This window comes from Rhipicephalus microplus, chromosome 8 (assembly GCF_043290135.1).
Source record: "Rhipicephalus microplus isolate Deutch F79 chromosome 8, USDA_Rmic, whole genome shotgun sequence".
NCBI lineage: Eukaryota > Metazoa > Arthropoda > Arachnida > Ixodida > Ixodidae > Rhipicephalus > Rhipicephalus microplus.
Window position 1 is genome coordinate 60,083,487 of NC_134707.1, and position 72,089 is coordinate 60,155,575.

Sequence of the window (72,089 nt, forward strand, 5' to 3'; positions counted from 1 at the left end):
CCACGCCTTAAGGAGCTTCGCTCCTAAAAGTGCTCATAGTCACTGGCGTGCGTGACGTATTTTCTTTCCCCGTGCTAGAGTGTACTAGAACTTTTGAGTGGCGCGATCGAAACGCTTTCCCCTTGCTTTCTCCATCCCCAACTTGTGGCGAAAGTAGCGGCGGCGCTGCCATCGCCCAATCTACCCACTTGGTTTACTCGGCTGGCTCGGCGGCATGGCCGGCATCTCGGTTTTAGTCGCGAAATGTCGAAGAAGCAGCGTCTAAACCATTGTTACGCGCCAGGTTGCACAACTGGATATCCGCGTGTGCAACAAAGTTGGAAGCTATCGCTTTTTAAGGCCCCGAACAACGAAGAACGACGACTTCTTTGGGAGCGGAACCTCCATCGGCTTGACAAGCCACTTGACGCCGATTGTGCTGTGTGCGAGTTACATTTCGAACCGCATTTCATTGTGAGAGACTACGTACATGTTATCAATGGTGTTCAAGTCCGAATTCCTAGGGGAACGCCGACACTTGCCCCTGATGCAGTCCCGACGATCTTGCCCAACCTGCCTGCATATTTGACGCTCAAAACTCCGGCTCCGCGGACCCAAACAAAGCGGCGGCATCATTGTGTGCCGGCTGAGAACGACAACAGAAAACGGCGACGCATTAGCACTCCTGCACAGCTCCTTGTGGATACCAACGGTGCAACTTCTTCAGATGGCGACGAAGCTGACGAGACAAGCTCAAGTCCCTCGTCTGACGCGGTTGTCACTCTCGGTGACCTTCGTGGTCTTGTCCTACCATCAAAGTCATGGGCGCTGCACGAGTTTCCTGGATTCGACGGCGTGTCGTACGTAGCGTGCTCACTGAATCCTAGCACTCGTGAACTTTGAATTCAACGAGCCGTATACTTCACCTGTTTGAACAAGTCGCGGGTTGAGAAACGAAGAAGCGCACAGCAGCACCTAAAATTGAGTAGGCTATAAAATGCTACAGTGGCGTAAAAAGTATGTCATTTTTCGTGCATATTTTTTTACACACTTAATTTTTGGACGATACGCCAAGAAGAAAAACAATTTTTCCTAGAAGAGGCTTGTAAGCGAGAGAACGTGCAAATAATGACGCGAAATCTCAAAATAAATCTTTGATCTTGAATTTTTTTGTATTAAACCTGTGATGGTAAATTTAGCAGCATTAGGGATCTCGGTGCATAAATAATCAATCTAAGCCAATTCATTGTTACACTTCAGTGTCCCTTCAAACGATGTTTCGACCATAACATCTTTTTTTAAATTTAAATGCATTTTGGAAAGACAACCTAAACTCTGTTGTTTTGTTTGCTTTGTTTTATGTTATCTTTTGTATCCTGGCTCTATATTTTACGTTTTTAACAATTTACCTAAGTCCAAATGTATTGTTTTTTTTAAATATGTAAACCTTGCATTTTTATATTATCAATTAAGATTATCATTAGTTACGACTTTGCTTTGCAGTATTGTTGCGTTTTTTAAACTCTCAAAATCTTCGACTACTATGTTTCACCTAAGACATTCTTCTGCAGTATTACGTATTTGCATTTCTGTGGGTCCTACAACAATGAATCTATTCCCATATTTCGAAACCAAAAAGAGGTTTGGAAAAACTCTGCTGTTCTTCAAATAATATCAATAAAGCCTACTTTTTGTCGTGTGTGCACGCAGCCACAAGCAACGAGCCTTTTATTTGAGTCCAGCTTTGGTGTTTTACGTGGAATCGACCAAGAGTTCTTCGTTTTGTGTGCAGCATATTCCTTTTCTTTTTTTTGGGGGGGGGGGGGCGCTTCTGGTGTATACCGGCCAGCTGGTTTCTCGTATAAAATATGTACACTTTAAAAATTAAAAAAAAAACGCGCTCGTTATATTGTACAATGTACTATGCTGCTTCGGGCTGCAGTGCGGTCAGCAGCAACTTCAATAACAATAATGTCAAATAACGTTTATTTGCGCGGAAAAGGGGAGGTATGTGAATAAGAAAAAAAAGAGGGGGCTCATCTTCACACTTGGCGCGACAGAGAGGTACCAACACGTACGCGGAACGCCTGCCAGCCATCCGCCCGGGTAGATTTGTCGACGCCAGCGCCACCGCATCATTCCACGCCGAAACGGCCGCTCCCAGGCAGCCGCTCGCGCCACTCAAAAGCTTCTAGTACACTCTACCCGTGCCATCCCTCCCTGCTTAGCTTTCAGCGCTTTCGTCAGCTCTAGAAGAGAGATTACAGTGGCAGCATGCGACAAATTTTTTCAACTCCGCTCGTACTGGACGGATTCTAAAAGTAATTTTTCGTTTTGCATTGCTCAATTACCGTTTTGGAATATCTTGCTGGAAAAATATTCTCGGTTACTAAGGGTATTGATATTGACAAATATGTGGAATTCAACATCCCGGAACCACCATACGATTATGAGAGACACCGCAGTGGAGGGCTCCGGAAATTTCGATCACCTAGGGTTCTTTAACGTGCACCCAAATCTGAGCACACGCGCCTACAGCATTTCCGCCTTCATCGGAAATGCAGCCGCCGCAGCCGGGATCCGATACCGCGACCTGCGGGTCAGTAGCCGAGTACCTTAAATGAAGCGAGTACCATTAAATGAACCAGTACCACCACGGTGGGGAGGTTACTAAGGGTATAGACATGCAAATATGTGTAGATACAAAGAGGAAAATAGAATTGTTATATCTGTTTAGACCACTGAAGGAAAGCCTTCAGTGAAAATTTCTTCTCTGAAAGGGACGCTGAAGGGAAAAACAATTTTTTGTTTTGAATTGCTCAATTACTGTTATGGTATCTCATGCTGGAAAACCACCAACTGTTATTAATGGTACACACATGCAAATATGTGTACAGACAGAGGAATATAGAATTGCTATACCTTTTTAGACCAATGAAGGTGGTCTACATAGATATAACAAACCAAAAGTTGCTATGACAAGACGAGTGTCACATGGCCCAAGGGGTCTATCAACATGCAAGGTGGTCAGATTTAGTGCCTAATTTCCAACCATAGGTTCTGTCTAGCAAGCGCCAATGTGTGCATGCGGTTATCAAACTACTTAATACAATATCTACTTTTTACATCCGTTGAGACTAGGCTTGTGCGAATAGTGAATTTTAAGTTCGAAGCGAATAGTGAGATTGGTCGAATAATTTCGAATCGAATTCATGCAGTATATATGACATATACAGAAAAATGGGCATACTTATCAATTAACCTGCACAATAATCAAGAAGCATGAAATAACGCTCCTGTGCAAATTCTTTTTTTTTTCATTCAAATAAAGGTAAAACAACTGTCAGTAGTACCAGAATTCCACTTTTGGTAGATGTAAGTGATAACCTGTCAAATATGTAACATATGAAAATTTTTTGTGTACTTATATGGAGCATATAAACCAACATAACAAGCTTTATTATATATGATGAATCGGTTTGTGGGCGATATGTTCATTTAAAGGAGCTCTGCAACACTTTTTCAAGAAGCCCTGGATTCACTAAAGAATCTTATTGCCTCACGAGTTCACCACCGTAATCTTTTATAGAATCCGTCAAGTACGAGCGAAATTGCGAAAATTCGCGTGCTGCAACTGTATTCTTTCTTCTAGTGCTGACGAAAGCGCTGAAAGCTAAGCAGGAAGGGATGACACGGGTAAAGAAAATACGTCACGCACGCATCGTGACCAGGAGCACTTTTAGGGGCGAAGCTCCTCTTGGTGTGGGCCTGTCCATCCCCCGTTGGTGTATGTAGCCACTGGTGGCACATACCCGTTCTGGAGCGGGTATGTGCCACAGGGGATGCGAGATGGCGGTACTTGGAGTGTTCACTATATGGACGCACGGACAAACGCATGGGCGGGCGGGCAGACAGACTAGCAGACGGACGGAAGCGCGGAGTGGATATGTGTCACAGGGCATGCGACATGGCGGTACTAGAGTGTTATCTATATGGACTCACGGACGGACAGACTAGAAGGCGGACGGACGCGCGGACGGATAGACGCACAAACGGACCGACGCATAGATGGACGCAGGGATGGTCGCGCGGACGGGCAGAAGCAAGATCGAATGGGCGGACGGAAGCACGGATGGGCTGACGGACGCTTCGCCCCACTCATCATTCACTCCGTGGATATGCTGCGATTTTTTTTTTCTTCAAATACGCGGCTTTTCAGTGCGATCGCGCACGTACACATGGACAAGTCGCGGCCTCCCGCTGCGACCCCAGTAATGACCCAGTGCGCAATGCCCAAATCAAGCAATGGCTGATTGAATGGCTGTGACGAGAGATTTTTGAGCTTGTGGCGTCATTTGCAGACAGAAGAGAGCAATTTTTAGCTGACTTCGAGGATTTGTTGTGAATTTCAGGCCGCGCGCTGTGCCAAAATATTAGGCTCGCGTGATCGGTAGCCTCGACTACCGATCGGCAGTGACCATGCACAAGAAGTGTTGCGCGGCCCCCTTTTGGTACTCGGCTGCTGACCCGCAGGTAACGGGTTCGCATCCCGGCTGTGGCGGCTGCATTTCCTATGGAGGCGGAAATGTTGTAGGCCCGTGTGCTCAGATTTGGGCGCACGTTAAAGAACCCCAGGTGGTCGAAATTTCCGGAGTCCTCCACTACGGCGTCTCTCATAATCATATGGTGGTTTTGGGACGTTAAACCCCACATATCAATCAAATCAATCAATTGCAGGGCCCCATTGAATTTGAAGTAGAACTTCGCGGCAGAACGGATTTTTTTTAGATGCCTTCACGGCTTGTCACCTCTACACCTCAGTGAAACCACTTTTACAGGAGGTTACGTGCAATATAATATACACTTATTTGTTCATTGCGAATACTTCGAAAGTTTCAATACTTCAAATTCGAATCAAAGCAGATTCGTATACTCTACTACTATTCGTTCAAATATTCGCAGCATTTGAATATTCGCACAAGCCTAGTTGAGACAGACTATGAAGCATAATATCTGTCTAGTGGAGGTGTACATCACTCTATTGATCACATATGCAGCATTTGATTCACATTGTAAAACACTTTGTTGCCCTCTTAAAAAAATTTAATGCCTTCTTTGGGACGTATTGCACTTCCTATTTGGACCCACCCCTCCTGTTATGGGAAACGTGTTTTTTATAGGAGGAACATAAATTTCTATTGTAATTTTCCTTCAGGTTTGCCTTCACTCTGTCCATGTGGAATTCAAGCAGATGACTTCACGTCACAATTGTCTGTAGACACAAGTTGCACTGGAAAGGCTTGAGGCTATGACAATTCCAAAAAGTTGAAGCCTTATTCAGGTACTGAAACTTTCGCGAACAAAGTCCATTGGCACAAGACTCTTCCCGACTGTGGCAGGCCCTTCCGTATCTTCTACCGTGCAAGCAGAGTTCGCTGTTAATCTGTGTCTACCTTGAGCTCCTATTACGCCATCATCATCTGCTTCTTCTTCCTTTCGACTGCTGGTCCTCAGTAAACTTTTAGAAGCTAGAGGCATCGCTGAAAAGAGGTCAAAAGACAAAATAAGCTTCACTGTTCCGGTGTCGGGAGACTGGCATGAGAGAATATAAAGTATACGAGGAAGTGTAATACGATATTTTTGGTGTTTTGCATATTGAAACTATACAAATATGAGGCACGCTGTAGTGGATGGCTCAGGAAATTTCGCATACCTCAGGTGCATGTAAATTTCTTTAAGTACACTCAAACCTCGATATAACGAACGTGGATATAACAGATATCGGTTATAACAAAGTGAATTAAAAATAGTCTTGCAACAGCTGTAGTGTGACGATTATACCTTTATAACAAATTTTCGGATATAACGAAGTTATTTTCGTGTAAGATGCAAGTTTGTTATAATGAGGTTTGAAGTACATAAGCCCCTGCTATTTTCGCCAGTATAAAATATGCAACCGCTGTGGCTCGGATCAAAGATGTAACTTTCGGGTCAGCAGGTCGGAACCCTGAGGACACACGCCAAGGTAGTGGGCAAACTGGGAACGCTGAAAACAATCACACGAACCCTGGCGAAAGCTTCCAATTTTGCAAGCCTAGTATGTCCTGGTGAAGACGAACCAAACTGCACAATCATCGTGAGAGTTGTGCGTGCTCACCACATCATGACGCCCCAGCTTAAAAGAGCACATAAGCGCTGTCCTTCGACTCAATCACATAACGAACACCACCTTATCAAAAAACATAAATCTAGGATCGCCAAGATTGTAATAGCCACTGTGCACTGCTGTAACGTTGCTGTGGCTCATCACTGAGGTACTGATAAATGGAGTAATTACACAGTGAGGCATAGTCAGTCCAAAAACACAACCTCGGGTTTTGGTGTGTCGTCACTAAGGCACAATGAGCTGATGCTGAAGGCTTTCAGCTCTTCCTTAATTTTACCTTCACATTTAACGGCCGCTTCTAGGCACCTGTGGCTAACTTAAAATCAACAGAAGTCATGATCATGTGGGAAACTACTCACTGCATGAAGGCAAAGGTGCAGGTGCCCCCCCCCCCCTTCTTACCTATTCTCAATACGTATATCATCAATAGAGCTGTTCCCTTGCACCACAGGATAGTTGCCTGCGCATGCAAAACCTTTTTGATGTCACCGAGTGTTGCTTAAGTAAACTAAGCTTTATCTAAGTGATCGCCTCTGTCGGTATTGATGGCTAGTGATGTGGATGGCTGGACAATCCCACGTCGTGTCTAATGGCCTCTTCTCCTTTCTCATATTGTTGAGACCCACGGTTGATAAGGTAGTGTGACGTTAGACCAAACAATTTTTTGTGATTGGGAAAAAAATTTAAGCCCGTAGACTCAAGGTTTGCGTGAACCATGCTTCTGTGTTATTGCGTAAATACTCTTCAATGTAAGGGGGGGGGGGGGGGGGTGAGGGGTTATTGAAAGTTTCCAGGCCACTATCCCATCTATTCCTATGGGAGCGTGGCCTGGTAGCCTGCCCCATTCCCCCCTGTACTTATGAACATTCATCAACATTTCGAGACAGTCAGGTTTTCAAGGCTTCACAGCGGTGCTCATAGCCACAACTTCAAAAACTCTTATGTAAAGCAAATGTTGAGTTTCATGTTCCATGAGAAAACGACTTAATGACTGTCTAGTGATAAAATAGTGTATATTGTTTATATGAAATGGTTGTACTGTGGGCAAGAAATTTTTCGCATACTTTTTTTCTTTTCTGGCTTACCAAAACTCCACTTCTGGCTTACCAAGACTCCACTTCTGGCAAGACTTGCTTTGTGGTGGACCCTCAGTGCTAGTCCATTGTGTACGTTCGTTCGTCTTGTCTATTTTGAACTGTCTTCAGCTTTTGCAGCTGGTTTGTGGAATCTCACAAGTGCATTATTCGGATATGTAAAATAACTTAACGTGGGTTTTCTAGACAAATAAGTTGCCAACATTCTCGGCGGTCATTGTGGGTATATTTGCCTCCTAACATTTCCTTAAGAGATTGCAGCAGAAGCTTTCTCCTGGAGACTTTTTTCAGACAGTGCATAGGTGTTGCCTGGAAGTTCATCACATAGCCCTTATATGGCAACACAAGCCATGGTTACCTAATTATATTAATAAAAATATTCATTCTTGGTATTTCACATTTCAAAACGACGACATGGTGAGGGACGCTGTGGCAGAATTTCCAACACTTTAGTCAACACAACCCAGCATTTAGCCATTGTTTATGCAATGGCTAAATAATATGATAATAATATTAATCATCCTAAATAATGTTAGCCATCATTATCTATCGCTATGCAAGATCAGCCAACTCCAGTCAGAATTCCTCCACATTAAAATAATTCAGCTACTGTGTACAGTTTTCGTCATCTACCAATTGTATCCACCCAAAGTATGTGATACGATGACTTGCCAACCCAATTGTATGCTATGTTTACGTGGTGTGGCCACGGTGTACTGTCCTGCTTTCTTTTTGCAACAGCTGTGTGATTTGCTTACCACAGCAACACTAGTGTCTGACTTCTTTTTTGCACAGACCGTTCTTGGTGCCCCTTTCACACAATGACAAACACGAACGCATGCTTTTCTGTGGCACATGAATGTGACTGCTAGATGCACAGTGGTGTCTTACGTACGATTAGCAATGGCGGTTCCGGCAATCAAGAAGCATCGTCACTTTCTTTGAGACATTTAAACTGCGTTCAGCTTGAGACCTTGGGAGAGTATAACTTGGCCTCAGAGATGCCTTTGCACCATGTGGTCTTGTGAGCAACCTCTTTTCGAATGAAGCACTGTGTAAACGCATTGATCCCTTTCAAGACTTCTGTGGGTCCTTTGCTTCATGTGGTCTTGTCAGCAACCTCTTTTCGAATGCGGCACTGTGTAAACACATTGATCCCTTTCAAGACTTTTGTGGGTCCTTTGCACCACGTGGTCTTGTCGGCAACCTCTTTTCGAATGCGGCACTGTGTAACCGTATTGATCCCTTTCAAGACTTTTGTGGGTCCTTTGCACCATGTGGTCTTGCCAGCAACCTCTTTTCGAATGCGGCACTGTGTAAACGCATTGATCCCTTTCAAGACTTTTGTGGGTCCTGTAGCCACTGATCTTTGTCCTCTACAATCCAAAGGAAACTGCTTCATAACCTACAGACAAAGAGAGGTAAGATGTCACAACAAACTGGCAGCACATTACAAATGAATCTCAATGCACAATAATAACTGTGGGGGCCTAAGGCTTAAGGTTACTAAGCCACGATATGGTTGTGAAAGATACCGTAGTGCATATGTGAATATTAACCGAAATTGAGCCAGGCAGAAACGACCCTTGTCCGTCACCCTTAAAGGACCACTCACCAGGCCCCATACTAAATTTTAGTTACAGTGGAAGTTGTTGGTTGTCCGATGAGGAACATTTTGCCACAATTTTTTTAATCCATTCATCACAAGCGGAGAAAACGGGTTGTTTGAAGCGGCGCGAAACGAAGACAAGAGAAGGCGACTTGAAACCCTTGCCGCTCCTCTGTGTAGCCTTCGCAAGCCAAAGCTCTTCCTCACCCTCTCATGCATCCGACCAAGAGGTCACGTGCGCATGACGTGCCCAAACAAGTCCAACCCCTGAGCACGCGAGCGGCGTTGCTTTGTTGACCAGCGTTATTTTGTGGTCTTCTGCCTGTTTCTGCGGGATGGTTTGGAAACGCTGGCTTAGACGCGGTAGGATAGATGAGCACAATGAGTGCGCAAACATGTAGGAGCGTTCCACGGCAGTCTTCTGCTCGATACGCTGACGGCGGGTACATGAACACATGCAAAACACTGACACATTAGCCTCGCATCTTGTTGCAATTCACGGAAGAAAAATGGAAAAAAGACGCTCACATTACCTTTTTGCGTCTCATTATTTTTCTAGAGCTTTTTAATCTCTTCAAGCAACAAATTACATAAAATACGCATGCCGTGTTAAATAATTTTCGCCATGTCATGTGCCTCTGTTTGCAACGTCAGAGCAGATTCGTCTACATAGAGGGCCAACGTCACTGCATTGACGTGTACGCAGGGCCATTCATACGCGCACGTCAAGCCCTCATTCTCTGGGCGCGCGCCGGCAGAAGGGAGAGGGAGCAGCTTTCATCTTGAAATTTGACCCATTTCGTGGCACATAGCGTTGCGAATTTTGACAGACGTGATCATAAACGCCTCGTCTACACATAGCGCTTGTCAGCTCAATATTGTCAGACCTGTTGAGTGGCTCTTTTAAACAGATTACCCTCAACACCCCTAATGAACTACAGCGAAGCACAAGGCATGTAACAACGCGAGCTCCAGTGGTACCTTCTACCCAGGAGACGCCAAGCATGTGTTAATTCCCTTGTAGAAGGAGAGATGCGGCAAGGCTGAATAAGTGCCACTTCAACATGTACATCCCTAATGCACATTGTCCACTTCAGCACTGGTTTTACTATGCCCAATTGTTCTTATTCTAGCAATAAAGTTATTCACTGCATGAGCCCGACTCGAACACACCCGCCATCCTGCTTCATCTATGGTGATTGCAATGCAGTATTTTAGGCATAAAAACTCTTCTTTGATGCAACCAGACTTTAATCAATACTTTGGGACGTTAAACCCCACAAATCAATCAATTTAATCAATACTTCCGATACGCCACGCACTGCCCAGTCAACCTGTACGCCACGCACTGCCTAGGACACCGAACAGTAATCGAGACAAGTGCTTGGACCTTTATATCACCGCAGTACAGAAAGACATAGTACACGAATACCACAGACAGAAAGGAAACCGAGAAAACTTGACCAAATCTGAAAAAATAAGTATGAAAAATTTGGCATCTAGGACAGACATAACAATAAAACCCATTGACAAAGGAGGAGCAATTGTAGTCCTTAATACAACCAACTACTTACAAGAAGCATACCGCCAACTAGACGACTCAAGATTTTACGAACGCCTCCCAGGTGATCCGACAGTCGAATACAAACGTATCGTATCAACAGAACTAAAGAAACTGTTGGACGCAGAAAAGATAACCAACACTGACCACAAACTGATGCAAGCAGCATACCCTCGTCCAGGTCGCTGCTACATCCTCCCGAAAATTCATAAACCTGGTAACCCAGGTCGACCAATCATATCAGGCATCGGTACAATAACTGAACCCATATCAGGGTACGTGGATAAACTAATAAGCCACATTCCATGCACCCTCGCGTCGTACATAAAAGACACCACACATTTTCTTCGAGACATTGCGGGTATCTCTGTGCCGAAAAACTCGTACTTGGTTACTCTTGATGTCTCTTCATTATATACAAATATTCCTCACGATGACGGCATAGCTGCATTACAAAACATGTACACAAACCATAGACAATCTAACACCCCAGATTTCTCTGCCATTGCAACATTGACGAGGATGGTCCTCGAATTAAATTCATTCGAGTTTAACCAAGAGTATTTTCGGCAAATCAGCGGGACTGCTATGGGCACCAAAATGGCACCTAATTATGCCAACATATTTATGGGAAAGCTAGAATCTGAATTTCTTGCACAAAGTTCCTTGAAACCAATGTTATACAGAAGATACATAGACGACATCTTTCTTATTTGGACCCACAGCGAGGACGAACTTCTCAGCTTTATAGACACTTACAATGCTGTACATCCGAACATACACTTCACACACACATACTCGCAAGTTACCGTAAATTTTCTTGATGTTACCATAACGATAGAAGAAGAGAAGCTCTCTACAACCCTATATCGCAAACCAACGGATCGACAACAATACCTTCATTACCAAAGCGATCACCCACGTCACTGTAAAAACAGTATTCCATACAGCCAGGCTCACCGGTTTAAGCGAATCTGCTCTAGAGACGCTGACTTTGACACGAGCTCACAGAGGCTAAAACTTATGCTCGAGCAACAAAAATACCCCCCCCCATGTAATTAATGACGCTGTTCAAAAAGCGAGAAAACTAAAGCGTGAAGACTTACTTATGAAGCGACCACCACGAGAATACCCACAACGAACAAACCTCTGCTTGACTTACAGCACAAACTTCCCCAATGTAAACAAAATCCTTAAACGACATTACAACATTCTGGAACAAAGTGAACGTCTGAAACGCGCATTCCCATCCGCTCCAGGCGTCGTTTACCGACGACCACGTAACCTCAAGGACACCCTTGTCCACTCCCAAATTAACACATCACCCCCCAATAATTCATGCCGCCCTTGCTTAAAGCCACGATGTCTTGTATGTAAGGCGATGCGAGAAACAGACAAAGCAACCAGCACGCAATCCAAGTTTTCGATTAGCATACGAGGAAACCTAACATGCGATTCCTCCAATGTGGTGTACCTACTCGAATGCAACGTGTGTGGTATGCAGTACATCGGACAAACAGAAACACCATTTAGGATTCGCTTCAATAACCACAGAGCCCATGCGAAATCAGCCCCAAGTCTACCTCTATCAAAACATCTCAATCTCCCCGACCATGCATTCGACAAACTATCAGTAACGCTCTTAGAGACGGGATTTAAATCAAATCGAGAACGTGAACAACGAGAGTCATACCTTATCCACCGATTTAACACCCTCGATAGAGAAATAAATGAGAATCCTGGTACACTTGCAGCAATTAAAGCATTAGAAAACAATAACGGCAACAATGAAAATAGTAACTGAGTTCACGGTACTGCAGCTGGGAAGGGCACTGGACAACGCAAAACAATTCGAAGTGTAACTACTCTTCCTAAGTGCAGCTGTCGTCTGTTTTCTGTTTTATTTTACTACCCAATCAATTGTGCCATGCACGACATGCCCAACAGCAACCATGGGCACAGCCGGGAAACCCCCACGACACGCGTAATTTAGAAGCGGGCAAGGAATTCGCATTGCACGCGCTTGCACAGCCTACTGCAATACGGGGCACCCCTATTTTTACGACGAAATGTTGACAGGGGGCGGAGTAGTTAAAGGCTTAGGACTTCCTAAAATGCCCGCTGACCAGCCTCTTCCACAATACGCGGCCCCGGTCCTTCTACGACGAATTGTTTATGGGACTCCGAGTAGTTAAAGGCTTAGGACTTCCTGAAAAGCTCTTTTTTGCCCCACACCGAACCGCCAGTGCCAGGAGGGGCCGTCTGATCGGGAGGAATGCGCTAGTGAACGGAAACATACACAGACCGCTGACATCAGAAAGGTGAAGGGGAGAGGGGTGAGGGAGATGGGGGGGAAGTGGAAGGAAAAGTGGAAGGGGGGCACCTGAGGGGCGTTCACCGTATATTATTTTTCTCTTTTTTCTTTTTTTTCTTTCCTTTTCTTGTCTTTTTTTCTTTCCTTTTTTTCCCTCTTTCCTTGCCCTCTGATTTGAGATTGTATAAAGCTGAGCACCAACAAACTGTATCTTTATTCCTGATGAAGGCCAGACTCTAGGCCGAAATGTCGAAATAAACCACGTTGTGACCGCTCACGGAGAATCTACTAGACTATATATATATATATATATATATATATATATATATATATATATATATATATATATATATATATATATATATATATATATATATATTGTAAGATGGCGTCCAGTACCCTCAAGACTCTTCTTTATTGTCTCGAGTATGTGCCCCACAGCCTAAGCTTGTCTAGTGATGATGAGTATGTACAGATGAAAAGATGGGACGCATAAACAATGCTCACACTTATTTTCCCCGCCCACGTGAGCGGCCGGCCCGGCCGAGACTTAGGCGGGAAATGTACGGTGAACAAAGGGTTTAAGACGTGAAACGTGGACTATCTCGGAGGCACGGTAACGACGGTCCGAGGAATCTTCGACGGGAGTGACAAGGTAATTGACAGGACATGTCCGTTCAGAAATAACGTAATGTCCGAGAAAGCGTGACTGAAACTTTTCACACAATCCTGGAGTGCGAACAGGCGTCCAAAGTAATACTTCATCTCCAGGACGGAAAGTGACGTCTCGACAAAAGCTGTCATAGCGTTGCTTGCGTTCTTGTTGACTGGCCTCCGTGTTGAGTTGAGCACGTTGCCGTGCCTCAGAGAGCCTGGAAACGAAATGTTCTGGCGTAGTCGTGGACGTTTTTGTCGTCACATTGAAGAAAGAGGCGTCAATGGTGAATGTTGGCGCACGACCATGGACGAGGAGGAAAGGTGAATACCCGGTGGTTCGTTGAACAGCGGTGTTGTGTGTAAATGTTGCGAACGGCGAGATTTTGTCCCAGTTATCATCATCATCATCATCATTTATTTTACCCTTAATGGCCTCTCTCGGGGCATTACATAAGGGGGGGGGGGAACAATCCAAGTACAAATTTCAATGAAAATGCAGTTCATGGTTACAGTTTTTGAATTACTAAAACATACAGGTAGCAACAAAAAACTAAAAGAAAACAGAGCATGTCAAACGAAATATTCAGCAGTCAATTCGCGGTCCAAAATATACAGGCGGCAGAGAAAAAACAACAAAGAAAGACAAACAGCGATTAAGAGTCAAGGGTAGCTAGTAATAAATCTCTAAATTTAAAAGCAACTTTTTCGCTGACAATAGCATCCGTCAAACCATTCCACTCATCGATAGCCGTAGGAAGAAATGATTCCATGAAGCGTTAGTAGAACCAAACAGACGTTGGATACTCAGGGAATTAAATAGGCGACGAGATGTTCGGACAGGCGGAAGTAAAAGTGAGCCATGTAGGTGAGGAAAGCTGTAGTAAAGTTTGTGGAAGAGACAGAGACGTGAAATTTTGCGTCGAGCTGACAAAACAGGGAGACCGAGGGATGATTTGATTTGACTGATGCTTGCTCGTTTGTCGTAATTTGCGGAGATGAATCTGGCGGCGCGATTTTGGACGGATTCAAGAATGTTAATTAGGTATATCTGATGAGGGCTCCAAATTGCAGGTGCGTATTTCATTTTAGTACGAACAAAAGTTTCAAAGGCCAATTTGCAAAGGGTTGCAGGTGATAATGACAATGATCTCCTAAGATAGCCAAGAGTTTGAGGCATCGGCAGCTAGTTTGGTAATATGCTCGGTCCAGGTTAGTCTGCTTGTAATTACAATGACCAGGCATCGGTAAGAATCCACTTGGGATAACACTGTTGAGTTTAATGAATACGGGTGGATGACGTTAGTGTGTTTTTGTGAGACAGGCATGAACTTACATTTGGAAGTATTCGGCCTCATCATCCACTGGGCGCACCAGTTATCAATGATGTGTAAATCTTGCTGTAGTATTAGCTGATCTTCGGGAGTTGATATACGACGGTAGATGACGCAATCGTCAGCAAAAAGCCGAACCGTTGATGAAATGCCGGAAGGAAGGTCATTTACGTAGATTAAAAAGAGGAGCGGGCCGAGAACCGAGCCCTGAGGGACGCCAGAGATTACTGGAGTAGTATCAGAATGGGCACCACCGATAACAGTGAATTGCGACCGGTGGGTTAGGAAGCACTTAATCCATGATAAAGTCAGGGGATCGAGGGATAGTGAAGAAAGTTTGTTGATTAGTTGTTGGTGAGGGACGAGATCGAAGGCTTTTGAAAAGTCGACAAAAATAACATCAGTCTGAAATGACGAATCAAGGTTGAGATGAAGATCAGTCGTAAATTCAAAAAGTTGAGTTTCGCATGAGAGCCCTGAACGAAAACCATGCTGCTTATGAAAAAAGAGTGATCATCGAGGCGACGAGCAACATGTGAATATATTATGTGTTCCATAAGTTTGCAAGCGATGCACGTTAGTGAAATGGGGCGATAATTAGATGGGTCAGATCGCTTGCCAGACTCGAAAACTGGTACAACCTTCCCAGGTTTCCAATCATCTGGAATGAAACCTTCAGAAATGGACTGCTTAAAAATTATCTCCAAAAATTTGCTAGAAATGCTATTAGTAGCCTTTAAAACTTTGGCAGGAATATTGTCAGGGCGGGGGAGCTGGATATTTTTAATTTCTTTATCAGATTGCTGATGCCTTCGGAGGTAATGTCAATGGGCGGCATTTGTGAAAAATTAGATCTCGGCATGACTGGAATACTATGAAGTGGTTCAGAAGTGAAGACTGAAGTGAGGTAAGTATTCATAACGTCCGCCCGCTGTGGGAGAGGAAGGTGAGAACCATCGGAGTTGGTTAAGGATATATTGTGCGTGTTATTTTTAGGGTTGAGAAGTTTCCAAAACTTCTTTGGATTAGTTCCGGCAATGTTAAGCAGGTCATCATGAAAAAATTTCTTTTTGGAGCGCTTCAACAAGTGAGTGTATTTACGAAGGCATGCGAAATATCTGTTCCATTTTGATATTGACTCAAAGTTTTTAGCAGCGCGAAAAAGACGCTTTTTCTTTTGAGATAGTTTCTTTAGAAGATTAGAATACCAGGGTCGCTGAGCATCGCCTGAAACACGAATAAGGAAAACGTGATTATCGATAAGGGTTAATAATTTTTGCTTGAACAATAACCAGTTTTGGTCAACTGTTCAGGTAGAAGCAGACAGGGTGAAGGAGAGCAAAAATGTGTTAAGTTCTGAGTTAATCGTCGAGAAGTTGGCGTTGTTAAAGTCGCGTATTAATTTTTTCGAAGGTCTTCGCGAAGGTAAGGCAATGGACAATGAAAACAATACAACATTATGGTCACTCAGACCGGGAATGCATGACACTGACTGAATTAAATCTGGGTTGGAGACAAGAACAAGATCAAGAGTGGTTGTGCCACGAGTTGGCATTGTGACTGATTGCGATAAGTTAAAAAGAAGACACAGTTCGAGGAAATCTCTGGATTGTCGTGAATTAGCACACAAGTTGTCTCAGTCAATATCAGGGTAATTAATGTCCCCGCAAAGCAAGAAGTTTGCGTGAGGAAACCGGGATGTCAGATCAAAAAGAACATTTTGAAGGTCATCTGTGAAAGAGTGGTCGCAGTCGGGTGTGCGGTAACAGGCTATAAGAATGTTTTTGCACGTGGGAAGGATTATTTCAACGCAAAGAATTTCAAAATTCGTACTGATTGTCACAGTTTGGGAGGGTAGGCTGTCTTTCACGAAAACTAAAATACCACCCCCTCTGCGTCTGTTCCTATCAAGTCTGTAAGACGTGAAATGGGTGTTGCTGTGACGTAATTCATTGTCGTGAATATCAGGGGTTAGCCATGACTCAGTTAGGATTGCGATGTCGGTGCTGGTGTCCTCAAGGAGAGTTTGCACAGCTTCCTTTTTGGGCATATAGCTACGGATATTCGTAAGCAGGATAGATGTAGTTTGATAGACTGGAGGAGCGATTCTAGTTGGAATGGACTCGAAAGGAGGGGAGGACGGAACCCTGGAAGCACACAGTGAACGCTATGCTTTCAGTTCTATAACTCTGTCCAATTCAGCATCATAAACGAAAGGCTTTTTGTCAACGATAAGCTTGTCGAAACGGATTTTGAAGGACACGAATTTGCTTTCCTGCGCATAAAATAAAAGCTTCTTCCTTGCCAATCTTACACGCGCTGAATAATCCTCGCGTACAGAGAATAACGAGTCCTTCAGTTTCGGGCCAGCGGAAAGTATTCTAGCCTTATCCTTAAACCTGGACAGGGTGACTATAATCTGGCAATTTTTATTGGCCAGAAAGCAGCCTAGTCTGTGTGCTCTTTCAATATCTACGGAAGTAAATGGAACTTCAAGTTTTTCGGAGCAAAACGAGATTATACGCGATTCTGATTCGGTCCATGTTTCGTTAATGACGTCGGGTATTTCAAAAAATAGCAGGTTGCACCGGCGGAGGCGATTCTCTGAGTCATCGCATTTTTCGGTTAGCGTTTTAATGCTGGAAGAAAGGTTAGATAGGGTATTACCATTCTCGGTAGTGGGATCAGCGGCACGGGCTGCATTAATTTGCTCAAGAGCGTCAAGACGGGAGGAGAGGCGATCGACCAAGCCTTCCATGTTTGATTGTGCTGCTCGGATAAGGGCCAATTCAGAGAGTACTAAGTCTTGCGATTTTTCAACGCGAGCGATGGCTTCAGCAATACTTTCAAGTGTGGGGGAAGGACCAGAGTTAGATTCAATGTCTCCCGCGAGCATGAGCAGAAGGCAAACCAAATGGGCATTCACGGCGAAAGAACACAATGATCGACACAATGATCTACGCCACCTACGCCAGCAATCAAGGATGTCAGGGGGGCACGACACCGCAAGTTGAAAGGAATCACTTGATCGAAAGGAATTAGCGTGTTGCAAGTAACTGACCTGCATTAGGAAGGGCATTTTCATGATCGCGTTCGATGCGGTGGCATGCCCCAACTGGCATCCGGGCGAAGGCGGCTTTTGTAGGGCTGCGGCGCTAGTAGATGTACGAAGTTGCCAGGCGATGAAGTGGTCGGCGACTGAAGGTGGCGGATCCGGTTCGGCTTGACATTTATCGTTCTCGTCGGTGAACAAAAGTGGCGGCTTGTTGGTGAGGTAGGCAGGAGGTAATCCGGGAGGACTTTCGGGCAGCCGGAAAACGCAGAATGTAGTCGAGATGAACCCGAGTAGAACAACCTGCATTAGGAAGGGCATTTTCATGATCGCGTTCGATGCGGTGGCATGCCCCAACTGGCATCCGAGCGAAGGCGGCTTTTGTAGGGCTGCGGCGCTAGTAGATGTCCGAAGTTGCTAGGCGATGAAGTGGTCGGCGACTGAAGGTGGCAGATGCGGTTCGGCTTGACATTTATCGTTCTCGTCGGTGAACAAAAGTGGCGGCTTGTTGGTGAGGTAGGCAGGAGGTAATCCGGGAGGACTTTCGGGCAGCCGGAAAACGCAGGATGTAGTCAAGATGAACCCGAGTAGAACAACCTGCATTAGGAAGGGCATTTTCATGATCGCGTTCGATGCGGTGGCATGCCCCCATCGTGGTTCGGTCCGATGTACATGGATATCATGTTGATTAGAGTCCGGTGGAATTGCTCTGTGAGGCCATTTGTCTGCGGGTGGTAAGCGGATGTGGTCTTATGAACTGTGCCACAAGTTTTCAGGATTTCATCGAGAATTGTGGACAGGAAGGCCTTGCCTCGGTCACTCAACAACGCGCGAGGTGCACCATGACGCAACACAATGGCTTCTAAAAAGATGGCGGCAATGTCTGATGCAGAGCTAGTGGGTAGAGGAGCAGTCTCCGCATATCGTGTGAGGTGGTCGACAGTTGTGACGATCCAGCGATGGCTCGCTGGCGTTACGGGAAGTGGCCCGACGAGGTCTATTCCGACAACGACAAAAGGTGTATTGGGACATGGAATGGGTTGTAATAATCCAGCAGGAGAAGTTGGTCGTTTCTGGCGTTGACACAGTGCACAAAAAGCGACATAATTAGCCACAAAGGTAGAAAGAACAGGCCAGAAGAAACGGCTCCTAACGCGGTTGTAGGTCTTCTGAAATCCCAAGTGTCCAGCTGATGGATCCTCGTGGAGTGCTTCGAGAACTTGTTTTCGCAGTGAACGGGGAAGTACTGGCACCCACCGATGCTCATCCGCATTCTAAGTATAGCGCTGCAGGACATTGTTGTCTAGCTTGAACTTCCGTAGCTGACGATGTAGTCTGGCATTAGGTGGAGAAGGCGAGTCATTCAAGTACCCGATGATGCGGTTACAGTATGGGTTGTCACGTTGGCACGCAGCCAACTGAGCGCTGCTGTTTAAAGATAGTGGCCCAGCAACTTCCAGGGGTGATAACGTGAGTGCAGAGGAAGCCGCTTGTTCACCTGAGGGGCATCGAGGATGCGTGGTTGGAGATGAAAGTGGCAAAGGCCAGCGAGAGAGAGCGTCGGCATCCTGATGCTGTTTGCCAGACCTGTACACATCAAAAGTGTACTATTGCAAACGGAGTATATATATATATATATATATATATAGAGTGGGAGTAATAATTCAATGGGCCAGTTAGTCTTCGTGAAGGTATGGAATATGGCACAACGGGAGCGTTGTCAACAAGGATAAATAAATATATTTATTTCCCAACAGTTTCGGGAGGGGTCCTCCCTTCATCAGGGGATGAGTTATACTGACGTGAACTTCCAAACTTGTTGCTGCCGCGTCCCTCTCGCCTTGAAAGATGTTTGCGAGAGTGAGAGGGAACTAAAAAAAGAAATAAAGAAAAAAGGGAAGAAAAAAAGACTAAAAGAAAAAAGAAAGAAAAGAAAGTGAAAAAGAGGAAGAACCACTGTCAACACTGAGAACGAAACCAACTGTCCGTGTACGTTTGGTTCTTATCACGTGCTGGTCAGTTCTCGACGTGTGTCGGGCCACCCAAGATTGTCGCAGCGGTGGCGGGGAGGGGGGGGTCCGTGAAGGCGTGCGTAAAGAAAGGGTTTCCCCTTAATGGGTCGGTCGGCTCTTTACCTTTAATGTTCGTCCGTTTCCTTTCAATGGTCATCAAGTGGTAGGCGAACATAAACACTTTGTATGTGCCTGTGAAAAAAAGGAAAAAAAGAAAAACAAAAAACAAGAAAGGACAGTGTACACGTACGAGTCAGTCAGAAAAAAGCATGGTCTCCAGCTATCAATCTTTGTCACCAATTTCCTCCTGGCTTACTTCTCGGAGGCAGGAGAGTTTTCCGGGGTCCTCGTCGATGCCGGCTACTAATGTTCGAAATTTGAAAATAAAATATGCCTCACGCTGTTCACACTCGCATCTGTTTGAGAAACCGGACAGCAAAAGAGTTACGCTGATATTTTCAAAACTGTGGTTTGGCAGGCGCAGATGTCTAGATAAAGGTAGCTTCGGCAGTGAAGTGGCGTGGTACCGGTGATTATTGAACGGCAGCCGAAATGGCGTGTCTGTTTGGCCGATATATTCTTGTCCGCAGATGTTGCAATGTAGCATGTATATTAAGTTACTGGAGTCACAATTAAGACTTTCAGTTATGCAGAATTTGAAATCCGAGAAATTCGCTTTGGATTCACGTGTTGTGACCATCTGTGGGCATACCTTGCATTGAGCTTTTCCGCAGGCCGGATGGCACCCTGATTGAATTTTGGGGGTGTTTATTTTTGCTCTGACAAGAATGTCCTTCAGATTTTTATCCTTGCGGTACACCACGTGAGGTGGCTTCGCGAAAATAGAAGTTAGTTGTTTGCTTTGCCTGATTATGTTGAAATGGCGGGAAAGTATGTTGTCGATTCGTGGCGCTGATGAGGAGTAAGTTAGTACAAGGTTCGTTTGGGAAGTCGTTTTAGATACTTTGTTTGGTCCCTTAATTATATCATTCCTGTTCACGTTGCGAGCACGTAGTATGGCATCGTCAATAATGTCTTCCGGATAATTTTGTTTCAATAAGGAATGCTTTAGGTGTTCCACGTGTCTGTCCAATTCCCGCATATCGGTGCATATTCTTTGGTACCGGTAAACCTGAGAATATGGAATACCCGTTTTGCAATGCTTTACATGGCTGCTGTTGAAATGTAGGTACATTTGACGGTCTGTAGGCTTTTTGTAAAGATTTGTTGACAAGCGGTCATTTTTGACCATGACAGTGACGTCCAAGAAGTCAATGCTAGTTTTGGAAACTTTGTGCGTGAATTTAATAGACGGGTGGCACTTGTTAAAATCCTCTATGAAGCGGAAAAGACTTCCGTCATCATGGTTCCATATCATAAAAATATCGTCTAAGTATCTTCTGTAGTAGAAAGGTTTCAAGGTGCGTCCCTCAATGAATGGGATTTCAAGTGAAGCCATAAAGGTGCTCGCGAAGTTTGGGGCCATTTTCGTGCCCATTGCAGTGCCACTGACCTGAAGGAAATGCTTGCCATTAAACTCAAAATTGTTATAATTTAGTACAAGTTCAAGAAGTGTAAACAGTACCTCGCCACTTACACTAGTTGATGAGTCAGATTTTACATATTCAGAAACCATAGCCGCTATTCCGTCATGGTGGGGTATGTTGGTGTACAGTGAGCGGACGTCCATGGTCACCAGAAAACTACCGCCTGGGATGTCGAGACTTGAAGTTTCGCAGATGAAGTGGTTTGTGTCCTTTAGGTAATAGGGAAAATTTGGGGGGATGTTTTTTATTAAGGAATTGATGAATTCTGATATATTTTCTGTCGATGTGCTGTTACTGGATACTATCGGACTGCTTGCCTTGTGTATTTTGGGAAGCAAATAGAATCGACCGGGAAAAGAATGGGCCGGTAACATTGCTTTTAACTTGCCGGTAATTTTCTCGTCCCAGCGGAGATTGTTTAGGGTTACTTTTATCTCCCTTTCAAATTCGGGAGTCGGGTCCGTTGCAAGTTCTTTGTAGAATTTTGTGTCTGATAGTTGTCGTTCCCCTTCTTAAAGTAGTCCGACGTGTTTAGAATTATTATGCATCCCCCTTTATCAGCCGGTTTGATGGTAATTTCAGTGTTTTTTCGTAGTTCATCGAGTGCGCTTCGTTTTGACTTTGATATGTTGTTTCGAAATGGCCGATTTTTTTCATACGCTCTGATGATATCTTTTTGAACTGCTGATATATACATATCGAGGTGTTTGTCCCCCTGCTCACCTGGACACCATGATTTGTCACCACCAATCAATCTATTCTCGTCCGTACAGTCCTTGCGATCATGAAAGTATTCACGGAGGCGGAGATTACGCGCAAAGTTATCGAGGTCTTGGTACAGTTCAATTTCATTGGATTTACCGGATGATGGACAAAAGGTTAAGCCTCTCGACAAAAGTTGAAGCTGAGTGGGTGTGAGCGTTGTGTTGGACAGATTGAGGACATTTTACTCATAAGTTTTGACTGCTCTTGGCTATCACGTGGCACGGGAGTGTCAGCGTCATATTGGAGAGTAAGGATGTTTTGATTAGGATTGCACTGTAGTTTCGAGTTCCCATTTTTCTCCTCAAAGTTAGGTGGCGGTACGGGTGGTCTCTGGCGTTCTTGTACGGTCTCATTCCTATTTTCTTGTTGGAGAGCAGTGGAGCTTCTGCAGTCCCGCTTGAATTTTCTATCTTTTACTACTGAAATTTCGCCTCTCTTTTTTAGTTCATATCTTTCCAGTTCTCTTGCCTCATGCTCTCCGAGATTAGATACCCATTTCTGCGTGGCCTCCGTCACACTGTATTCGGCGGCCTTACGCTCACTATGGTCCGCAATGACCCGAGTGAGTTGCAAGGACGCTTCTAGTAATATTTTTTCCCACTTCCCCCTTTCTGCTTCACTTAGTGTAGACATTGAGGGGTTGCAGGCTAGGCGGAGGCCCTTAGGTGCAATTTCGTGAGATAGATATTTGCTTAGTCGTTCCGCGTGTTTTTCGTATTGCACCCGCTTTTCAATGATTTTCCTCATCGATAGAAATGAGTGGGACCATGCATGTTTAAGACTGCCCGTACCTTTTGTTTCCCCGTGTCATTTGGAAGCCTCCGCCTGGTGTTGTAAGGCCTCGCTGGTAGGAGTGGCGTCGTCGTCACTGCTGCGACCCTGGATGGCTCTTTGTGTCCCTCGGCTCCCTGTTGTTGAGTGGGTTTGGCACTGGAGTTTGCAGTGCAAGCAGTTGCCGCCGATCTCTGACTCACTGGTGGGACTCGCTGGCTCGCTGGCCTCGCTGGTGGTAGTGGCAACATCGTCACTGCTGGGGCCCTGGATGGCTCTGTGTCGCTCGGCTCCTTGTTGTTGAGGGGGCTTGGCACTGTAGTTGTCCGTGCAAGCAATTGCCGCCGATCTCCATGCCGCCGACGTCCATCACAGCTGCACCCTCGTGTGCTGTGCCAGCAGCGCGACTCCCTCGAAACTTGCATGCAAGCCGTCAGCAGCCAGGAAGCGGCGCTGTTGGGAAATAAATATATTTATCCTTGTTGACAATGCTCAAGAATGTAATAAGCTGTAAAAGTAATTTTCACAAGCTGAACTGGAAACAAATATGCCTGAACCTTAGCCTTTAAAGGGGCCACAAACCACCCCTTGCACTTGGCAGAACAACATTTTGAAATGAGTTGTATGCCTTCTAAAAATACATAGACGAAATAATGTTTCATAAAACTATAGTAGGACTGGAGATACAGCGATCGCTATATGTGCCTGACTCATTTCTCCTCAACTCACTTCATTGCACAGCGCCATTCACTGTGCTATGCATTACGTCATGCTCCCACTGCATTACATCACCTCGCTTAAATGTTATGTGGTTTCCTTTCTTCGTAACGTGGTGGTGCTGATGGTTGCTGCTGTCAACTCATAGTTTCGGTTAGCTGCTTATCGCTGCGCTACAGCAGCTGTGCGGTCTGGTTCGGTGTCTCCATTCGGGGGAACAGAATGGCGCTACAAGCGCGCGCAGGTGACGTTGCCGTTTTGTACCGGAAGTGACCGTGCGACCACTCGTTCGCTGTTGGTGGGCAATTGTTTGTTTTCTTTAGTTTGAAACAATGACTGTCTGTAGCGCTGAGAAGTGCTCAAGCTGACTAAGAAGGTCTTCAAGGAAGACATTTCACGAGAAGGTACCCCAATCAAGTTTTTTGCTCGCACTACTAGAAAATAGGCAGTTAGGTGTAATTGGGAATTGCCTGCATTTTTGCCAGATCCCCTACAAATTAACTCTAAGGATAGGCTGAGCACAATCCTTGGCTGTCACCATATGTTGGCAATATAGCTGGCTACATCGCAGGCTTTTTGTGTAGGATTCTGCAGCAGTGGATCATCTGCGCAATGTGCCACTGGTGGAGCATCAACAGCATCGGCATTGCATGAGTCGACAAATACGTTCAAGTTTCCTCACTTTCACAGGTGACACGACGCAACTTATTACGGCATACTCTATTGGAAAACCCGGTGGCACTATCCCAGTGCCAGATATAATTATTGTACCAGTGTGGCAGGATGCTTGGAGGCTGGCACACTCCGCGATGCACGCTCAACGCTGGCGCATGGCACCCCCGTATTGGGCCAAAATCAGGCTTCTTAATTGTTTTTGAAAATTGCGGTCATTACCTGATCGTAAACAAGCACTGCAACAAGAAAAAACACAAGAAAAGGAAAAGAATTATAAGCGAGTGAGGCTCGAACCCACGACGTTGAGGCACATAGCAATGCGAAGCTGACATGCTACCGCAGCTTGACAAGACTAGGTGAAACAGCAACTTCACGCTCCGCTTATAGCCTTTATGTGCACACACGGCTGTAATATTTGGCTCAACAGTTCGTAGCAATGGCGGCTTTTCGAAGGATGTATTTCTTTAACAAGCCAAAGGGGTGCTTCATGACCAGCATTAAGTATAAGAATGTGTGGGCATCTACACGGTGACTGAGAAATACTCCAATGACATTTGTCAGATGCACTTAAATGAGTCCAATGGACAGAATCAAATAATTGTTTTGTTTTAACATCCACAAAACAACATTGGCCACATGCATGCTATGAGTATGACGAAGCATATATGCACTATACAGAAGCCAGAAAGAGAAAGGAGGATGCTCTGGCATGCTGTTTTAAAAAAGCCAACCTGCTGCTTTCTTTGTCGGTGCATTACGACCTCTGCCTTGACGTCGCGACAATACGATCATGAGGGACGCTGTAGTGTCGGGCTTTGGAAACTTTGACCACCTGGGCTTCTTTAATATTATGCGCCTAAATCTAAGTACACAGGCTCCCAGCATCTTTACCTCCATCGAGAATGTGACAGAGAGTCGAACCCGCGACCTTTGTCAGCGCAGTAGAGCACTATAACCACTGCAAAAAATAAGTCCCCCCCCCCCCCCCAAAAAAAAACATTCAAGAATAAGGGACACGATTTCTTGCTTTTCTGATCTGGAATTAATGCTCACGCGAAGCCACAACCTTCGAATCGGCGGCAGTTCTCCATTTGAAGAGCATTTCCCGCTCAGCATTCTCCAGAAATCCCCGCGAATTTTTCTGCAAGCAAATTCGCAAGAAACATGCGTCGAAGAGGCCCCAAGCGACGCGATCGCGCTAAACGCTGCCAAAGGATGCAAGTACCACGAACATGCCCAACACTTGAACATTGTATTACGTCGGGTAGTTCATTTCTGAAAAAAAAAAAAAACTTGGGAGCTTTCGCTAAATAGCGCAAAGTTTAGGCGCAACGGTCATATATCACACACATTGCACGAACGGCCAAACTCCAGCCAACGCCTCGTTGCTCCAACGAAAGTTAACCCACACTCAAACCTGACGCCGGCCGCCTCCACTAAAGCACAGACCCGACGACCTTTATTTTCAGCCGCCCTGATGTCTGGGTCTTCGCGTAGCAATCGCTTTCTCGCCGTTTCCGTGGCCTTCGCTCGTCCAGCGCATTCCGGATCGGCACGCTGCAGCCGGTTCGGCCGAGTAGGGCGGGTGCCTTCTGAGCCAGCGATTTCTCTCCCGTTTCGCAGCACGTTGAGCCTCGTGATAAGCGGCCACTTCTTCGGCGGTTCGCACTTTTGCGGGTTACCCACCCCATGTCTTGCCGAGGCACGATCGGGCGCACTCCTTGATACCATAGAAATTTATACAATAATACTGTATGAAACTCTATGCCCTGATACCCTCGGCGACTTAGCAGTGCTGTCAGAGAACGGCTGCATGAGCCACCAGAGAAGACCTATCTACACAACCGATTTCAAATCACCGGCCTCAGTCGCGCGCGCGAAGCATTTTTATTTTTAAATCTTCGGAGTTGCCTAGCTCGGACTAATAAAACATCGCTTATTACAAAACTAAAGAATGAGAAGCCGTCCATGGAAAAAAAACTTTGCACTTATTTATATTTTTGTTTTCTTGCACAGTACCACGTTCCCGCGCCTGTTTCGCCTGTTCGCGCAGTAAAAACAAAATTACGCGTTTGCGTACCGATGATGAGCGGTGCAAACCACATTGTTTGCAGGGTTTCGTAACACAGGGTTTTGTAAAATGCAACAAAAGGCGGCTACCGCCGAGCTCGGCGGAGTCGGTGCCTCGAATCAAGGCTGACGCTTTGCAGATTTCTAAGCGCAACAAACTTCATCTGACAAGGCGAGGCTGACAATTTCGCGTTAGCAGCATTTTGTTTTTTATCTAAGTGCGCAGTTGCTGCAACGGAGTGCCGCGACAAGCACAACGAAGCTGGTAAGTCTCCCGTTTTCCTACATTGTGGTTGAACTTGCCAGCGTGTGGTCACGGGCTCGGCGTCGCTCGCACTCTGCTTCCCTAATGACTGGGTCCTGGCGCCGCATTCGTTGGTACGCAGTAATCCGTTCTCGCACACGCCTAGCATAATCGGCATAATCGGGATCGTCGACGCCGCTTGTTCTCGAGAGCTCTGGCTGCATATTCGGGGTCGGCCTGTCGTTGCCGTTGCCTCTCTCGCATAGCGGCGAGTCTCGCCTCGCAAAACGCGGCCTCCTCCTCGGGAGTGCGTACCTTCTTGTGGCGACCCATGGCAGCAACCGTTTCGACACGGCACGCACAAACACGCACGGTTCGACATGACGTCACACCACTTGCGCAAGGCGAAGGGTTGCCAGGCAACGACGCACCGAAGTATTTTTCGATAGGGTCAGACATTGCAACTTGCTCAAACACCTTTGCTGTTTGAGCTAGCTAGATGCTTTTCGAATTATGCCTTTCAACCAATAACACTTGGTGTTATTGGTTTGGTTGGTTATTGGTTTACAAAACAAAGGTTGTTTTCGGCAACCATAAATGAAAAAGAATATAGTACAGCAAATAATGTACAAAAACTTTATAAATTGTACAGCACTATTTGTTGGCAATGTAAACAAACCTACGTCACAAGTTCGAGTTTGCTGGTTGCTGGCACGTGCCTTGCACTTCTTCTAACTGCAATTTCCTCCTTTGTCCCTGCAACTTCGTGTATGCTGGCAGTGCTGTGATGTGAGAACTGCGTACCTGCTCTCATGCGCAGCATGTGCATCACAGTTTTGAGTGGTCACCGTGGCCAGCTGTGCTTACCTCTCTCTGGAAACTGCTTCTGCTGAGGTTGGCACTCTGAAATGAAAACAGAGAGTGGGTGCTTTAAACACGTCTCTAAACAAACGAACATCGTGCACTCACACAAACAGTTTCCAGCAGTGATAAGTCGGTATTAAGATACCTACTTCAAAAAAAAAGCAAGGTTATATATTTTTGTGTTAGCGCTCCTTTGAAGGACCACTCCTCAAGTTTGACAATTTTGAGCTGACGAGCGCAATGCATACATGCGCCGTTCACGATCAGTTCTGCCAAATTGTGCAACACTACGTGCCGGGAAACTGGTTTAAATTTCAAAATGAACGCTGCTTGCCCTTCCTTTCATGCACGGCCACCCTGAGAATAAGGGAATGACGTAGACTACAGAATTGCCCAGTGTAAATGGTATGCTGTGATGTCAGTCCTCTGCATAGAGGACTGATCTGATGTCGCCAAGAGTAGCACGTGAGACAGCAAAAATTATTTCAAAAATGTGTAGTTTGTGTAATTTATTGCCTGAATATATGAACAAATCTTGAGATAAATAATGAGACACACACAGGGAATGTGTGCGTCTTTTTCATTTTTTTCTCGTGAATTGCAACGAGATGAGGGGCTAATGTGCCTGCATTTTGAGTGCGTTCGTGTCCCCACTGTTAATGCATCGAGCAGACGCCAGCCCTGAAAACTAAATTAATAGTCCTGCACATTCGAGCACTCAATATGCTCATCTATTCTAGCGTGTCTATACCAGCATCTCTAAATCCATCCTGCAGAAATAGGCACTAGACCACAAAATAATGGTGGTCAACAAAACAATGCTGCCCGCATCTTCTCGGCGGAGGGGCTTGCTTGGGGACGTCATGCACATGTGACCGTTTGCTCGGATGCCAGAGAGGATAGAGAAGAGATTTAGCTTGCAAAGGCAACGTGGGGCAAGCAGCATGGGATTTGAGCTCGTCTCCTCGCATCATCTTTTTGCACCGCTTCAAAATGCCACTTTTTTCAGCTCGTAATGAATTGATTGAAACATTTTTTGTGGCATAATGCTCTTCATCAGACACCAACAACTGCCACGGCCCAACTAGGGGACTTGGCGAGTAACCCTTCAAATGTCCAAGTTTTTCAACAGTGCAATGGGTGAGGGAATGTGATAACGGATTCTACCTTGTCATTACGTTGAAAGTCGGGCAAGTTGTTATGGCAGCATATCCTGAAAACAATGTGCAGCAGGACAGGACACATACAAAAAAAGGATAAACAGGAGACAAAAAAGGTACCCACAAGCTACAAGTTGTGCTTTTTTGTCCCCTTGTTTTGTTTGTCCAATGCTGCTTCAGTCTTTTCAGAAGATTATCACCAGCTTGTCAATTTATGCATCAAATTCTGCAAGATTGACAACAAGTAGATAGCCCTTGTGCCAATTAAAATACCAGTTATCAAGTTTTGTGGCATTCGAACATTGAAAGTGCCACGTGTACGAAACATTCCCACATCTGTACCAACAGGAATCTCGCCGTGAAAATGTCGAGGAATCTGTCATTGCAGTATGCAATCCTAAAATCCTGATGTATCTTTTAATGACGGTAATAGTACTAATAGGCATAAAGGTGCACCTTTGATTGGCTGTGGCACATTCGCTGGTGGGCAGGCGTTGTGGAAACCTTGAATTCGTTTCTCAATTTGCGTCGATACATGGTGTATCTTGGGGACTATATTAGCCTCTGTTGATTTGGACACGGTTTTCTCACACGATGTGTACTGGTTGCGCTGCAAAGAACGGTTATATTGAGCGACTTCTGTTGGTCAAGCCGATGATGCAACCTAGTGGCAGGAAAAGCAGAATGTGATATAAGGCATCCAACAATGTCATTAACTGCAAAAGCCGATTTCACTACATTGAACTGGGAATTAGTATGCCTGAAGATTGCGCTTTAAATGTAAGTGGGAATGAGCGTCTATACGACAACCGAGAAAATACTGGATACTAGACAAAAAACGCTAGACACCAAAATAAATCCAAGAGAGATAACTTCGTTGGAGTTTAATGTCCCAAAATAATATGACCACGAGAGATGTCACAGTGAAGGGCGTGACAAATTTCGACCACCTAGGGACATAAATCATGCATTTAAACCGGAGTACATGGGCCCATGTCATTCTCGCCTTCATAAAAAATTTCCACAGAGATTTGATTCTGTGACCTCAGCAGTGGGACACCACAGGGAACATTTCTTGCTTTTATCTGTCTGGCAACAATTATGATAGATTAAAATGACTTATAGTGGGTACAAATCCCCAACTTTCGAATTGGAAGGCTGCGCTTTCGGGTCGTCTGCGCTTGCCATGGACGAAAGCTTTCCATCTTAAGGACTTTCTCTCCTCACCTCGGATTTTCCGGCATGAAACCTTGCGCAGCGGTGCGAGCATTTAATTTTGTAAAAACCGCAGCCACAACGAGGTTCTCAAGGAGGCTATGCGGCAGAAAGAGGGGTCAAAGGATGAAAGTACCACAAAACAAAGTACCTTACACTTGTTTATGTACTCGTGTACTTCAAAATGCAAGGCTGCGAAATAACGAAAAAATTGGCGCCTTCGTCTTTCTACAGGGGGGGGGGGGGGGGGACTTGAGTAAGTCCGTCGCTAAGTGGAGGGGATATGGCATGAATGTTGCGTCTACTCGAGTCAAGGAAAGCGTTAAGTCAATCGACAGACAAGTAAAAACGCCCTTCACTGAATCCCGAACGCGCGCTCTGCGGCTTACATACACACCGCCCGCATTCGAGCAAGACGAGACGAGCCGAGCATGCGCAGTGGGGGTGCAGACAACGCAGACGCCAAAGTGCAACATCGTAAGACTAAGAAATCCTCCGCATTTAAAAAGTTCGCTCTAGCCGTCTGAAGCTTAAAAAACGGCAAAGCTGGTCAACGACCCACAGCACTTGCCAGCATTTCATGTGTTTTGCATTGCATCGAACCAAGCTTAGCGTGATAGATTACAGTTAAAGGGACCGACTATGCATTTTTTTCAACACAGTGTTTCCCGGCTTGCCTTTCGTAGTGTTCGTTGTGGCAGCAGTCAATCCCAAAAGCATGTAGTTGTTTATAAGCAGCATTTTTCGATCTGAAAGGCTCTGAATACTGATTTTCCTTTTTGTCCAGTGAGCATTCATATTGATGGCGGTAGCCCTTCTCAAGACTTGTGCATGCTGTCGTTGTGCTTTCGCAGCAGTTCCCATAACTACACTTAGCCACATTTATTCTGAGCTTTACAACTATTTTTGAAAATAACAAGCCGTTACAATGAGATCATGTGGCTTTATACACCTTCCCTGTATTTGTACTGCATTGCACGTGCCTGTGTCGTGGATGGCTTGTCCCAGTTATCATTACTCTCTCAACACAGGAGCCAAGCCAAGTCACCAAATATGTCACTGCACATAGCGCGGCTGTGCCGAGCAGAGGCACACGTTATTTCTGAGAAAAAATGTAGGTATAAGAACCACGCCACCCCAAAATCTTGGTGACCTGTATACTGCATGCATGGTTTCATGAGCACGCAGAAATGTTGCTCAAGAAGCGCTGACGAGCATGGGATGATTCCGTCATGCAAAGGCAACGCCACTTCAACACGTACTACTAACGCAGGCTTATATGTACATTTTTATGAAGTAATATCTTTTACTCTGAAGAAGCAAACAATCTTTCAATAGCAGCAATAAAATATTGAGAATGTATACTAGTCTACGATCACGTGACAGGGTACATCAAATAATAGTTTAAGACTCCAGGTGACGCCACAGGCCATTTCTCAGAATTTTCAATGAATAAATATCTAACTCCACTTCTCACGAGAAAAACAAGGTTGCTCTGAGTCACTATGAGGGACAATCTTTCCATTCGTGCAGTCATCTCGTTTCATGTTTTGGACAGTTGTCGGTTCCTTTAAAAAATTGCCAGGTCTGCACTGAACGAGCAGCCGAGTTGCAGCAAAAGCTAGAAGAGTGGCTTTTCAGAGCCTTTTCTAAACACTCTTTGGGTAACTGCTGCAAGTACGCTTGCTGGGTACCCACTAGGCCATAATCGTAATGTTTGTGTAGATGCCCAGCATTCTCTATGCTATCTTTCGTCATTCTTCGGAAAATTGTAGTTTCCGCTACTCACTTGCTAGGAATCTTGTGCAATTTTTTAATTCAGTGGCTGACGACATCAAAAAATTATGCCTGAAGGGGGTATGTTAATAGGTGATCAAGAACAAGTATTTAATGGGTTGGAACGCACTCGTTACCCAGTTTGCATGGAGCAGTGCCTGGTTGTTTTTTAATGTTTTAAAACACTTAATTACTCATATTAGTGTGATTACTTCCCGACATCAAGCCTACCTAAGGCCAGTTTAGAAATTAGTTCTAAGCACTGGCGTGGCTCAGTGGTAGTATACTGGGCTGGCATGCAGCGGACCCGGGTTCGAATCCTATTGTGTCCTTCCTGTCTTTTATCTAGTTTTTTTTTTCTTCTTGCTTCTTGCGATACTGGTTACGGACACTAGCAGCAGAGAACTACGGCGCCGCACGTTACCGGTGTTTTGATCTCAACAGCCTTTGCTGTAAAACTACAGCCTGTCATGAGTACGGATCCAGAGGGAGGGTGATCGCTCCCCCCACCCCCAAAACCTGTGTGAGCACCAGTCTCCAACCCCCCCCCCCCTTTAAGAGTGCTTGTCGACCTCTTACCACCAATTAGAATAAACGAGTGGGACCATTTTGAGCACACATAACTCTTATTAATGCTTGAATGCTTCTTCCTGCTACTAAAAACAAAAATGTTAGGACCCCCCCCCCCCTCCGGAGTTACTTCAAGCCGCTGCCCCCCCCCCCAACATAAAATCCTCCTCTGCCTGCAACAGACCTAGGTCAAACCCCAAAACCAGAATTGCGAGCACACCTGGATGTGGCCCCTCGTGGTAGAAGGGCGGGCCTTTCGTCACATAATTGTGCCCGGCTCGACTCACACCTGGCACACTTTGCTTGGCTTGCTTCCTCGCCGCGTTCGCTTCGCGTACCCGTCGAGCATAGTCGGGATCCGATCGCCGTTTACGGTTACTTTCTCGGGCCGCAGCACGCCTAGCTTCGAGGCAAACGGCCTCCTCTTCGGCTGTGCGAACTTTGCACGGCCGACCCGTTGCTTCCGAATGTCTGAACCGTACCCTGGTGGTGTTGCCTGAACACGGCCGAGCAAGCGCTGGCGCGCCCCTACAGAGAACATCTGGAGCTGGACGTAGACATACATGGTTGTAAGCGACAACTATGCCGACGTCACACCAGCTGCGCAGCATGGATAGGGTGGCTAGCATGAAAAGGTCTATTTGGCATGGAGGACAACTTTGCTGATAAACAACGGTGCGGATATCGCTGTAGTTGCTGCACTCTGCCCGAACTCGATCTTGTTGGAGCATGGAGCACACCGATGACGACGTGACGGTGCTGTTTGTCGTTGATGCTACTGCGGCCTTGGTCAGGTTGTACAACCACAGTGGGTCGCATACCTTGCAGATGTGCCCGAAGCTCCTATCCAGGAACTCGCGCTTGAACTGCGCTGCCTTCGCCGCCGACTCGCATTGCCGCGCCGCTTCGAGATTCGCTGCTCGTTGTTTACGTTTCGCTTCGGCATCGCGTTGCCGCTACGAGATCTGCTACTCGACGTTGACGCTTCAATTCGGCTTCCCGAGCTCGGAGAATGGGATCCGCTAGCCGCCGTTTCCTTTCGGCTTCGCGAGCCCGAAGTTCGGGATCGGCACGCCGCCGCTCCCGTTTCGCAGCCCGAGCCTTCTTCTCCGCGGCGCGCTGGCATTCATCGCGGCGTTGCGCAGGGGAGGTGCGCGGGCTCTTACACCGTTATACACCGCCGAACTACCGTCCCCAGCGGAGTGTGCAGCTGTCTCACCACCTGTCATGCGCAGAGGATTCCTAGAGGGGAGGGGACCCCACGGGAAGGATGGACAAAGCCCCCACCTAAAGCCGCTTGGCATCTAATGATGATGATGATGATTAAAGGCCTCCCCTTTGAATGGGGGTGACAGCATGCGCCATCTAGCCTACCTTAATAGTTCGTGCTTAAATTTTGTCCCTCAACTCGGATGTCTTTTTAATTTTGCCCAGCCACTACTCTTGGCTGGGATGTTATTTTATCGACTTCTCTGCTTTTTCTTCACCAATACTCCAGCCGCTGCTTAGTAATACCTACTGCTGACCAGTTAATGCTTCCGTCCACCGCGAAGCCCAGCGCCTCAGGGAGTGTGACTTTCCCCCCATTTCTATCCGGCTGAATCTTTTGGCATTCCATGACTATGTGGTCGATTGTTTCTTTATTTATGCCACATCCAACACATGTCTCATCCTGTGACGAATATTTGCTCCTGTAAGTTAGAGTTCTCAAGCAGCCAGCCCGCGCCTCAAAGAGCAATGCACTACATTTATTGCTGTCATAAAAGTTCTCTTTCCGGATCTCTTGTTTGCTTGCCTTGTAGATTCCCAGCGATCCCTTCTTTTTCATCCTCTCTTTCCACATGAGCGTCTCTGTTTCCCTCACTTGCTTTTTAACTGGACCCCTTTGTTTATTTGCCGCGGTCAAGTTATATTTAGTCGCCAGCTTTCGCGTCCTCTTCCGCCATTGGGTGTCCACACTTTTCAGGTACAGGTACATATGCACTCTGGCTGCCCAGCTCTTCTCATCTAAATGTCTAAGTCGCTCCTCAAACCGTATTTTACTTTGTGCTTCCCTCGCCTCAAATGAAGCCCAACCCATATCGCCTTGTACAGCCTCGTTTGTAGTCTTACTCTGAGCTCCCAGAGCTAGCCTGCCGACTGCCTTTTGGTTAACCTCCAGCCCCGACAGGATATCTGACTTTAAGCATAATACGGCATTAGCGAACGTGAGCGCCGGCACCATTACCCCTTTCCAGATGCCTCGTACTACCTCGTACTTATTGTATCCCCAAAGTGCTCTGTGTTTCATTACTGCTGCATTTCGTCTCCCTTTCAGTTTGAGGTGTTCTTCATGAGCATTCAGGTAGCCTTTTCCTTCATTAAGCCAGATCCCCAAGTATTTGTACTTATTTACTAATGGTATGGCTTCCTGTTGCATCCTTATTGGTGCTACATGAGCTTCCTCGTTGAACACCATGACTCCAGATTTCTGTGGGTTAAAATGTAGGCCTAGGTACGTTGCCTCATCACCACAAATGTCAGCCAGTTTTTGAAGTTCTTCCGCATTATCCGCCAGCAGCACTATATCGTCTGCGTACATCAATCCCGGAATCCGTTGCTCCACTAACACTCCATTGCTTCGGTGTGACAAATCAAAGCCCAATCCACTCTCCTCTAGTCGTCTTTCCATTCCTCTAATGTACAGTGTGAACAGCAATGGCGAAAGAGGGCACCCCTGTTTTAAACCTCTTCGAATGAACACGGGCTCTGTGTATGTACGCCCTTCCCATGTAATGTGTGCCCTGTTATCTTCATATATTGCCCTTAGCAGCCCTACAAATTCCGACCCAATCCCCTCCTCTTCTAGTATATGCCACAGCAATCCCCTGTCCACGTTGTCATAGGCACCCTTTATGTTCAGAAACAGTAGCCATGTTGGTCTGCCCTGTGCTGCCGAAATTTCGATGGTCTGGGATATGACGAAAAGATTGTCTTCCAAGCGTCAACCCGGCCTAAATCCATTTTGCAGTTCCCCTAAAATACCGTTACTTTCAACCCACTTCAACAACTCGGCCTTGATGGCTTGTATAGCTACTCTATAGAGCACTGACGTGACTGTAATCGGCCTGTAAGAGCTCGCCTTGTCCCTTTCTCCCTTGCCTTTGTAGATCAAACTCATTCTACTTTCGCGCCAGTGCGAAGGAATCCTTTTGGATTTTATAGCGCGCTCGATGGCTCCATACAAGTGCGCCTGTCCCGCTGGTCCCAAATGGTTGATAATCTCTATCGGGATTCCATCCGGTCCTGTTGCCGTACTGTGTTCTGCCTTTTTCCAGTCCAAAAATTTGATACTAAATTTTTCATCTGCCACTCTTTTATTTGCCACCTGTGTCCGGTTAGCCGACCTCTCGCGTGCTTGGCCGAAAGTATTTCCTATGACTCCATGTAGGTATTCTAATGCTCTGTCCCCCAGGAGAACGTTACCGTCCCCGTCCTGTATCTGAGTCTGCATCTCTTTAGTCGTCGTTCCCAATGCTTTTAAATGGTTCCAGAATTTTTGGGGGGCGTTCTTATCCTTCTTACGTATGTCTGATACCCATTTCTCACTCGCAGCTTTAATCTTCGCTTGTACTAGTTTCTGCACCTCAAATTTCTTTTCTCGGTACCGGCTCCCGTGGGGTCCCATCTAAATAGGCGCTGCGCAGTGCTCCCTACCGGTTGCCCTTCTAACCACCACCATCTAAAAGTTCTTCCTTTAACTCACGTGCAACCTTGGACGTGTAACGCCGGCAGCAAGGCGGGCCTTCCATCGTTGATATTCCGTTAAACCGGTCAATTGTCGCTGATTTCGCTTCCGTGCCGCCTCTCTATCGCTCCTTCGCTTAGCATACTCCGGGTCCGCTCTTCGTTGTCGCATCTTGATTCTTTCAGTGGCCATGTAAACGGGATCTAATCGTCGTAGACGAGAACACTCACGATCCGCTGCACGCCGAGCCTCGCGGTAAGCGGCTTCTTCTTCGGCCGTGCGCTTCTTCCTCGGTTTACCCATGGCAAGCGTTGTAGGCAAACACGGCTAGCTCGGCGCCAGGTGTTCCGTGGCCAGATCAGGCTCCGCGACTAATCCACACAACACCTACCACTTATCTCCGTCACGGACAGCAGGAAAGAAATCACTACTGCATGACAACAGCTTCGATGCTGCCCTACTCTTTGTGGCTCGAGTTAGTTACTGTATAATGCTTTCAAGGTAGCATATACAGTACCTCTAGCTCGAGCGGACGCGCTGCGCACTCTATACATTAGCCCACAGAACAGGCTGCCACAGAACACCTGCTGCCTGCCTCTATGGTGGCTAGAAGGAAAGGTGCCACTGTGCCAGCACCATCCCGGCCGCGCCTTGAAAGGAGACGTGCTGATATTTCATTCGGCCGTGGAGCGGCGCGCAAGTCGCCACCATGATCAATCGAGAGGGCTTGTCAGCCGCTAGTGCGGCACTTTTAGTCGCTTGCTCGCTAGCTGCAAAGTCTGCGCTTTCTCTATTTGGACTTGTTTGGGATCAATACGTGCCAATGTGACCATGCAACAGTGATGAGTAAGCAGCAAAGACACTTCTTTGCACCTGGATGCATTGCAGAATATGCTTCGGCCCGCAAACAACGGAAGAAAGCGTCTCTCTTCTGTGTTCCAGCCGACGATGAACAGCGCAAGGCCTGAGAGCGTACGATTCCTCGCGCTGGCAAACCATTGGAAAAGAACTTCTTTGTGTGCAAAACTCATTTCGACGAAATATTCATCGTCCGTAGCTACAAGCATGTTATCAACGGCTTCTTAGCAACTTAATTGGGAAAAAGCTGTACCTAAGGGGGGTGGGTTCCTGAGTAAATCAAGTGCCGGAGGACTCCACGTCACTCTAACCAGCGCCCTTTCCATCCGGCACTATGTCACGAAAATCTTGGGCTATAAATACTTGATGACGTCTCGCCTCTGCCAAGACGCATTTAAAATCTTTTTTTGGAATTCTGAAGCAAATGTCTGGCTTGATTGATCACCCTTCGCCGACACAACTTTTGATATCTGTGAATTGCCTCAGTTTATACAGTTCGATACAGTCCCCCTCCAATGGAAACATACCTTCTGGAGTTCCGAGCAGCCTTCTATGTCCTGGCATCCACAGTAATTCAATAAAATTGCAGGATAACTGGATGAGCTGCGAGATTTGAGGCGCCTCAATGAGGTTCATGGAATTATTATTGCTCGTGAACCCCTCCCTGACACCACTGATCTAATTGGAGGCAAAAGTGGCTACCTGATCACTTATTACGTCAGTGGCTATGTGGCCCGGAAGGTGGTGAAAAAGACGAAGTGCAACGAATGTAGCATGTTGTTCTTTTACTCAGAATTCCAGCTTGCTTCCGGCAGAATCATAGCTTCTGTACCCGTCCGAGTCCCCAAGAGACCTGTTCAAAGCCAAGAAAAATGTATTCGCCTATTGCTTCAGTTTCAACAAGTTGAAAAGTGACAGCATAACAGACCTTATATCCTGCCTGTCTATGAAGAAGTTAAATATGGTCGGCTGTGAACACCACAAATTAGAAGTGACAAATCAGATAATTAGATTTTTGACACTGACCAGAATGCATTTTCTCCTTCCTGGAGAAAACGCCCCCAATAAAAAAAAGAAAAAAAAGTGAAGTGATAACTCGGCGAACGAGGTTTTATTTTATGTTATTGAGTATTACTCATGCTCTGTTGTTTCTTGTGATTTTACTATTGTATTGTTCACATTGTTATAAATATCCCATCAACAACTGGGATGTCACTGTCTGGTTGTGTTTCACATATATAGAAATCAATTGTTTCGTGAACTGGTTTGTGACTGTACCTATGTTTGCCAATGAAATCTTAATGTGATGTGTGTATGTATGCCCATTGTATCATCGTATATTTACTGATCTCCTTAGTTGTCTTATTCACTTGCTTTAGCCGAGTTTCATATAACTTGCAGTTTTCTTCAACCATAATGCATACGTTGTGTTTATTTTCATGTTGTTTTTGCTCTCGAGAAAATAAACGTCTTGCTTGTAAACTTAAATCTTGATTGCGCAAGTCATAAAATTAACGGCTGCCGATACCTTTACATGCACTGAAACCACGGAGAACACTGCGCCATCAAATTTTAAAACTGCACGGACTTTGTTTTGGTGTCAAGTTCACGGCAAGTCACTCGATTCTCTATCTTCTAAGCTTCGTAGCTGATATACTAAGAAGTGAATTGAAAACACTAGTTTTCAGTGCCAATACGTGCTTTGCAGCGCGCCGTCAGAATTGTGACAGGTGGACTTTGTTATAATCCGCAGGGTAGCGTGAAATATTTGCAACGAAAAACGACTGATGCGCGGGCGCGAGAAGGGGCATCTCCACGGAGGAATTCCTCCGTGGGCATCTCGAAAGCGACCGCAGCGCCACCGCATCCGGATGAATTCTCGCTCGTTCTCCGGCGCGCCGATGCTGACACCTCTCCTGCTAGACGCTCGCGGCCAGTGTTGCCAAATGTCCGAAAGCAAAAGTCGCTAAATAATTGTGTAAAAGTAGCTAAATATTTTTTTTTACCATTTTGAAAACAATTTTGAGCATGTTCTCCTCATGGAACAAATTTATTGGTGGCCTTGTCATCTCAAAGATTAGAGACAGCTATCACATTATGTTTTCTTGCAGGCAGAACATGACTTAGCAACAAAACAATTTACGCCTGTTTTAACCTCTATAGTGTTTGCAGACTTTTTAACGCGCTCGCAAATTACGAGCTGCGAATGTATGTAATATTGTAACGCGGACTGAAAGAGCGAGAAAGAAGAAGAGGGAGGACGCTCTTGAGCGATGGTGATTGGGCAGGGACGGTTGAGCGCTGGCATTTTCAGTGTAAATAAACCTATCACATACTGTAATTTATAGCGAATTGGGCAGCCGCAAAAAAAACTGAGGGAACAAAAAATTTTCTCGGCGAGCGGAGTTCTTCATTGGGATGGGCAAGTAGCCAGAAGCTTGGCACACCAAGTTGAAAAAAACTTCGTTGCGAATTTGTCGTCAAAATGCGAAAGAAACACGTTGAAATCCGTGACGTCATCATCGGAGATAAACGCGGGAAATTTAAAAGGAGGTCTTTTGACCGATATTTATGTCTATTAACCTTGGGCTATGGTATTAACGACAGTGGAATTTTCAGGTTCTAAGGTATTTATTTTATTTATTATTTATACATACTGCAGCCCCTATTAGGGCTATTGCAGGAGTGGACATGCAAATGATCAGGTGATAACAAGCAGAAACAAAAACATGAGCATATGGCACAAATTTGTGATTCATAGTACTACACAAGATACAGAATAATGTGTTAACGTATCAGCTAAACTAATTTATATTGTTGATATTTAGTGTCAATTTAACTTAACCTTTCATGCTATCAGATGTTTTAACATACATCAACTAAATTGCGTGGTTGAAAATCGGGGAACATATAGACACCTGACACACATAACGTACATTAGAGATTTTAGCTTACCTCTGAACGTACAATGAATCGCATTGGCAAATAAAACATCATGGCCTATATTTGTATACAGGAAGCCATATATCATACGGTAAATAGTAATGATGGAAGCCTGCTTGCCAGCTTGAGAAGTGAAAAACGAATTCGCAGTACAAGTGTAAAGCCATGTCAATGGTGCGCAGAATTTTAGGATTAAATCTGCAAGTTGCAAGGCATCTTCTGCCGTTGCATAGGATGCCATCGTGCCGATTTTCGCAGCCACGTCATCTAGCAGGTTATATTCGTGGCACTTTTTTTTGTATCTCCGAAGGCCGTACAGCATTTTCAGTTACGCATTCAAAGTGTCCAGCCTGTAGTGACACCTGTACTTCACACTGCTCATGTCGCTCACCGTTCAATGCCGGCATTCGAGAAGGGCAGCGACAGCACTGTCATGGCGAGTTCAGTGAAAGGGTTCTCGCCGTGCGCATCCTTGTAACAACTTACTTCCTGCCAAAAACTATCGGTTCTGTTTGTACACTGCAGCACCATTTTACAGGCCGGCAGTTTTTCCACTGCGTTTCGCGATCGGACAGGGCTTCCACACAGAGCAACTGCGATGCCGATTCCGTAATTAGCTCTTGTATTAGCTTCAGTGCGTGCTCTACAGAAAGGAGAGAAGTCTTTTGCAAGCACTGAATGTTTTCGGGAAGCCCTTAATGCAGCTGCTTGCATAGTTCCACGATGAAACGTCGACAGCGAAGGCGTAGCTCTTTTTCGTCGTCACTTGGAAAGGATGCGTCTCGGAGAGCGGTTTCAAACCATTTACCAAAGTACGAGTTAGCGTCGAGATGCTCGTTGATATTGACTGCTAACACGTCGTATCGGGAAGCTGGTAGGGATACTTTGTTGGCTGTTGACTTCACAAGAATCATCAGATCTTTGAACAATTTCATCGGGTCTTGGTACTCTGCTTGATATGATTTGTTGACACGCTGCACTTCAGCTAACACCCAGTCCAGCAGGAGTACGTAGCATTTGTTCTTGGGGTCACTGTACACTTAACAGAGCATCATTCCCGTGCAGGAATTTTTCGTCTTTCTGTGCATTTCCAAAAACTTCTTTCAGTTCGGTCCACTAGGCAAGTATTCTTAACTGCCGCATGTATTCACAGCCAGCGTGTCTCACGGGCTAGCGGTATGGTAAGCAAAGCCTTTCCGTCGTTTAGTTCACGGTATAAGCTTTGGTACTCCAGTTTCCTTGTTGAGGGGTGAGCAAACCAACGGTATGACTCCCTCACCAGAAATTCTATGTTTCTCGGCAAGGCAACCGACGCACGTGAAACAGCAAGTTGAAGGGAATGACAAACGCATCGCACCATAATAACATGAGCAATTTCATTTCTCAGACGAGTGTAGACGCCACTATTCACACCAGTCATGAAGTTCGCATTGTCTACTCCTATGCCAACAAGGCTTTTTGGGTTCAGACCCTTGGACCGCAATCCTATTAAAAGCACTGAAGTCATGCTTTCAGCGTCGCACTTTTTGAGATCTTGTAGGGTAAGGAAAGTTAAATAACCTCAGCGTTTCACTGAGAAAAATACCTAATGGTGAAGCCAAGAAGCTTCAGGACACTAATATCGGTCGACTCGTCGATCAGAACGCTGTACTTTTGGTGGCCAAAATTGTCCCACAACGATTTTTCGAAGTGCGGCCCAAGGACAGTCCTTGTTATATTAGTGCACTTTGTGCGGTGAATCTTGAGCTAAGAGGCAACCTGGCTATCTTGAAAAATTCGCTGGCAAGCTTCTCCGATGTGATCCATGGTGTTCATGGCACAGTGCTCAGCGACAAAAAGTGGAAGGGTTGCTTCTGCCTGCTGTACTGGGCTAGCCATTACACATGGCATGGCATCGGATGCAGTGCACTGATGTAGTCTCTTGCTTGGCACACATGCCACGTGTTTTGAAGACGTGGTGTGCTTCTCAATGCTCGCCTTCTTTGTCTCAATATAACATTTGCAAAATTTGCAAAAGGCCTTGAAGTGGTACATCTTATTGAATTCTCATTAGCCACTCCTTGTACTTATTCTCTATAAGTCTGCAGAGCCTGAAGCGTTGTTTGTACACTTTGCTCTTGTCTGTTGTGTACGAGTTCCTATACACCTTTTCACAGGAAGGTAAAAAACACCGCCATGATGAGCTGTGCGCGGGAGTACAAAGGCTAAGGGCGCAGCGTTGCCAGTGCATTTTCGAGGGGACGCGCCAATTTGCACAGCCCAAGGAGGGTTATGGTGGCGCCCAGGGAGGCGTTTATAAAAGGTGAATAATACAACCCTTAAAGAGTATGCACGCCGCGCACTCACAAGAAAGGCCGAGTGTCACAAAAGAGCGCTCGACTCGGCGCGCACCGCTGCTTGCAGAAGACGGCGTAAAACAGCGGCGCCAAATTTCCCCAGTGCAGCGGAAAAACAACCACCAATAGCCACGAGGCAGCGCCAGGCGCCGATCAATCGTATGCGAAAAGTCGGCGAAGACACCCCCTCGCCCTTGAAGCGCCGTCGCGTCGGGATTTTAGAGAACCGCCGAATGATCACGAGAGAACATCACGTGACGCCGAGAATCCCAGCCACGGTTGCCAGGAGGAGACTCGGTGGTCACAATCGCATGAAAACGCTTCACGAACAAAATGCTTATAGGCAGTATTACAGAACGAGACCACGTATCCATGCGCAGAGGCGGTTCTCGCGAATGCATACAGCTCCCGGCCAGAGACCACGGAGAAATAACCACCGCACGGTAAAGATCCTCACAAGTTAGTGAGGAATCTTACGGTAGACCTTTCGTTCTCACCACCTAAACGTCCCCAAAAAAATGTCCAACACAGTGATTCTGTCGCAGTCTATTCTTACATTTTAAGCCAAGTCAAGCTGGTTTTAAGCGGCTATTGGGTGAACCGAGCGTTCTGGCCCGTGGTTTTGGCCCTCAAAAGGTTCGTGCCACCCGGTGGCAGCAGGCGCGGCCAATCCCAAAACTTGCAGAAAGAAGCGAGATTCGAAAATGTCATGTATAGCATACCGTTTTCTTGTGTTAGTGTTCATAGGACATGCATGCATGGTATTGGTTTCGAAACACACATTAAGGGCGTCACAACGGTGCAACTAGAAAATATCACTACACTGCAGGTAGACTAACTCAAAAAGCCAGAGTAATCTAGCCTTTTCATTTAGCTCCAAATTTGGAGCTAGATTGTGACTAAATAGCTACCAGAGCTACTTGTAGCTGAACAAAAATTTTGGTAGCTAGTAGAAAATAAATTAGCTAGATCTAGCTACAAGATAGCTAAATTGGCAGCACTGCTCGCGGCTGTTGGCTGAACCCACGGAGGAAGGAAAGGTTCCTTCCTCCGTGGCTGAACCGGGCCGGCGCGCAGCCCGGGGTGCCGAGCACCGGGGAACCACAGTAGAGACAACCGTTCGCGGCAACCGGCATGCGCAAAAGAGACTCAACTCTCGCCCGCCACCAAGGCTTGCTTCCGCCAGGGTAGGGTGGCTAGAATTCTAGTCACCCTAAACAGGAGTCACTGCCGGCGATACCCTATGAAGATAATGACGATAGTGGTGCTCAACGCGAACACAACGCCATCTATCGCCTAGTTGTTGTAACCCGAAATGCGGTTTTGGGGCGAGACACGTGCGCCACGCGGCGCAAACCACATTACAGGGGGTGTCAGCATCCCCACAACCTGGACGAATAGATCACACGTTTTCCAGATCTCACCAATGTTTTTGTTAAGGAGAAAGTATTACATGCCTCGTCAAATGCGAGAGCTGACAGTCAGTGGCATTGACACAAATGATGTGGACATAATCGTAAGGCGATGACATCACCGATGGCCAGAACTTGTGACGTCACGGGATGACCTCACCACATGACATCGTCAGTTGGTCAAAAAGTGGTCCCACTACAAGGCCACCTTAGGGACAGAAAGCTTTCGATTCCTGTCAAACCTGAGGCATTGGACACTATGGTGTTGAAAGGTTTCAGGAGAGACTAATGCAACGGAGCGAAAAGAGAATGGCTCACGCCGTTTCCGCCATCTTAGGCAATTGCTCAAGAGACGGTACGATTTTTTTTAAAGACGACAGTCTTTGTTAGGATACCTGAACGCAGAAATTTCGGTCTGCGTCTCTCTACCACTCAATTCATCCCCAGTTTTAGCACTTCCGTATGACCCAGTCATCTTTATCTGGTGGCAGTGTTCATACTTGTGAACATTGACGATGAAAAAACAAAACAAACGTTACGCAAGTAGACTCAATACGCAAGTATTAGGTGGTGTGTTTCTCGACTTGGGATTACAAAAATACCTAATTCTGAAAAACCTAAGTAATTCTACACCTCACACGAATTACGTGTTTCTTACGGTGCGATGAAAAAGTGACGCTCTGCACGAAAACGCACCCTGTGGACTACACGGTTCAGCCATTTGCCAAAAGCTCCAGGTTCTGTACGATCTCCTGTTTGTCGGCATTACTCCTACTTGTCCATATCTCACACAGCGCCTCCACACAGAAGACTATCGTTTTCCGATTATATTTGCAGCGAAACGCGCAGATACGCGGCTTTTTTTTTCTTACCGTGCAGTAAGTCAGTGTCGGCCGGTACAAAAGGTGTCTGGGGGAAAGCAAGCAAAGATCACCGTTCTCCGACGTCCTACGAAGCTCGGCTCGACGGAGCCAAGCTCATGGCCACGTTTTGCGCCACATCCTGGTCGAAGTATTCGCCTCGCTCGAAGTCCTTAGGATCACCCGCCGAGAGTGTTGCCGAGAACGTTATGCACTTCGCTGCAATACCCCTTTCGTGGTTTGTAGAGTGCGACGCACGGAGACGAAGTCCAGAATGTGAAGCAGTACACGTCGTGGCCCGTAGTCGGGCTTTCGCTCTCCGGAACCAACGAGCACGCGTGAATTCGTTCTTCGGTTATCGCCAGCGAGTCGGTGGGGACGTGCTTCGCATCCATCGTCAGCAAGAAGCGGTCCAAAAGTGCCTCCTGGACGTCGGGGGCGTGATATAGAATCCAGGGACCGATCGCCCTGTTGGAGATAAGACAGGTATAAATCGCGCAAATGCACTCCAGACGCTCCTTCACGTCCGACATCAGAGCGATGCTCGAGCGGATTGCAGCGATGGCTTCGGGAACGGACATTCCGGTGATCTTCGGGATGGGAAGAAAAATGTGACCGTCCAGGCAATACAGTTTGCCCGCTTGGACGCTGGGCAGCGTCGAGCACAACCTGTCCAAGTCCACGGCAGCCATCGGAAATAACAGAAAAGTACGCAGACGAAGGGTTCCACCTCTGAGGAGTCGGTGCCCTACTGAAACGTTCCGTATGAAATCTTACGGAAAATATATGGACTCCGTAACATTTCCTTATGCTACATACGGAAAAAATATGGAGTTTTATGGAGATATACGGAAGTTTTATGGCATTTACGGAAAGCTTCTTATGGAGTATAAGGAAGGATAAGGAAATTGTATGGCATATACGGAAAGCTTTTTATGGAGTATCCGGAAAGATAAGGAAAATGTATGGCATATATGGAAGGCTTTTTATGGAGTATATGGAATGATAAGGAAAGATAAGGAAACTTATGGAGCATACGGAGAGTCCATGATGGAAGATATGGAAGGATAAGGAAAGTGTATGGAGTGTACAGAAGCTTTCATAACGAAAATGCAGAATGTAAGGTCTTATGGAAATATACAGATTTTGTAAGGTGCTTACGAAAGTGTGCAATAGTGTATGAAAGGCATATGGATTGTTGCAAAAATGTGGAAACTCTACAGTTGTTGTCACATTTTCGGCAGGAAATCCGAGCTCTATAAAGTTATAAATGAATGCACAGTGACATATATAGTACAAAAGAATAACGCAGGCTAGTCTGTGTTGTCAGTCACCGCTGTTCGCCCTTTTCCAGAATGAATACAACTTCTGCAGATGACCAGGTGCTAAAGTCTGTCACACGGAAAATGTGTCATTCACAAGGATTGACAATAACTGTCATTTTACTTGCATGCTGTCACACGAAAATAAATCAAGCAAAAAAGCATAACTTCAAGGGCTCGTTTTTGGTAGAAACAATAATAATGATAACTAAATTCAATGTGAATTGACTTGTCAATATTAATGAAATTGTTCTCATTAACATTGGCAAAGAGAAATGTCATTTTAAAATATCGACCATGAGCTTAGCTCTCCTGAGCACCGACAAAAGAAATGAAAATCTATGAAAACTAATTGCATGTAGCCTAAAAATAATTTTTTATTGATAGTATGTGCTCCTACAATATAAATACAGCTATACACAACTTGCCACAGCTTCACGACAGAAATGAGGTAGGGGCAGAGGGAGTGGTCAGAAAAATAATTAAGTATGAGAGCACAACTGATATGTACAAACACATAATGGTGCTTATCATTGATGCACAGATGGTCGTGTATAGAGCTGGGTCGTTTTGAGATTTTCAAAAGCATTGTTTCAGACCACCATGCAGATTACGCTTCAATTGCAGTGTATACATAAGACACAACTTACGGGCCAGCTTTAATGAATAAGAAGATTATAGGTTAAACAAATGCTTTAAAATATATCATTGCATGGCTGCATGGACGCATACAAACTATGTAAAGCGCAATAAAGTGAGGACGCATGAGCTTCTCTTGATGCTTCAGTTCTACATAGATGCTTCAACTGTGCTGCAAAGAAATTTAACCAATGTCTGTGTGTGCAACATTGTCCATTTTAAACTATCTATATGTATATATAAAATTCCTACTGTGAGTTAAGCTACGTAGCACTCCATAACTCTTCCTTTTATTAAGGGCAATTTTTCAAACAATCAACATTATTCATTTTCTGTCTCATGACTTCGTGCCCGCAATTCTTGGTTTGGCTGGATCACAATTGTGCAGCCCTTATTTTGGAGGAATCAAAAAACATCAACCAAAATATATTTTGGAACTGCTTCTCGGTGATATTGCCTTCCCTCAACTGCCACAGCTTGAGATGAGTCATAGCAAGTCTCGCGCATACCTATGGCCTGCCCTTGAAGAAACTGGTCCGGCTGTGAAATGCTCAGTTTTTTCTCAAATAAATTTTTTGGTTTGAGTCTTCTCACATCTCGAGTCCCTTCACAATCAAGGAGACCCAATGTTCCCTTTAGTCCTTAATTTTGTTATATGATGAAATAAATAAAAAATTAATAATGAAAATAAAAATACTAATAACTGTTGCGCAATAAACACAGTCCCACATACGTACTTGAACGCAATATTGCTTTTATTTTGTTTTAGAACCTAAGGCATTAGAAAAGATAGCAGTACAATAAAAACGTTGAAAAAAAAACAAAAAAATAACTTTGCGGGACTCGAACCTGCGCCACTCAGTTGTGCTCGCGTACGTGAACCGAGTGCGTTAGCTTGCTAAGCTATTCGTGCTTTTTTTTTCTTTATTGCTTTGCATATCATGACTGTTCACATTTTACATATTTACATATTTGTCCAAATTCAAATGCCTCACAAAATACACCCACAGAATTCATTGAGGTACCGTCAGCTCTTGGCTGACTATTAATCAATACTTGGGCATTCGTAACAATCGCTCAATGCACCCAATCCAGTCTGGCACATCCTTTTGGCTTTTCAGCATTTCAAGAAAATGGCACACAGATTTGCAAAAATATTCGCGCACAGCTAGCACTTCTACATCCGCGTTTTCAAATGCACATCGGGTTTTCCATATACTGTGCAGGCCCAGAAGCATGATAAGATCATAAGGTACTCCTGCCTCGTTTTTAACCGAAAGAAAACGGATGCCATGTGGACTTAACGGTAATTCTTTTTTCAAGGTTCTTTGCAGTATGTCCCAGAAAAAGACCCCGCTCCAGCAATCTATAAACACGTGTTCAATTGTTTCCGGTTTTTTACACAAGTGGCAATTTGTGCTCCATGGCACGAATATTCCCTTATCCTGCAACCACGTTTTAACTGGTAAGGTACCAGTATGTAATTTAAAGAAAAAAGTTTTGACCCCTGGCGCTACAAGCATTCTTTTAACACGTTTCAGAACATCCTGTCCTGGGCCTGCACAATATAGCTGACGGTACAATGGAACAGGCAGTAAAACATCGACAAGGTCTCTATACAATTTTTTACGTGGTACTTCAGCCAGATACTCTAACGAAAATCTCACTGACAAAAAGCGGAAAGACAAAACAACTTCTTTTAAATACCCTTGTATTGGTCCTTGCATATTTGATGATGATACGAGAAATCCCGGCAGCACTCTAGATAACCTTAGTTGTATAACAGTTCTCAAAAAGGGGTCATCCACATCACGCAGAAAAAGGAAACGATTGACCAGTTGTCTTATGTACAAATGAACTAATCCGAGCCCGCCATCTCTAACTTTTCTGAACAGGTTTGTGCGGCTTGATCTTTCCCATACAGAGCTCCGTATGAAAATTGCAAATACTCTGTGTATTTCTTGTACACTTATTCTACTGCAGGGCAAAACCTGCATTACGTATTACAGCTTGCTCTCCAGAAACAAGTTGCACGTTGTGGCCCGTGCAAATATCGAAATGCCCCAACCTTTCCATTTTTCTACATCATTGCGAAATGCCTGTGTTTCTTTTTTCCAATACGGTTCACTGTCATGATAGAACTCCAGCGGCACTCCTAAATACTTCACTGGTGTTTCCTGCCATTTAATGTTTAGAAATACTCTTGGCGTGAAGTCCCATTCCACATGCCAGAAGCCAAGGCACTTATCCCAGTTCATGGCACTACCACTCGCCTGGCAAAACGTTTTCACGGTATTTACAGCATGCATTATACTCTCGTAATTTGTACAAAAAACTGCAATGTCGTCTGCGTATGCAAGGAGGCTAACCTCAGCTTCATGCAATTTAATGCCACTTATTGCAGGGTTATTCATTACACCTAAACAGAAAGGTTCAATAAAAATAGCAAAAAGCAGGGGCGATAGTGGACACCCCTGTCTCACTGACCACAGCACAGGTATACGCTCACCCGCAGTTTTATTTAATACCAATCTCGTCGTGCATCCAGTGTAAGCCACGCGCACTCCGTCGCTAATCAAACTCCCTACGTTAATGTGCTCACGTAACGAAAGGAGCAAGTCGTGCGGCACGCGATCAAATGCCTTTTCGAGGCCAATTTGAAGCATGGCAAGATTGAGATGCATAGCGTCAACACTTTCTAGGATTGATCGTGCTATGTTTATGTTGGTCATTATTTTCCTTCCCTTTATGCCACAAGTTTGGTGGGGCTCAATCAGTTTTGTGATAACTGTCTGGAGTCTTCTGGCCAATTTTTTCATCAATATTTTATAGTCAACATTACTTAGGCTGATTGGTCTATATGCAGTAACACTTCTTAACTTCGTGGGATCTTCTGTTTTAGTTATTAAGACCGTGTGGGCTGACAAAAACGATGGTGGAAGTTGTTTACACTTCAAAGCCTCGTTAAATACCGCCCTCAAAATAGGTGAAACTACGTGTTTGAATTCCTTGTACACTGCAGCACTGAGGCCATCTGGTCCTGGAGACTTACCATTGTATAACTTATCAATTGCTTTTTCAACTTCTCGCTCTGTTATAGGCAATTCTAAAATTTCCTTTCTTTCATCATCAAGTCTTGGCATTAATGAAATGAAATCGCTATTGAAACGTTCTGCGTGTACACTGGTTGGTGTGAATAACTCTTTGTAATATTCGAAAAAAGCACCGGATATTGCTTCTTTCGTATGGCACCTTGTTCCTTTATATTCTATTTCTTTTATTTCATTTTTACAGGCATGTATCTTCTCAGCTCCAAGAGCTCGTTTTGTTGGCATTTCTCCCGCTGCCAAGTTTTCCGCTCGAGCTCGAATCAATGCTCCACGATAACGTTCTTGGTCTATCAACTCAAGCTTCTGTTTAGTTATGTTTATCTCCTCTGAAAATGTTCCGGCATGAGTACATTCATCCGCTACTAACTGTTGCAAGTTTTCACGCAAGCGCACTTCAAGTTCTTTTTCAGCATGTCTCAGGATACTGGCTCTCTCAAGTGCTTTCAGTTTAATGGTCTGTTTAAATATTTCCCACTTATGTCCCCAGAATTCAAGTATTCTATTTAGTAAGTCTTCTATGCCCTCTAGAAAAATCCGATTAAACTCTTCATTCTTTAGTAGCTTTACATTAAATTTCCAGAGGTCCCAAGAGAAATGTTTGTTATTCCTTTTATGTTTACCCATTGAGAATGAAACCAAACAATGATCACTAAACGTAACAGGTGTAACTCTGTAATCATGGCACGAAGGAATGATTTCGGAAGACACGTATACTCTGTCAAGTCTAGCATGGCTTGAACGCTGAAAGTGGGTAAACATAACCGCTTTTCCACTGCAAAGACATTCACCCACGTCCTCTAGCTGAGCTTTCGCCACCATATCGGTTAGAACGGCAGTGCTTAAATCTCTGTATGGCCTGGAACTTGATTTATCTATACTCGAACAAACGCAGTTGAAATCCCCGGCCAAAATTAGTTTACGTTCACATTTCAAATACACATCAAGTTTTTCAAAAAACTCCTTTCGCTCTTGAATCACAGTGGGTGCGTACACACAGATTACTCTCCATTTTTCTTTTGGTAGGGATAAATCACATATAATAAAACGACCCACCTCGCAGGTAGTTACAGACTCCAGTTTCGCATTAAGGCTCTGCCGAATTAACAATAGGCAACCTGCAGATGTACCCACTGCGTGACAAACGCACACATCAAACAGTCTCGTGAAAGGCTGCACCATTCGCTCAGCGTGCTCTTCACTCTCTACTTTAGTTTCCTGTACAGCGACGATGTCTAGATCTTGTTCTGTAATCAGGCGGTAAAGCTGGTTTTGCCGCCGTTTGGCAGAAAGCCCACGTACATTTAGCGTCGCCAATTTAATCGTCGCCATCGTGATGAGAGAAAGCCGAGCGAAAGACGCTTACCTTACCAATACCTAAAACACTGTCCGGCCGACGCTCAAGGCGTCGTCCCGTCGCCGCCGCGTGAAAGCGACGACGAACGCAGGCGGCCAGCACCCCGAGACTTTTTGGAGCCAGCCACTCGCCACTGCCCTTGATCTTCCTGGGCCAGACGCTGCTGTGACGCTGCGTCTCCCTCATTCAGGCGTCGCTTTACTGGCGTAGCTTCAACTGTATCCATGTCCGAGGTAGCGTCGGACCCGATGACTGGTTCAGCCTTGTGCTGGGTTTCGATTTGAGTCGAACGCCGTTGCGTTGGAGGGCCCATAACCGTGTTTTCATCTGTGTCTTCCTTAGGTGTCTCCATCTTTCTCTCGCTGGTAGCCACTGCATGAGACGCCTCCGCTCCTGCCTTCGACGCCGCGGCCCTCTCTGCTTCCTCTTCATCCATGAGCAATTCACTGTGGTCGGCATTTGTTGCTCGACTTGCTGCACTGGCGTAGGAACGAGTACAGTCCGCATGCTCATGCCAAAAGCGCGACAACCAGCGCACTTGGCCACCTGGAGTCGCGACGAATGTGTCCCGTGTTCCGGCAACGCAGGCAAAGCGGCGCTCTTCCTGGCACGACCACCAGTGCCATGCCGCTCCCGAGACGCATCTGGTGGGGTATGCGATCCGTAGTAACGCCTTCTTTAAGTAGTAGCCGAACGAATCTTGTGGTTGACTCAACTCCTTCGAAGTCTTCGTCTCTCCACTTGTCGCTGATGACTTCTTTCACTTCACCGTACTCCCGGAAAGCACGCCGTACAGTCTCTGCGTTGACGTCAAAGGCTACCCAATGCAACTTGAGACGCACCTCTTGCCTTTCTGGGTCGACGACGCCGCAGGGCCGGTCTTTCACGGAGAGTAGGCCAGCGTCCAGAAGTGTCTTCTTGGCTTCATCTGTCTTCATGTTAAGAAGCCAGACGTGCGACATCTGATACGCTCCTATGCCGCTTACCTCTTGAATGATGCCTAGTTCCTTGAGCGGCTTTCGGAAGTCATTAATCCCGTACGGACGCGCTGCGATGTCGCAGTGCAGAACCAACGTGCGTCTGAGTCCTTCTCCTGTGGGCAGTGGTGGCAGAATTAAACGGTAGTCCTTGGGAAGCGATGTGCACGAGAAACCGCGGCCAGCGTCGGCCGCTGTAACAGCTCTTGACGAGCCTGCCATCCTGCGTCCGCACGCGTCGGTGACCAGAAGCAGAATGCTGCTAAGCTATTCGTGCTAACGGTAGCACATGAGTTTAAGTTATGTATAAAAATTTGCTTTATGTGTTGGCATATTTGTGTACGATATGCGATCGTATCTATTGTTGTGTGCATATGTTTTGGGATTGTATATACGTCACATGCTTTTCGCATGTCTTTCAACTATAGATTGCTGCCCCGCCGCGGATGAAAACAAGTATTTTTACACCCACACACAAGCTTGAGCAGTTGAAGGTTGTTTCCCGGGGCTCTCTTGCGATTGAGTCGGCCACCACAGGGAATTAGAGTGATGCGCCATTAATCCCTGCATCTGGCTGTATTCCACTTAGTAGCTCTATCGCTTGATGACAAATCGAGCACGGGGCGCAACGCTATTGCGCACGACCATGCCTCACGTAGTGGCGACATCAGCTGATTGCGCCGGCCGGCTTGCTTCGATTTGCTTCAGAGCAAAGAAATGTCATACCTTGAAATATTGCGTACTGCACTATGTCAAAATGTTACTGCTTTCTAGCCATCCCATGATTCATTAAGAATTGATAACTCTGATATCGCTACTGTAGAGCTTTGCATCGGCGACACGCACCGAACGTGAAACCGCACTACGTCTGTCGTAGAAGCAGTAGGAGGCTGTCGTCTGCTAGAACAAAAACAAAACAAAGACCTGCAAAAATATTCATAAGTTGTAACTTCTTTTTTGGATAACCGTTTATTACTTTTAAAGTTATTTTGCCAGATAACATACTTTTTTTTTAGTTTATAGCAGCGACAGATGTTTTTTTTTATTTTCCTCACACAGATATCCAAGCCAAATCCATTCACAGCTAAAGCCACATGTTGTTTGTCTTCTTTGTTTCTGTAGGCATGCCGTTTGGCATGCGTCTCTCATGTGTTCGCGCTGTTACACACGAGAGCACGAAATGTTAAATTTACGCAAGGAAGCGCCGTTCCTCGTTCGTGTGATGTGCTAAGATTGCGCCCTATTCCCGCGGTTGTCCGAGTGCGGATCAAGTGCGAGTCGTCCAAGGAATCGGCGGGTTGGGCGGGCGCTCGAAGGACTCCGAGGTGACGGCTGACGCCTGTGGTCGCTTCCCTCAGGACAGTTTGAAAGAAACTAAAGGTAAGGGGCACACTTTTTTATGTAGACCAAGTATGCCACTCAGTGCAAGTGTGTGTTGCTGCACTCGAACGAGGCGTCGTGAAACGGCAACCTTACGCGCCTTTGCGAGTGCGGTTGCCGATTCGCTTTGACAACGCTAACGCCAGCAGAGCCATGGCGCATCGGCGCGGCCTTACTGGAGCTAATTCGAGACAACTGCGGCAACATGCATGTGTATGGTGATCGATTTTTTCATATGCGCAGTGTAGTGAGGAAGACGCACACGGCGCTTGCTACGTTGTTGATTAAACGAAGCCTGCAGTGCCACTTGATGCAAAGCAGCATTTTGTTTACGTTCGCGGGCGATACAATTTGTAACTTGGCTCGATTCACCTAACCAACCGCCTAAGTGGGTTGATTAGCATACGTTCACGGTAGAGCGTTATTATGCCCCTAAACAGTGGCGTGTGCTTTTGAAAGATATAATGTGTGTGCCTAGTGTAGAGAGAGAGAGAGGTGTTCGTGCAATCTGCATGTGTACCTGCAAGACGCCTTTGTTTGTAACTAATAATGTACCGGCCAGCCCCTACATTGTACGCCTGACTTTGAAGAAAACTTGCATGCACAATGTGAGATTTTGTAATCTGCCAGAGTTGCTTTTTATAAAGTAATACACTGCCAGCATGTTCAAAATATGTTTCGCTGCTGTGTGGCAGGGGTGCGGTTATCACGCTGTCGTGTAGTTGCTGATGCAAGCACTTATAGTTTTGATGCGTTAATATTTCTCATCTAACTCATCAGGTGTTTGGCTGTTTCAGCACAAACAAGGCAGAGAGAGAAGGAAGACGGGTAATGACAGGACCAGTGCCGACTTTTGTTTGCAGGAGAATACCCATGTTGGTGTATTTATTGTGACAGCCTTTCTGTGTTGCTTTTTTGCCCAATTTATGCAACAACACAGTTGTCAGCAATATGAGAGAGAACACTGAAATTAGCTTTTAAAGATCATGGTGACTAAATGCCTAGTAACTCACAGCACAAAGTAACAACAAAAGACATCAGTGTGATCAATGTGGATGAGTACAGTCTTGCATCTAAAAAATATATTGTGCAAAATGTTGCCTAAGTAAGAAACCTCTCTATGTTTGCAAATAGTGTGACGTCACTTCGAGCACCGTGCCAGCCATTCCCTCCCTCTGTGCAAGGGCTGGTTGGCAAGGAAGTTGTTTGTGACGTTCCTGATAGACCACAGAGATGTATGCGATTCTAAACCTGTAGCCTAATATATACGTAATCTTTTGTGCAGTTACATCGCTTCTTCTGACACCTACAACTTATTTGCATATTTACATTGCTGCCTTAGGACCTAACACACAAACTTGTTGTTTGCATTGTCACTTCATGAATATCGAGCGGTAAAGGTACTGAGTATATGGGAAACAAGAATCTCTGCTTATTACATGAAGAAATAAGAGGCCTTCGATAAAACGAGTTATACCTTTATTGAGCTTGCGTACTCGTCGGGGCGATTCATACATGCAGCTTCAGCAAATGGTATCTTCCAGCCCGGTGACCTTGCAATTTTTTTCTGCACACAGCGCAAACACCGAGATGTACCCACTCGCAGATGGTCGCGTCAAGTGCATATTTACCTTGACTAAAATGTCGAATCAAGTTTTTTCATCGACCTGTCCCTGCCATGAGTGCTAACGTCTTCGCAAACAAGACACATTGTTATTGACCCTGCACACACCACACACAGTATTCTCAGTTGAACCGATATTCTCAATAGCTTTCAATGCACACTACATGCCGCAATCAACAGTGCACATTTTTAAAGACTATGCCGCTGTTGCTCGCACAGGCCACCACATGTGTTCACTTGTTCAAGATAAACAGACAGCGTGGCAAATATTTTACCACACAGTTTACCACACAGCTGGATGTTTGCTGACACATACTATAGCTAATGTCGACATTGTAACGTGAAGTGTAAGCTTTGAAAAATTAAAACTTGCCCCAAACACCGCACGACTGCACCCGGCTGAGCCACCAGCGGGAGTGTTTTTCCAGCCACACCTTTTACATGTGCCAGTGACATCATGCTGTGCCGTACCTCGGTAGGGGCCTATCGCTGCATACTTTATGTGAATGAGGGTCCTGTTAGTGAAAGCAGGCATTGTTGATTTCGTAACTTGTTCATGCCCAACTGGACCTTCATTTGCACAAGTTGTCTGACTGATATTCAGGTGAACCTTTGTGTAGTAAATTATACAGTTGGCAGTCTGTGCTTGCCCCATACTGTTGTTACTGGTGTTTCTTGTTGTTACTTTGCACTGCTCATTACTACTCACCTACAGAAACTAGCCTATCTTACCGCTGTTTTGGACAAGATGCAGCTGGCAAGTGCGATAGTGTTCATAACTCTAAATTCTCGAGCAAAAATTATCGTTTCATATTCAGTTAGTTGCATTCATATCAGTACATTATAAGAAATCATTGATTAAACATAAATTCGTGTTCCTTTACATAATGCTCACAACTTTTATACCAAATTGAATGGTGTTTATAAAAAACATGGGTTTTAGCTAAACTTCATGCTCTTTTCTCGTAGAGCTGACAAAACGCTATTGCATGCTTACTTGCCATGAATTGGACTGTGTTTGAAATACATTGCAATTCTTCACTGGACTGCCAGTACACTTCACATTGGGGGAACATTTATTAACCATGGATTGATTAATTAAGAACGGAAAGAAAGAAGCGGCAGGCCGGGATACTTGATATTGGCATCCGTTTTGCTACCCAGCGCATTATCATTCAAACTTCCTATAGAGTGGTTATGCGTCTTGCATCTGTGTCTGTAAACCAAGAACTTTGGGTAGAACTATATTTATCTTACAAACGGTTGCAGGACTGTGGAGGCTGTAGGGCTGCTTAGGAATGGTGGAATCCCTGGACATGTGTTCAACCTTGCTGCATCAGCTCCTTGGTGTTTTCACGGCATCTTTACAGATGTGTTGGGTGAGTAAAGCAAGCAGGTTTCAACACAAGGAAAAGTATAATATGGCAGCACCTCCTGTGCGTGCCTTACATCCCAAGTATATCAAATATTTATCTTGCCTTGTGGCCTGTAATTTTTAAAAAGACACTTCTTTTTGCTTTATATTTGAGTCTTGATGCTTCGACAGCAATGTATTTGTGTTCGACAGCAAGTGTTCTTGAACAAATAACTGATCTCAATAATGACAAAACACCCTTCATACTTGGTCCTTAGCATTAGATAGCACTTATCTGTAGCAGATTCAATTATTCATTTTTTGCTGGGATGATAATGGGCAAGTAGCAAAGGCAAGTTCAGATTGGAGTGGTCGGTGACGTCTGTTTAGGCTCTGCCATATTGCTTTGCAATCAGAGTTACTTGTGGCCACATATACAATGAAGCCACATGACGTGCATTCTAAATGAGATTACCATATCACATTTCACTGCATCTTAGTATGTGCCAAACAAATGCAGATATCATTAGCTTGCCACTATAAAGAGATCCTAAACCAACACAAGGTTGAAATTTAGTCGTGGTGTTGCAGCTGTGTATGACTCTACAATGGATGCATAGCCGTGATAATTTGTCTATATGTTGTCGCAATAGTAATGTTACACACATTGTACGATACAAAAGAGGTCCTCGCTTATTTCGCTTTTTTTCGCTATGCTTCTTTCTTGTCTCTTCTTGCCATGTGCTCCTCCTCACTGTACAAGGCGCAAGAGCAGTGGGCACACAAACACGTATTTAAAAAAAATGTTGTAAGATGAGCACTGAGAAACTGAACACTTCCAAAAGGCTTAAAGAGGTAAAGATATTGTTTCTAGCTACTTTTTGGGCACCCATAGCTAGTTGTGCTGCTGCAGTTAAAAAATAAGTTAAATGTTAAAAATTAATTGGAGATGGTTTGGCACCCATAATTGCAGTTACATACAGAACTAGGTTTCAATGCATAAGCAAAATCTGTTCACTCTAAATCAATCCTAATGATATCTGAAATTCAGGAAATATTCACAGAAAAGCTCAGGAAAAGGCTAAGTGGTTGCCCCTTGAATGTGAAGGGGATACCCTTCTTCTAAAAGGCCAATAGACAGTCTAGTAGTCTCGATATTACATGCACTATAAAATATTCTGGTGTGGTGCTTTTCATGCATGTCATAATGAGAGGGGTTTTTAATAGAACTGTTGTCACTTTGCCCTGCATTGCTGAAATTGTTCACATAGTTATAATACATGAACCACTTTATGCCTTTTGATTTTATGCAAATGGTTTGCTTACCCAGTCAGTTTAACTTGATTTGGATAAAATCATAAATGCTCTAAAATTTTTTTACTATACAGCAGGTTTATTTTTAAAATACGCGACCATTGATGTGAACGCAGTTGGTGGCGTGCTTGATTAATCCTTCACTATCACCACTCTAACTACACCTGCTACAGTGCATAGTGTGACAAAAGTAATGGTACTTAACATTACTGGCAGCATACACTTTTATGTCTCAAAATAGGTTAAAAAGCCTTGTAAAAATGTGTGTACGTTTCTTTTCGCTCCAACTAGATATTCTGGTCTACTCAAAGTAGCTTCCACTCTTTTAAGTTCCTCAAACTTTTAGGTGTTCAAAAGAAGTATCAATGCCATATAGTGTCTTTGTCAGCCTACTCACCACTCTAATAATGAGAATTACCCGACAACATTACCCAGTAAAATAAAGGGATGTTATAAAAAGTAATGTCAATTCAATTGTCAAAAAACGTTGATAAGTTACGTTTTTGTTCACTTTTCTTTTCACAATTTTGTTAAAGTTACTTTTGATAACATCCCCTATAGTTTGTTTGACATCATTTTCTGCTAGTTCTCATTATAATGTGTTCAACAAAGACAACAAACCCTTAAATTTATAGTTCTTTCCTTTACTCATGAATCTGAAACAGTGAATCTCAGTAATCTTAGCGGTGTGTGACTTGTTTTTTTTTTATCAGTTGTGCATGTGTTCAAGTACATGCATTTAGGTGGGAGGGCGAACTATTGCCTCCTCCTGTGACTAGCAGATTTTCTGAGAACTGACGGATGCATAATGCTGCCAAAGAAGTATAGGGATATTGGAAGTAATCGTAACGTAATTGCAATCGTAATGTAATTGCCAGTAGGCAAAAAAAAGGTGTCCCACACTCGCCATAATGGTAACAGGCAGCGCTGACTGACTCTTCCATGTATAAATGCACATATATACCGTACAAAATGGAAGAGGGATAGCCGCCATGGTAGCTCAGTTGATAGAGCATCGGACATGTTATTCGAAGTTCGCAGGCTCGGTCTCTGTACAGGGCAGGTTATCTTTTTTTCCTTCTACTTTTCTTTCTTCACAATTACAACACTTCTATTCTTCTTGAAGATTTTCTGGTGTAAAAAAGGTACCTTATAATCTGAAGAGGCAAACAGAATGTGCCAGTGTACGAGTTAGCTCTTGTAGTGGTTACAAGTAAGATATGTTTTGAAGAATAAGTCATTCTGCCACTTGCCTAAAGAATGGCTACAGGACATGGCGCTGGATGCACTTTGTTATTTTTGAGTCAAGCTATCTTGTATTCTATTTTTATAAATTACATGGGATACACATGACGGTATCACACACTTTAACGCCACAAAGATTATGCAGCGAACAATGTTATAAATGCGAAATTGCATAAAGATAAGGTGAAAACTGCACCCGCAACGAGAATGTACAGAAAGCACAGGGTGCAGGCGTCATTCCTTCTGCCCGTGCTTTTCAAGTGCGAGCTGTTTTCACCTCGTTCTGACCAACTAACTAGATTGAGATGTGTTGTTATAGTGCAAGAGGATGCTCCACGGGAAACTAGGTTTGTCTCAAACTCTGTGTGTGTCTTTCAACCTATATGGTGCCCGGTTCAAGAGTTCATGCAGACCAGATCGTGTAAAACAGGACCGTGTAAAATGGACCGTGTAAAATGGACCGTGTAAATAAAATAAAATGGACCATGTAAATAAACAGGATCGTGTAAAATGTTGTTTTCGTGTGCAACTGTAGTTGTGGTTGTGCTGAATGACCTTTCTTTATATACACTACATAACAAACTTGCTTCTTTAGAGTCGAGTGCATCTTCGGATCGATTGTAAATGTTTGCATATGTGAGGCCTTAAGTTTTATAAGAAATTCCTCAGTGTGCCATGAGGAAATGTGTGTTCAGTGAAAATTTGTATATCATTATATACAACTCTTAAAGCCTCGTCTACAACTTTATGCAGGTTGACCTTGAGCAGAAAACGAGGAGCGGCAGCAGCCCCCAGAAAAGGGCAAGCACCCTCCAAGCTCCCGAAGCTCTCTTCGATAGGAACAGCAAGGTCATTGTGTGGCATTGAAAACCATTGCAAGGAGTCCCTTATCAGTACACTGTGCTGCTCTTTCATCGCAGAAGACGAAGTTGACCCCTCCAGAGGAACTTCACGCTGTGTATTGTGAGTGCTTCAGTGGTTTTGTTTTTGTCCAGCCAGCAGTTAAGAAATCATGTGTCAGATTCAGCCGGGATGGCTAGAGGGAGTCGGGCAGGCATGTTTGGACATTTGTCTAGCCAAGTAGTGCCAATTTTCGCACTGGTCCTGTTGGAGTTACTGCCACAATCACAGAAGCTACGTCACCTCTCTAAATGTACAGATGTGTCGGGGAAGATTAGCTGCATTAGGTTTTTCTATAACTGATAGCTGCCAACATTCTTCATTATACAGGAGTTTTGTTCCTCACTTATGGGTGTAAAGCCCTCTACAGAAAAAATGCAACACGTCTACTTCCAGAAGACTCTAAGGCCCTACTTGTAGGTTTTTTCGGCTTGTATCATAAGCACCTCGTTTGGGGTACATGAACATTTTATAAACATGTACAGCGAAAATTTTGGGTGGCTGGTCGTTTTGTAGTTATCTTGTTCCTCGCAGTATTCTTAAGCATGTTGTGCATTACGTTGTCAATCTGGTTCATGTGCATAGAAGACATTACGAAGTTTCAGGCTACAGTATAGAAAGCCTGGAAGCAAGCTATCAATAATTTTTTAACAGAGTTGCTTAATCTGATACATGATACATCACTAAACTTTCGTGCGTATTCATCAATGTAAGCTCGTCTTAGTGTTATCTAAAATGAAGATGTGAGTCGACAGATGGAAACATCTAGTGGGGTAATCAGGGTGAACAGTAGAAGTGCTTCAGACAGGCTGGCCGATGTTGCGTTCGGAGGACCTATTTTTTAGAAGTCACCTTGTCATCCTTGGCGTGTTAGTTTAAATTGGGTCAGTAATGACATCATCTTTTGGTGTAGGCGTGTGTGCCTGTTGGAAGTGTTTGTCTGAAAATAACTTATAACGCAGAAGAGTGCAGCCCTTGCTTCTTTTCAAGTTAGGTTGCGCTGATACAAAGTGTTCTCCTGTCGGAGGTTGGGGGTAAGGGAAGCAAAAAAAAAGATAAATGATAGAAAAGAAGAAAAAAGAAGAAAGAAAAGGGGAATGGAAAGTAAAAGTAGTGCTACACTGCTCCTACTTTGCATCCCCCCTTTTCTTTTTTTTCCCCTTGTTTTCTTTTTTCACCTTTTTTGTTACATTTGCATTGTCCCATCTAGTGCATGAATCAATGACACATGGGTTTGCTATAGCAAAGATGCCTATGTGGTGTTGGATTGAACAGTGCATTGTACTTCATTTAGTTAATTACAGACTGATCAGTCTTGCAATAAATGCTTCCTGTCTATCACCACACATGTTCAAATGAAAAGTTTGTGCTTGGCTCTTAGTATGCTGGTATATAGCTTGTGTCTTGGACTACTCAAAATGAATGTTATTTTGCTGCTGTTTATGGTAATGAATTTATCCAACATGAAAATATCTTGCCTTGTGAAATTTGTCGGACCTGCCTTTCTTTTTCTTTCCTATGCAGGCATTGTATGTGAGGGAGGCAGTAACAGAGGTGATAGCTTGAGCTTCGGAAGAATAAATGCTGACAGTGAGGCAACTACGCATCAAACATCCCAGCCATTTTGCCAACCGTCCTAAATGTGTTTTGAAAAAAAAAATATTGTGCTCGTTTACTGTATTTTTCTGAAAACAGCAAAATGCTAAAGTGTATCGCAGAGAACAAAATATTAGGCCACGTTGGTGCCTTCTGGACTTCCCAGGATGTCGTCTGGGTGTTGTTTGTAAAAAGTAAAAAGTGTTTCAAAAATACTGCCTCTTTTACACCAAATTCGGTCTAGGTATTAAGTAAAGGTGATTGTGTGTAGTGCATGAAGCTCAGTAATATTAGTGCAATTTTTTTGCCACATTAAAAGCAAGGAAGCAGTTCTCTTTATATGGCAAGTTATATGATTACACTTTGTCTTAAAGTAGAAATGAATTTTTGAAGTTTTCTTATGATGGCTGTTTTTTGCATTTGATATACGACAGCTTCCGTTCCGAAGTTCCCCATGGCCCTCAATAGGAGACTTCAAAAATCATTTCCTCATTTAAACAAAAATTGTAATGATAACACTTGCCATGTAACAAGAACTGTTTATTTGCTTTCAACTTACACATAAAAGTAATTTTCAATTAGACAAACACACAGCTCAAATTGCATCTCAATTTGGACAAAAACGATTATATAGTGATCTTTGTAATCTGGACCTAACATTATTTTTTTTCGTGAAATATAACTTCTGTGCAGTGAGTATTTGTGGCTCAAATATTCATACAAGTTGCAGTATTGCCATACAAGAAATGCAAACGATAAACAGTTTGGCTGAATTCTTCAAAGCCTATGTAGCGGAAAAATTGCACTAATGTTACTTGGCTTCAAATACTTTAAGAAGCATCTTTACTTAATATGTAGATCAAATTTGATATGGCAAGAAAAAGCGGTACTTTGAAATTTTTCTCACAAATAACACCCGCACGACATTCTGCAAAATTCTGAAGGTACCCACGTGACCACTACTTTTTTTTCTTCAAAACATTTCTGCAAATAACTATTCTCAGAAGAGTAAATTACCATCATTTTTTAAACTATACATCTGTGATGGTCGCCAGGCAGTATATACTGGTTTGTATGTTTGGTGTAGAATAGCCCAGTGCGAAAAACAACAAATGGCTGAGCATCCTTTGACGCTCGGGCAATTTCGAAAGCATTTGTTTGTTAGCAGCGATTCAGTTAAGCCCTTGTCTTTATGCTTAGACAGAAACAAAACACAAGTAACCAAAGTAGTCCTAAGAGTCATGTAGTCTCGCTGTTCCAAGGCTTGTGGAGCCTAATTTAGTGCAAGCTTCACCATTTTTTAAAAATTCAGATTCAACCAACAGGTTTTGGAGGCACAGTGCATTTTCAGCTAACGTGTTTCACACCAGTTACTTAGATAAAAAGCGGAAAGTAGAGGTAAAAATACCATTTTAAAGGCATTGTAGGTAATAACAAAAAGGACTGCTTTTTTTTGTGTGGCGCTTTGCCTGAACACTGTGCTTTTTGTGGTATAGTTCATTGTCTAGTGAACATAGGCCTTAAAAACTAACATTAGCCATGTTGAGGTCGATTTCTTGGTTATAGTCATAGTAGCCATATTAAAAATTATGACTTCAAACTTGATTGTTCTTTTGAAGATTTTTTCCTTGCATAATGATATTTGAGAGTCTTAGTCAATTTTGTTATAAGATAACGTGATGTCATAATAGGGTCACTTTTTGTAGAGTCGTTCAGTTCTACCTTATCTTTTACATTCCTAATAGAGCAGTTATTTTCAATATCGGTATTTAAAATGGAATGAGCATGCTGTATGTAGTAAGGTCTAAGCACTTACAGATAGCACATGCACCCAACTTTTCTGTTGGCAGTTTATTTCTGTTATTGTTGATTTTTATCTGGGGTTTCACGTCCGAAAACTACTATATGATTATGAGAGACGCCGTAGTGGAGGGCACTGGAAACTTCGACCACTTGGGGTTCTTTAACGTACACCCAAATCTGAGCACACGTGCCTACAGCATTTCTGCCTCCATCGGAAATGGAGCCGGTGTTTGATACCGCGACATGTGGGTCAGCAGCCGAATTTCTGTTACTCTGGCTCCCCTATATGTGTGCAGTTCGGTTATAGTTATCTGGCTTGCACAGATTTCTAACGGCACCTGCCTGGTCCTGCTTGCTTTCATGGTGATTTTAACCTTCATAAGTTGCATAGGTTTAACTCTCAAAATTGTTCAAGATGCCAATTTTGTGCACAAACTGTATAGTATAAAGGCAGCAGATGTACATGCACACACTATTAAATGTACATTGAGAGCTTTCACTTGCAGTTCCTAAAGTTTTACTGTGCAGGAAGCATTTAAATCATAACTTCATAAGGACATATTAATCAATTATCTCTACCATTGAAAATCGTGACAACCAAGTTATTTTCACTGTGATAAGCATGCTGTTTTTTTTTTGATGTGGCAGAACTAATTTATACACTCATTCCTTCTATTATTCACATATGCATAACATGAAGGATTGTGTGCCTTACATTTTCAGTTTCATTCTGTGTGTTATAATTTCTTGTGCATGTAAACTTTTGTGCTAACATGTGTCTCTGACATTATTTGTGCCAATTCTTTTCATTTCCAGGTGCCTATGAAGGACACATAAGTTCTATGGCAGTGACCTTCGAAATTTACAGTGGTGCCGGAGCCTCAAGCAGCATTTCGCCGATATCCACAAGGCATTCATGAGATAAACACAGCGCCACACTTTCACAGTGCTGTGATTATTATTTATGTTTGAACATTTAGATCTAAAATTGCTGTTACAATGTGCCACCATCCTGTGGCTTAGATGGAGCTCGTGAAATTACGGTGCAATCACCTCATTTGTGTACGATCAACACTGCAATGTCACTATTCATAGCTGGAGCATACAGACAAATAAAAAAAATAGATTGATTGTAGCAGGGCTGATGTGTATATTAATGCTTCTCTATTGATAATAATAACTTTATAAGTTCTTTGAGTCTTGCATAGAACACTGCAATAATGTGTTGCAATGTAACCACCATTTATGATCGCTAGCATGTTAATTTAGTAGTTTTGTAATGTACTTTATTTAAAAGGTAATTTTGCTTCCGCATCACGACAATTAGTAAGATGCCGATGATTCAATCCCTCATCATGCACATTTAAGAAATATTGTGATTTGTACACAGTATTGCATATACTCAAGATGTGGACGTCTATTCAATTTACACATTATATTGCTTTGCACTAGATTCAGACGTGACATGCACACATTTCAGTAATTTTCGCATGATACGTCTCTCCATAAAATGCGGAGTCCGCATCATACGTCTTATGCGGAGTCCGCATCATACGTCTTCCATATTCCAATAATTCCGTACTTGAGGTCTCCGCATCTTACGGAACGTTTCGGTAGGGTGGTTGCTGGGGCAATACTATCCTCGTCGGCCGCGGAGATTCACCACCTAGACTGCCGGTTCGAAGAGCTGTGCCGTCCGTACACTGTGAGAGAATACCATTTACATGTCCGGCCGACAAAACAGCAGCCGCAGAGGTGCCGTGGCCGGCGCTTTCTGTTGCGCGCCTTAAACGGCTCCCAACCCGTCTCCAACCAGAGTTTTGTGAAGGGGCATAATAAGTAGTGCCGGTCACAGGATTGGCGCTTGGTCACGGTGGTGATATTCTACAATTTACAACAGTCCGTACCACAGCGATTTCGTTGTGGCAGCGTAAAAATTTTAAACGCACTACATACTTGTTCGGAAGTTGTGCGGCGGCGCTGCTCTACAGCCATGGCGTGCGAGAACACTGGCGGGCGCGTGGTAATATTGTGCAAGCCGCGGCGGGGTATTTCCACCTTTCTGGAGTAGTGACGGCTTCCACCATGGATTCATTCTTTTGCGCGCCTTTTTTTTTTTTTTACAAAGTGCAGCCGTTTAGAGTCTACAGCGTCTGCCTAAGGATTGCACGGTAAGTTTCAGCATGTTCAATCATCTTTTAATTTTGTGTATCCACGAATCACCGATCCACCGCATGCGCCTTTTTTTTCTTTTTCTTTTTTGAGGCGAACCTTTTTACGCCGTCGGTCGTATGTTCCGTGTCGTCGTCGTCGTAGTAACCACCTCTCATTTAGTCTTTAGAATGCACGCTGGATGGCGGTACTTGTATATGATGAATATGTGATGGAAAGATGCAAAATGGTGGTATTTTGACTGCGTCCGTCCGTCCGTGTGTTTTCTTTCATTTTGTTTGTTTATTATTTTTCTGTAGTAGTTCAATGTTCGCCGTGCCGCTGTCGTCGGTGTAGCAAGTCGCGTGATCTAAGAGTGCTGATTCTCGAGATGATGATGATAATTGTGCTTTCTTTCAACGAAATAAAATTAAATGGCGGTGATGATGATGCCTCTTGTACCAAAGCAAACATCACCATCGTTCTAGCTTCGCTGTCAAGCTGTTTTGATCGAGTGACAATGGCTGACGTCCTTTTTTATGTAGTCATAATACGTCAATGTACACCGCTCTTGTTTCAATGGCGCTCGATTATCCGTTATTTGACGGTGGCGTGACGCACTAATACGTGCCACAAGAATACGAGGAAGAGAAGACGACAAAATCACTCCAAGTGCGAGATGGCTTTCCTGCCTTCGTCTATTCTGCGAAGAGTCGGTATCTAATGAACATTATTTTCTATCATGTCGCAAATAGGTAGCAATTAGGAAAAGACTACTAGCTATTCTAGCGAAGCTAGACCTAACGTTTCCTAGCGAACTTAAACCTAGCGAAGCTAGGTTTAAGTTTAACGAGATGAACTCTGCTAAATTTTTCTGGCTCCGTTTTGGGACATTCCCACACAGATGTATGTAATACGGTGTGCAATTTCATTCAAGCCACTAAACGTACTTCAACATAATGCCCACTTTTACGAATTCTCGAAATCAAAAACGAAAAACATTGAGACGTAGTTTATAATATGTGAATAACTATGAGACGTACATCCCAAATTAATTGTGTTTGTCAAACTCAGCTGCCAGGTCGGCTCCAAAAATCAAGTTATCGTTAATATAATAGTAATTATTTTCTTGTTTTTTGGTTTTGATTTCTCACTCTTTGGATTTTTTGGATAATGTCTTCAGTCTTGTACAAGATCTCATAACAAATTTCGCTGCAAAATAGATAATATTTACGTCTGGTTCAAGAGTTCGGCTTACGTCGAGTGTTACGCGCGACTGTTTCAAATCCTGCCCTTGCTTAGTTAAAAAAACAAACGAACAAAGGACATTAGTTACAATTAGCAAAGAATAGGATAGGGCAATTACCTGCAAACTTTGGAAGGGTAGATCCGCCGGCTACCTACAACATCCTAATTCTAATCCTAATCCTACTCAGAAGTCGAACTTTTCTTCTACGTACTTTTCCGTTATTTCTGATAACTGTGGTAGATTTGGACACGCTCTCCTCAGCGCTATATCCAGCGTCCAAGCGGACTAACTGTACTGATAGGACGGTGGCAGTTCTTTTTTCATCTTGAATATCACAGAAATGTCCGTTCCGGACGCTATCTCCACAATTCGCACGAGTATCGCTGTAATGTGGGACATAAAGGTGCGTCTGGAGTGCGTTTGTGCGATTTATACTTGTCTTTAAGTTCGAGATGGTGATCGGTCCCTGGATTCTCTGTCACGTCCCCAACGCCGAGTGTGCGGCCTAGGACGCACTTTTGGACCGCTTCTTGTTGGAGATGGATGCGAAGTACATCGCCACCAACTCGCTGGCTATAACCAAAGAAAGTTCCCGCGTGCGCGTTGGTTCCGGAAAACGACAGCCCGACTACGGGCCCACGACGCGTACTGCTTCACATTCTAGACTTCGTCTCCGTGTGTTGCGCTCCACAAACCACGAGAGGGGTATACCAGTGAAGTACACGAAGTTTTCGGCAACACTCTTGGCGGTGATACTAACGGCTTCGAGCGAGGCGAAGCCGTTAGTATCACACACGGGTGGCGGCGACACACGGGTGGCGGCGGCGGCGGTGAAAGGACGTTCGCCTAATCAGCTCTTTTTGCTTACCCAGACTACCTGAAAACGGTTGCCGTGGCTACGGAATCACATCTTGACGTCACTGAGCCTGCGGAAGTGTTTACGTGTTTCCGGCGTCGACATCGTACCTGGACACACGGGTGGCGGCGGCGGCGGTGAAAGGACGTTCGCCTAATCAGCTCTTTTTGCTTACCCAGGTTGGTGTCCTGCATTTCGGCGGCCGGTGCTTTAGGGTTCCTGCCTTGTTGGAATCGTTGCGCTGGAGCCATTTATCAAAGCGGCGCTCCTTTACAACGTTCAAATTTCCTCCATTTATTAGACTACCTGAAAACGGTTGCCGTGGCTACGGAATCACATCTTGACGTCACTGAGCCTGCGGAAGTGTTTACGTGTTTCCGGCGTCGACATCGTACCTGGACACACGGGTGGCGGCGGCGGCGGTGAAAGGACGTTCGCCTAATCAGCTCTTTTTGCTTACCCAGGTTGGTGTCCTGCATTTCGGCGGCCGGTGCTTTAGGGTTCCTGCCTTGTTGGAATCGTTGCGCTGGAGCCATTTATCAAAGCGGCGCTCCTTTACAACGTTCAAATTTCCTCCATTTATTAGACTACCTGAAAACGGTTGCCGTGGCTACGGAATCACATCTTGACGTCACTGAGCCTGCGGAAGTGTTTACGTGTTTCCGGCGTCGACATCGTACCTGGACACACGGGTGGCGGCGGCGGCGGTGAAAGGACGTTCGCCTAATCAGCTCTTTTTGCTTACCCAGGTTGGTAAATTCGCTTATTTCTCAATACCGCCTTACCGCTACCGCCGTTGCCACCGTGTTTCAGTGCTTTGCTGAGTTCTCTGTGCATAATGTGCCTTTTTCCTAATTGAATGCTCCCGAATTGAGTGCGAACTGAGTGCTACTGTGAATGCCTGGACAACGTACCATGACAAGCACGTGCCAGTCTTGTGATGAGCCCCTCCCCTGTGATGGGCGTGTCCTGAAGTGCAACGAATGTGAGTCCTCTTACCATGTTGGCAGTTGTTCTGGCTGGTCGGAGACGACATTTAAGACTAAAGGAGAGAGCGGTCGCAGGGCATGGCGATGTGCTGCTTGCCGTTCATCTAAAGCGAAAAGTGGGGAGAAAACTAGCATGGACTCTGAGTTAACCATTTGCCTGGCAGATATAACTAGGAGGCTTGATGCTTTAGCAGGGCTGCCGGCTCAGGTTGGTGAGATTAAGGTCTCAATCCAGCTGTTGTCACAAAAGTACGATGACATCTTGAACTGTCAAGCTAAGCAGGAAAAGGACATTAGTAGCTTAAACAGACGCGTTGGGAAATTAGAGGCGGACTGCACCTCAAGTGATATTCAACAACTGAAAGCTACGGTGAATGATCTCGAGTTTCGTAGTCGGAGACTAAACATAGAAGTTCACGGCATCCGGGTTACGCCAGACGAGAATTTGCTGAGTAAGTTGAATGATGTGGCCAAGATTGCTAACCTGCCAGAGCTGACTGGGAATGACATCGCCGCTATCCACAGACTTCCGGCAAAGCCAAACAAAACACCCGGAATTATAGTTCGATTTGCCCAGCAATCAATTCGTGATAAGTGGCTAGGAAGGCGGAAAGCCCTAAGAGATGCTTCGAATGTTTCGATCACTGAAAACATGACCCAGCAAAACAGAGAGCTGCTGCGCAACGCAAAAGACTGGGCACAGAACAATGGCTATCGTTTTTCATGGCACTGCAACGGCAAGATTCTCGTTAGGAAAAGAGAGGGTGATAGCGCGGTTGTCATTCGTCGTTTGGGTGACCTTGATAAGCTGTGATACTGTTACCCCGCATTGCATTGTTACTTCCTGATATTCTTTTGATACTCGTCTTAACATGTTTCCCTTAACCGCACCTATAGACCTTATTAATCTTAAAAACTTGTATGACACTTGTTGTGAAAAAAGCCTCAGTTGCGTTCATTTCAACCTTAGATCGGGAAGGAATAAACAGGATGAGCTCGAATATTTTTTTAGTGAAGCACAAGTAAATTTTGACGTTGTGATGTTTTCGGAAACGTGGTTTGCTTCGGAAGATGATGTATTTACGTTTCCAACTTATAAATCATACTACATGAACCGCACAGGCAAAAGGGGTGGTGGCGTAGCTATGCTAATCTCAAGTAAAATAGACTGTGAATTGATGTCTGAATTCTCCTGCATTTCTCCTCTATATGAAATACTCACTGTTAGATGTGGTACATCAGTGTTTTGTGTATGTTACCGCCCTCCATCAAATAATGTCCGTTTGTTTTTTTCTTTTTTAGACTCACTGTTAGAATTTGTGAGTGAAAAAAAATATGCCTTGATTTTAGGTGGTGACCTCAACATCAACATGTTAGCTGAGAGCAGTGTTAAATTAGAACTTGAATCAATGTTAAGCTCGCATTATTGTCAAAATGTTATAACGGCTCCTACGCGAATCACTTCACAGTCATCAACACTCTTAGATCTTTTTATAACAAACTTTGATACTTCCCTTGTTACGGCTGGCACTTTGATTCACAATATTAGTGACCACATGCCTATATTTATGTTTGTTAACCAACTCAATAACGTACCCAAACAAGTGCGTGCAGAATTTTCCTATAGACTTATAAATCCTGAAACACTAACCCTCTTTAGAGAGCGCTTAGGCAGAACCGACTGGAGCAATGTGTTCGCAGCGAGTGCCGCCAATTTGGCATACGATTTATTTATGAACAAGTTCACCGAAATATACCTTCAATGTTTTCCCCTAAAGTCATTTAAAACATTTAAAAAAAGTCGGAAACCTTGGGTAAATAAAGAATGCCTTAAGCTTATAAGAAAGCGGGACCAATTGTTCAAGGCATTTATTGTGAGTAAGTCCCCTGAAGCCCTCAAAGCATTTAAAAAGCACCGAAACTTTGTCACCAAACGCCTTCGTGATGAAAAGAAACTATATTATTCGAACCTGTTTAACTCAACGCAAGGGCGTACAGAAAACGTTTGGAAGGCAATTAACAGTACGCTTAATAATCCACCGGAGGAATTAACCAAAATTGTGAAAGATGGTACAGTAATTCAAGGGCCTGATTTAGCTGATGCATTTAACGACTTCTTTTTGTCAGTTGGCGGCCCTACAACCAGTAGTACTTCTTTAAAATATATGAATATTCGAAATAACCAAACAATATTTCTAGAGCCAATTTCAGAGAGTGAATTAGTAGCGACATTTTTGACACTCAGTAATAGCAAAGCCACTGACGCGGACAATATTCAGATGAAACCTGTTAAGTATGTTATTGACATACTAGCACCCTGTCTTGCCTACATTTTTAACATATGTTTGTCCACAGGACATTTCCCGCGAAACATGCAGATAGCAAAAGTGACAGTTATCTATAAAAAGGGTCCCAGAAATGACATGTCCAACTACCGCCCTATATCGATTCTACCTGTATTCTCTAAGGGTCTGGAAAAAATAATTTTGAAACGTTTGAACTCTTTTACTGACAAGTTCAACTTGATTACTTCAGCGCAGTATGGCTTCCGGAAAAATAAATCTACTGAGCTCGCGCTACTGGCACAAAAAGAATACATTCTAGAGAATTTTGAATCCCGAAATATGGTACTCGGTCTTTTTCTTGATTTCTCAAAAGCCTTTGACCTCATTAATCATAAAATTCTCCTACAAAAGTTGGACCATTACGGTATAAGAGGCGTTGCACACAAATTAATCACTTCATACTTGCAACACCGAACTCAATTCGTCGTAATTCAAGGCAAACATTCCGCAACAAAATCCATTAAAACAGGCGTCCCGCAGGGAAGCATTTTGGGACCGTTTCTCTTTATACTTTACGTTAATGAGATAGTTCGTATTGATGAATCTGCCCATTACATTATATATGCTGACGACACAAGTTTGTTTTTTTCAAGCAGATGTAGCAGCGATCTAGGTAGCCGAGCGAATAACGCACTGTCTAAAATTAACACATGGGCCCAAGAAAACTCTCTAAAACTAAACATAAAAAAAACAAAAGCTGTTTTATTTCACCCCCGCCACACACAAGTTCAGTTTCCCATCATTTCGTTAAATAATTTAGAAATTGAAGTCGTCAAAAGTTTTAAATCATTAGGCGTGTATTTTTCACAAAACATGACATGGGATGATCACGTGAACCATATTATTACTAAACTATCTCGTATAATCGGCGTCATGCGCCGTCATTGCTACTATTTTCCTGTTTCTGTAAACATGCTCATATATAACTCGTTGTTTTCTTCATTATTGAATTATGCCTTTCTTGTATGGTCCACAACGACAACTGTAAACGTTTGCAAACTTACCATCTTGCAAAAGAAAGCTTTGCGTCTTGCCTCTAAATTACCACATCGCAGCCACACAGCAGAATTGTTTAAAAAACACTACATCATTCGGGTTGCATCAATATATGATTATAAACTAAGCCGTTTATATAAGTTCGGTTTATTGAAAAATAATGATACGATTGCTAGAATAGCCAGGTTAGAGAAAAATTTTCCTGCTTATAATGTACGTCAACCTGAAGTGTGGCACATATCAAAATGTAGAACGAAATACGGAAATCAAATGTTAAAGTTTCAACTGCCTACACTTCTAAACCGCATAATTAGGGAACATAACATTGATATATCTAGCATATCACCAAAAAAATTGCGATTAGTGTTTATATAATAATGTGATCTAGCGACTACCTCGGTGATCTTTCATTGTAATCTTTCATTGTTTCTTTTTTTAGTGCACATTGTGAAACACTTTTATTTTGGTTGTCCTTAGCCGCACGTCTTTCTGTGCTACCCTGTGTACTAGGGGGTCAGGGCTTCTCAAGCTGTTCTCACAGCTTTTACCTGCCCTCCTCGTAACATGTATTTTGTTGTTGCGGAATAAATTTCAATTTCA

The 72,089-nt window shown here is 44.5% G+C and overlaps 1 protein-coding gene and 1 long non-coding RNA gene across 2 annotated transcripts in view; one reads left to right on the top strand and one right to left on the bottom strand.

Moving 5' to 3' along the window:
• Positions 1 to 27,186: 27,186 nt before the first annotated feature.
• On the bottom strand, positions 27,187 to 36,319 carry LOC119183506 (uncharacterized). Its single transcript, XM_075871926.1, has 3 exons — positions 35,895 to 36,319; positions 29,045 to 29,198; positions 27,187 to 27,467 (listed from the first exon to the last, which is right to left on the bottom strand). The coding sequence occupies exons 1-3, from the start codon at positions 36,177 to 36,179 to the stop codon at positions 27,409 to 27,411; spliced, it is 498 nt and encodes a 165-aa protein (XP_075728041.1). The 5' UTR covers positions 36,180 to 36,319; the 3' UTR covers positions 27,187 to 27,408.
• Positions 36,320 to 67,133: 30,814 nt separating this feature from the next.
• LOC142769073 (uncharacterized) overlaps positions 67,134 to 72,089 on the top strand; it is a 13,278-nt gene continuing 8,322 nt past the window's right edge. The window contains exon 1 of the long non-coding RNA XR_012885639.1: positions 67,134 to 67,908. This is a non-coding gene — a long non-coding RNA (uncharacterized LOC142769073). The remainder of the gene's footprint in view (positions 67,909 to 72,089) is intronic.

Bases quoted from the DNA above. Each gene is read 5' to 3' on its own strand.
- LOC119183506 (XM_075871926.1), bottom strand. From the start codon at position 36,179: ATGGGTAAACCGAGGAAGAAGCGCACGGCCGAAGAAGAAGCCGCTTAC. The intron at 29,199-35,894 runs GTGAGTTAAAGG...CGTTCTTTGCAG, and splicing joins TTACACGTCCAAGGTTGCAC to CGCAACCAGTACACATCGTG. The intron at 27,468-29,044 runs GTGCACCTTTAT...TTTTCATTTCAG, and splicing joins TGTGCCACAGCCAATCAAAG to AGTGCCAACCTCAGCAGAAG.